Source organism: Tachyglossus aculeatus, chromosome 10, assembly GCF_015852505.1.
Source record: "Tachyglossus aculeatus isolate mTacAcu1 chromosome 10, mTacAcu1.pri, whole genome shotgun sequence".
NCBI classification, from domain to species: Eukaryota; Metazoa; Chordata; class Mammalia; order Monotremata; family Tachyglossidae; genus Tachyglossus; species Tachyglossus aculeatus.
The window spans coordinates 688,944-749,891 of NC_052075.1; the positions used below are offsets into that span (position 1 = coordinate 688,944).

The 60,948-nt window shown below is 53.9% G+C and overlaps 1 protein-coding gene across 1 annotated transcript; it reads right to left on the reverse strand.

The window, feature by feature from the left end:
• Window positions 1-19,847: 19,847 nt before the first annotated feature.
• PLPP3 (phospholipid phosphatase 3) lies at window positions 19,848-55,218 on the reverse strand. Its single transcript, XM_038753210.1, has 6 exons — window positions 54,903-55,218; window positions 34,110-34,267; window positions 30,907-31,211; window positions 29,040-29,097; window positions 25,158-25,334; window positions 19,848-21,214 (listed from the first exon to the last, which is right to left on the reverse strand). The coding sequence occupies exons 1-6, from the start codon at window positions 55,105-55,107 to the stop codon at window positions 21,089-21,091; spliced, it is 1,029 nt and encodes a 342-aa protein (XP_038609138.1). The 5' UTR covers window positions 55,108-55,218; the 3' UTR covers window positions 19,848-21,088.
• Window positions 55,219-60,948: the final 5,730 nt, after the last annotated feature.

Genomic DNA, 60,948 nt, shown 5'->3' on the forward strand with positions numbered 1-60,948 from the left:
CCTCTCCATCCCCCCCGCCTTACCTCCTTCCCTTCCCCACAGCACCTGTATATATGTAGATATGTTTGTACGTATTTATTACTCTATTTATTTATTTTACTTGTACATATCTATTCTATTTATTTTATTTTGTTAATATGTTTTGTTTTGTTCTCTGTCTCCCCCTTCTAGACTGTGAGCCCACTGTTGGGTAGGGACCGTCTGTACATGTTGCCAACTTGTACTTCCCAAGCGCTTAGTACAGTGCTCTGCACACAGTAAGTGCTCAATAAATACGATTGATTGATTGATTGATTGATTGAAGTGGTGGAGCCGGAATTAGAAACCATGACCTTCTGACTCCAGGCCCATGCACTATGCACTAGGCTACACTTTGGTCTGCACCCAGGATGGTTTGTACTCGGCACCAACTTTGTGCAGCGTGCTGCTCTCTGGGCAGTTCTCGCCCTCTAGAAAGTTCCACCTTTTCCCATTGGTTCTTTTCAGTAATAATAGCAATAATAATAATAATAATAATAATAATGATTATGGTATTTGTTAAGCACTTACTATGTACCAGACCTTACACTAAGCACTGGGGTGGATACAAGCAAATCAGGTTGGACACAGTCCCTGTCCCGCACGGGGCTCACAGTCTTAATCCCCATTTCACAGACAAGGAAACAGGCCCAGAGAAACGAAATGACTTGCCCAGGATCACACTGCAGAGAAGCAGCATTGTAGGGATTAGAACGCAGTTCCTTCTGAGAAGCAGCATGGCTCAGTGGAAAGAGCCTGGGCTTTGGAGCCAGAGTTCATGGGTTCAAATCCTGGCTCCACCAATTGTCAGCTGTGTGACTTTGGGCAGGTCACTTAACTTCTCTGGGCCTCAGTTACCTCATCTGTAAAATGAGGATTAAGACTGTGAGCCCCCCGTGGGACAACCTGATCACCTTGTAACCTCCCAAGTGCTTAGAACAGTTCTTTGCACATAGTAAGTGCTTAATAAATGCCATTATTATCATTATTATTATCACTTCCAGGCCCATGCTTTATCCACTCTACCAGGCTTCTTCTGGATAAGGGCTGATTTCAGCAGACTCTATCAACAGCCTGAGGCAGCCAGCCAGCTGCCCTGGAGGACTCTCACCCTGGACCCAGCTGTCCCTGCAAGGCAGGGCGTCTCGTGGGCCGGTTGATCTTGGATGACCCCATGCGATCTCGTCTTTGTCTCCACGGACCACTCGCCCACGTCCTGTCTCTGGCCTGGAACTCCCTCCCCCTTCATATCTGACAGCCCACCACTCTTCCCACCTTCAAAGCCTTATTAAAATTACAGCTCCTTCAACAGGCCTTTCCTGACTAAGCCCTCATTTCCCCATCTCCCTCTTCCTGCTGTGCCAGGCTTCTGCTTTGATTGGTAGTAAGTGCTTAATAAATGCCATCATTATTATTATTATTATCGGTGCCCTTTATTTATTTTTTTTACGGTATTTGTCAAGCGCTTACTATGTGCCAAGCACTGTTCTAAGCGCTGAGGTAGATACAAGGCGATGAGGTTGTCCCATGAGGGGCTCACAGTGTTAATCCCCATTTTACAGATGAGGTAACTGAGGCCCAGAGAATAATAATAATAATAATGGCATTTATTAAGCACTTACTATGTGCAAAGCACTGTTCTAAGCGCTGGGGAGGATACACGGTAATCAGGTTGTCCCACGTGGGGCTCACAGTCTTAATCCCCATTTTACAGATGAGGTAACTGAGGCACAGAGAAGTTAAGTGACTTTGCCCAAGGCCACACAGCAGACATGTGGGGGACACGGGATTAGAACCCATGACCAGTTAAGTGACTTGCCCAAAGTCACACAGCTGACAAGCGGCGGAGCGGGATTAGAACCCATGATCTCTGACTCCCAAGACCATGCTCTTTCCGCTAAGCCACGCTGCTTTATTCACTCCACCCTCAGCCCCACAGGACTTATGTCCATATCCATAATCTATTTTAATGTCTGTCTTTCCCTATAGATTGTAAGCTCCTTGTGGGCAGGGAACTTGTCTACCAAATCTATTGTATCGTCCTCTCTGACAGACAATGACGCTCCCCCTCTTCAAAGCCTTATTGAAGGCACATCTCCTCCAAGAGGCCTTCCCTAAACCCTCCTTTCTTCTTCTCCCACTTCCTTCTGCATCACCCTGCCTTGCTCTCTGTATTCATCCCCCATCCCAGTCCGACAGCACTTATGTCCATATCTGTAGGTGATTTATTTACTTTCATGTCGGTCTCCCTCACTAGACTGTAAGCTCCTTGTGGGCAGCGAATCCCAGACTGAGCCCCTTCCTTCCTCTCCCCCTCGTCCCCCTCTCCATCCCTCCCATCTTACCTCCTTCCCTTCCCCACAGCACCTGTATATATGTATATATGTTTGTACATATTTATTACTCTATTTATTTATTTATTTTACCTGTACATATCTATTCTATTTATTTTATTTTGTTAGTATGTTTGGTTTTGTTCTCTGTCTCCCCCTTTTAGACTGTGAGCCCACTGTTGGGTAGGGACTGTCTCTAGATTTTGCCAACTTGTACTTCCCAAGTGCTTAGTACAGTGCTCTGCACACAGTAAGCGCTCAATAAATACGATTGATTGATATATATATCTATATATATATAGATATGGAAACAGCATGGCTTAGTGGCAAGATCATGGGCTTGGGAGTCAGAGGTCATGGGTTCGAATCCCAGCTCCGCTGCTTATCAGCTGTGTGACTTTAGGCAAGGCACTTAACTTCTCGGTGCCTCAGTTCCCTCATCTGTAAAATGGGGATGAAGACTGTGAGCCCCACGTGGGACAGTCTGATTACCTTGTATCTCCCCCAGCGCTTAGAATAGTGCTTGGCATGTAGAAAGTGCTTAACAAATACCAACATTACTAGTATTATTATTATACATTGCTATACTTTCTCAAGCACTTAGTCCAGTGCTTTGCAAAAAGTAAGCTCTCAATAAATACGACTGATCGACTCTCCCAAGCGCTTAATACAGTGCTCTGCATACAGTAAGCGCTCAATAAATATGATTGACTGACTGATGGACTCTCCCATGCACTTTGTACAGGGCTCTGCACACAGTAAGGACTCAATAAATGACACTGATTGATTGATTGGTATTTCTGGAAGCGGCTTTGCCTGGTGGTCAGTAGTGGTAGGGGATGGGCAGCGGGGGGCCCGGTCTGTCCCGGGGGGCCGGGGTGGGGCCGGGAGTTCACATCCTCCGGCCTGGCCCTTCCTCTCTCCGGCGGCAGCAGGGAAGGGCAGGGTCCCAGGGAGAGGTAGAAAATAGCGCTGGGGAAGTGACCGGGGGGAAGAGCCTCACGGTCAACCGGGGCCGCGGGAAAGGTTATCCTGAAAAACGCCCAAAATAAGAGTCCAGGCAGGAAGAGCATGCGGCCAGAGGAACTCGGCAGGACGCAGAGGGCGGAGGACCCGGGGGGCTCTCTGGGCGGCCGGCTGGCACCGGGCCTACTGGGGAGAAGACGTGGGGAAGGCACCCGGAGCTCATTGGGTGGTTCTGGTCAGATTCGAGCCCCTTGACCCTGCGTGGCCTAGATGAGAAACCTAGATGAGAAGCAGTGTGGCTCAGGGCAAAGAGCCTGGGCTTGGGATTCAGAGGTCATGGGTTCAAATTCCACCTCTGCCACTTAGCTGTGTGACTTTGGGCAAATCACTTAACTTCTCTGTGTCTCAGTCCCCTCATCTGTAAAATGGGGATGAAGACTGTGAGCCCCACGTGGGACAACCTGATCACCTTGTATCTTCCCCAGCGCTTAGAACAGTGCTTTGCATGTAGTAAGCGCTTAACAAATACCAAAATTATTATTATTATTATTATTATGACAGAGCGCAGACCTGGGAGTTGGAAAGACCTGGGTTCTAATCCCCACTCTGCCACTTGTCTGCTGTGTGACCTTGGGCAAGCCACTTTGCTTCTTTGTGCCTCAGTTCCCTCATCTGTGAAACGGGGATTGAGACTTTGAGCCCCATGTGGGATAAGGACTTCGGCTAATCCGATTTGCTTGTATCCACCCCAGTGCTTAATACAGTGCCTGGCACATATTAAGCGCTTAGCAAATACCATCATCATTATTATCATTATGACCCCCCTGCCTGGACACTGCTGTCAGGCTGGCTACAGCAGAGGGGGCTTGGCAAGAGCCAGTGTGGCCCAGGAGAAAAGGCCCAGGCCTGGGATTCAGTGGACTTGGGATCTAGTCCCACCCTCCGCCTGCTGTGTGACGTTGGGCAAGTCAATTCACTTTTCTGGCTCTCAGTTTGCTTCTCTGTAAAGTGGGAACCAGTCATCCTTCCCTCTTAGACCGGGAACCCCATATGGGCCAGAGCCTCGCTTCTGGCTGAGCTCTTTCCCCTATGTCACGGTGCTTCTGAACGCAGGGCACATTACTGACCCTTGGGAGAGCACAGCAGGAGACAGACACCTGTTCACTGCCCCGGAAGAGCCGACAGTCTGATGAGGGAGCCAGATGGACAGATGGACAGACTGGTGGATGGGCAGACGGGCAGGCAGATGGACAGGCAGGCAGATGGATGGAGAGAAATGCCCTGCAGAAAGCAGGAGGAAGCACAGGGATAAAACAGGAAGTAGCAGAAAGGCACCAGGGTGACACAGCTGAACAAATACCTGAGGGTGGTTGGGAGTCCTCCGGGCGAGACTCCGGCTGGACGGTCCAGCGGTCGGTCCGTGATCGGCCCTCGCTTCACACTCTGTGCAGGCTGGGAACACCCAGCCGGACGGGCCCCTGCAGTGCTGTTGCTGTTTTCTAATCTGTCTCTCCATCTCCCCATCGGTCCACTGGAGGACCTGCTGGAGGAGAATAACATCCCCCCTTGCCCACCACCCCCACTCCCGACCACCCCCGGCCCCCCACCGTCCCCCACCGGGCCGGCCAATCCGCGGATGGGGAGAGTGGAGACCTGGCAGGTTTATGGGGGAGGGTGCGGCCCAGGTCAAGGGGGGGAGGGTGCGAGTGAGGGGTTGGAGACTGATGGGGAATCTGGGGCAGAGCGAGGGACTGCGAGGAGGAGAAGAGGGATTTACCAGGAGTGGAAGCTGGGATGGAGTGGTAGCAGAGAGCAGAGAATGGGTGGGAAAGAGCTGGTAGGGAGCTTCAAGGGTCAGTCGGTCAGCCTATTGGCCGGGAGTTTCCGTCTACGGAGGGAGAAGGCCGTCGAAGGCCAAGGGGACGAGAAGCCTGCAACTAGCTGGGAAATCCCAGCGGGTGACAGAAGAGCAGCTCCTACAGCACCCCTGGCCCCGGACCAATCAATCAATCAATCAGTCGTATTTATTGAGCGCTTACTGTGTGCAGAGCACTGTACTAAGCGCTTGGGAAGTCCAAGTTGGCAACATATAGAGACAGTCCCTACCCAACAGTGGGCTTGCAGTCTAAAAGGGGGAGACAGAGAACAAAACCAAACGTACTAACAAAATAAAATAAATGGGATAGACATGTACAAGTAAAATAAATAAATAAATAGAGTAGCGTGGGACAACCCGATTACCTCGTGTCTATCCCAGGGCTTAGAAGAGTGCTTGGCACCTAGTAAGCGCTTAGCAAATACCGTTATTCTTCTTCTTCTTCACTTCTCTGGGCCTCAGTTATCTCGTCTGCAAAATGGGGAGCGAGACTGTGAGCCCCACACGGGATGGGGAATGTGTCCAGCTGGCTTGGCTGGGATCCGCCCCAGCGCTTAGTACGGTGCCTGGCACGTAGTAAGCGCTTAACAAATACCATTCTTCTTCACTTCTCTGGGACTCAGTTATCTCGTCTGTGACCTCCTCTTTGGGCGGTCACAGCCTCCCACCTCCCCTCTGGATTGCTCCACTCACAATCCGTGCTCCTCATCACTTCTTCTGCTCTCTAATTTATTTTCTGTCTGGAAGCTTCTTGAGGGCAGGGATTGTGTCTCTTGACTCTGTGGTTCTCTCCCAAGCACTCAGCACAGTGCTCTGCCCACAGCAGGCACTCAGTCAGTGCTTCGAGAGTCCAGAGGGCTTTGTCCCCGGGGTGTCTTTAGCATTTGGGAAGCCCCTTGGTGGGGTTTGGGAAGTCCCTGGAGGTGGTCCTGGGAGGCAGAGGCGCAGCTGGGAGTCAGCACCCACTCTCGCTGACCTTCCTGGTTGTCCTGGGGGGCTGGCCAGCCCACAAGGTCCTGGGAGGCAGGGGGGGGGTCTAGGGCACTGGGGAGCAGGAGGGTGGAAAGCGGACTCCATCTCCCACATCAGCAGTGCCCCCATATGGGGCTCCCGGTGGGAGAACAGCTAGCAATGAGAAACCTCTTGGAGACCCCCATCCTGATTTCAGCCAACATCCGACGCCCCCGCCCCTGCCCCCCGGCCAACTTTTGGGGAAGCAACGTGGCTCAGTGGAAAGAGCCCGGGCTTGGGAGTAAGAGTTCATGGGTTCTAATCCCGGCTCCACCGCTTGTCAGCTGTGTGACTTTGGGCAAGTCACAACTTCTCTGTGCCTCAGTTACCTCATCTGTCAAATGGGGATTAAGACTATGAGCCCCATGTGGGACAACCTGATCACCTTGTATCCTCCCCAGTGCAAAGAACAGTGCCTTGGACATAGTAAGCGCTTAACAAATGCCATTATTATTATTATTATTTTGTCCCAGAAGGAAGGAGATGGTGCCTGAGCCACGGTAGTCTGCGGGGTGCCCCGACCACCGTGCCCCATCACCCTGACCCAGCCACAGGAATCGGCCTCCTTCCCCTGGTAATCATCGCCGTAATCCTGGAGGTGCCTGTTCAGTGCTCGCTCTATGCCAAGCCCTGTGCTAAGCTCTGGGGTAGATTCGAGATCATCAGGGCAGACACAGTCCCTGCCCACACGGGGCTCCCAGTTGAAGCGGGAGGGAAAACATGTATTGAATCTCCGGAGGTTTTCTGGGGGCTGGGAAGGGGGTGGGGGATGGTGACAGCAAGATGGGGGTGAGGGGAGGAGCTGGGGGAGACTGCAGTGACAGTAGGGGTTGAATCTGGGGGCAGGGGCAGGAGAGGAGGTTGGGGAGGGGGCTTCCAGGTACCAAGGGTTTAAGTTTCCGGTGCAGAAGTTCCTTTCCCAGGGCTCAAGGTCTCTTTTGGTCTCAGGGAGACTGGGAATCTGTCTCTCTCACAGCCACACTTAGACTTCCTTTCATCTTTTCCTTCCTTCCTTCCCTGGATGCACCCTCCACCCTGTGCTGGCACTCCAACCCTCCTCCCACCCCTCTCATTTTCCTCTGGCCCACGGGGCCTGGTGGCTGATAAATCAATCCATCAGTCTGATTTACTGAGCTCTTACCGCACGTGGAACACTGTATTAAGCACTTGGGAGAGGACAATAGGACAGAGTTGGTAGACAGGTTTCCTGGCCACAAAGAGTTTACAGTCTAGAGGGGAGACCGAAATTAATATAAAAAAATGAATTATGAATATGGAGATAAGGGGCTGAGGGAGGGGCCAATAAAGGGGGCAAGTCCAAGTCCAAGAGTGACGCAGAAGAGAGTGGAAGAAGAGGAAATGAGGGCTTGGTGTGGGAAGGCCCCTTGGAGGAGATGCACTTTTAATAAGGCTTGGAAGGTGGGGAGAGTGATTGTGAGAGTGATCACGGATCAATCGGTCGATCCACCAATCAATCAATCAACCGTAAACAGAGAGGCAGCATGCCCTTCTAGGGAGTGCACAGAGCTGGGGGTCGGGAGAACTGGGTTTTAAACCCAGCACTGTTCCTGGTCTGCTGTTTGACTTTGGGCAAGTCACTCAGCTTCTCTGGACTTCCATTTCCTCCTCCTTAAAGCGGAGATGAGACCCCTGCCCACTCCCCCTCTGCCCCCGGCTCTTCCTTCCTCCCCGCTTAGACTGGGAGCCCCGTGTGGGACAGCACTGGGGTCCCATTGGATCCTGCTGGATCTCCTTCAGCACATAGCACAATACTTGGCATACAGTCAGTTCTTGTTACTTGTCATCATGACTGTGATGTGCTGAGTGGTTTCAGCTACCCCCACCCAGCCACATGGCACCAGGCAAGCTGGGGGGAGGGGAGGTTTGGGGGAAAGGGGAGGTGGGGGAAGGGGAAGATAGCGGGTGGGTGACAAGTTCACTCCACAGTTTTAATTTTCCCTTGCCCCCAGAAGACACCATACACACACACACGCACACTCTCACCCTCTCCACTCCGCACAGCTCCCCTCCTCACCGACCCTCCACCTCATGTCCCCCTTCACATCCAACCCTCTGCAGCTCATCCCATCTTCCAAGCCCTCCTGAAATCACAACTCCTCCAGGAGGCCTTCCCCGATTACTCCCTAATTTTTCCATTCCCTTCTTCCTCCTCTGTAATTATTCCAGTGTCTGTCTCCCCAACAAGACCTGAAGCTCCTTCAAACCAAGTACATGCCTACCAATGGCATAGCAGATAGAGCACAGGACTGGAAGTCAGAAGGTCGTGGGTTCTAATCCTGGCTGTGCCACTTGTCTGCTGTGTGACTTTGGGCAGCTCACTTCACTGGGCCTCAGTTACCTCATCTGCAAAATGGGGATTGAGACTGTGGGCTCCACGTGCGACAGAGACTGTGTCCATCCTGATTTGCTTATATAATAATAATAACTATTATTATTATGGTATTTGTTAAGTGCTTACTATGTGCCAAACACTGTTCTAAGCACTAGGATAGATACAAGGTAATCACGTTGTCCCACGTGGCTCTCACAATCCTAATCCCCATTTTACAGATGAGGTAACTGAGGCACAGAGAAGTTAAGTGACTTACCCAAGGTCACACAGCAGCCAGCGCTTAGTAAAGTGCCTGGCACAAAGTAAGCGCTTAACAAATGTCACGTTATTATGATTATTACTATATTATTACTGTATTCCACCAAGTGCTCCTTACAGTGTTCCACACACAGTGAACTGTATGTTCCTTGAGGGCAGTGATCGTGTCCACCGACTCTGTTGTCCTGTCCCCAGTGCTCAGTATAGCGCTCTGCACCCAGTAGACTAAGTTCCCCAGTAAGGAGTGCGGCAGAACTGCATTGGAGAGTCCTGCTGGTCTAGCCTTCTCTCTGATCTCCCATCCTCGTGTCTCTCTCCACTTCAATCCATACTTCATGCTGCTGCCCGGATTATCTTTGTCCAGAAATGCTCTGGGCATATTACTCCCCTCCTCAAAAATCTCCAATGGCTGCCAATCAATCTGCGCATCAGGCAGAAACTCCTCACCCTGGGCTTCAAGGCTGTCCATCACCTCGCCCCCTCCTACCTCACCTCCCTTCTCTCCTTCTCCAGCCCAGCCCGCACCCTCCGCTTCTCTGCCGCTAATCTCCTCACCGTACCTCGTTCTCGCCTGTCCCACCATCGACCCCCGGCCCACGTCATCCCCCGGGCCTGGAATGCCCTCCCTCTGCCCATCTGCCAAGCTAGCTTTCTTCCTCCCTTCAAGGTCCTACTGAGAGCTCACCTCCTCCAGGAGGCCTTCCCAGACTGAGCCCCTTCCTTCCTCTCCCCCTTGTCCCCCTCTCCCTCCCCCATCTTACCTCCTTCCCTTCCCCACAGCACCTGTATATATGTATATATGTTTGTACATATTTATTACTCTACTTATTTATTTATTTTACTTGTACATATCTATTCTATTTATTTTATTTTGTTAGTATGTTTGGTTTTGTTCTCTGTCTCCCCCTTTTAGACTGTGAGCCCACTGTTGGGTAGGGACTGTCTCTATATGTTGCCAATTTGTACTACCCCAGCACTTAGTACAGTGCTCTGCACATAGTAAGCGCTCAGTAAATACGATTGATGATGATGATGATGCTGGTGCGAGGCCTGTGACACTGGGGCCCGGACCGCCCGGTGAGATCGACCCATCCATCCTCTGTTCTGCTGGGGGCTGGGTTGGGTTGGGCTGGTCCGGGCTTAGGCTGGGCTCCGCAGACCCTTTCTTCCCCTTTAAGCCGGCTGGTGCCTCGGCCCTGAGCCCCCGAAGGAGCCGCTCAGCTGTTCGTGGATCCCGGGCCCAGCAAACACCCCCTTAATGGGAACCAGATGCCTCTGGGCCCAGCCGCCCCCCACCCCCGGCGTCGCCAGAGCCGATTGGCCATGGCCAGCCGGGCCTCTGACAGGAACGCAGGTCTGCCCGTGGGGGGTCGGGGGCGCAGGGGGTGTGGGGGGGAGCAGAGGGCAAGGGGCCTCCTGCAGAAATTGGCCTTCTCTCCCCCGACATCTGCAGACTCTGATTTCGGCCGCTCAGAGTTGGGGAACGATAGCTCTTCTGCTCTGGGCCCAGCCACTGGTGGGGGTAGGGGCAGGGGCTGGGCCCGGGGCCACTGGGAGGTGGACAGGGCAGGAGCTGGGCCGAAAATTGTTCCCAGTTTGATGGGTGGTGGGGAGCTTCAGCTGCCGGTTCTGTGTTTGGGCAGATGGAGAGGAGTTCACCAGCCAACCGGTCAGGGTTGTTTATAATAGTAATGGGATTTGTTAAGGGCTTACTATGTGCCAAGCACTGTTCTAAGCGCTGTTATTGCCAGCCTTGCCAAGAGACCTGGGGTGAAAGCACTGGCAGCTTTGGGAACTGGGAATAATCATCATCATAATAATTATAGCATTTGTTGAGCACTCACTATGTGCTTTGAACTGGGGTAGAGATTCGATCATATTGTCGGACACAGTCCCTGCCCCTCACAGAGCTCATAATCTAAGTAGGAGGGGGAACAGGCATTAATGCCCATTTTACGGATGAGGAAACTGAGGTACAGAGAAGTGAAGTGACTCACCCGAGGTCCCACAGCAGACAAGTGGCAGTGCCGGGATTTGAACCACTTCCTCCGACTCCCAGGTTCCGGCTCTCTCCAGCGGGCCACATAGCTTCTCCAGGAGATCCGAGTTCTGGTCCCGCTTGGCCCTCTGGGTCGTGCCATCCACCAGTGAAGATGGTTTCTGGGCAGAGGACCCCCTGGGGCGTTCCGCGAGGGGGCCTGGAGGGACTGCCAACTTGTTGCCAACTTGTACTTCCCAAGCGCTTAGTACAGTGCTCTGCACACAGTAAGCACTCAATAAATACGATTGATTGATTGATTGACTCCTGGCTGCCAGCCAGCTGATATTAAGGGGAGAAGACGTTCGGAGCTCCTTAGGCCTCTGTCCTCCCTCTGCTCTCTCATCATGTCGAGCACTTACTGTGTGCAGAGCACTGTGCTGGACATCTGTTGTGTGCAGAGCACTGTACTGGGTGATAGTTGTGTGCGGAGCTCTGTGCTGAATGTCATCTGTATGCAGAGCACCGTACTGGGTGCTTGTTGAGTGCAGAGTGCTTACAGTGTTGTTGTGGGGCTGGGTGTGGTGGGGACCCAGGGCCAGGATCCGGAGGCCCCCATGGGGGATCAAGACCATCGGCCTCCAGGACACTGCCCAGGAGCTGTGTGGCCACAAGGGAGGTGGAGGTCGGACCCTGGATCGGAGTCTGTGGAGTATTTCCCAGCAGGAAGGAAGCCAGGTTCCTCTGCACAAGATCCCAGGACCCTGCCCTTTCCTGCCTGCCTCCGACCGCTGGGCCACCCTTCCAGCAGCCTCCAGCCCAGAATAAATCAGGCTACTACATGGCAGACCCGGTGGGGGACTGGAGTTTGGGGGAGACCCGGGTCTTAGCGGGAGATCAGGATTGGGGAAGGAGCAGGGGGAGGTCAGGGTTTAAGGGGGAACTCGGGGAGGAATGGGGTCTGGGGAGGAGCCAAGGGAGAAGCTGGGAGAGGACCAGGGTGGGCTGAGGGAACCAGTGTCTGGGGGGAGCTGGGGGGTGGACAAAAATCTAGGGAGGGTTTGCGGGGGGGGAAATCAAGGTCTTAGGTGGAGCTGTGGGGGACACCAGGGTGTGGGGAGGATCTGGGAGGGTCAGGAGTGGAGGGGTGGAGATGTGTGTGGGGGGAACTAGGATATTCAGGGGGAACCCGGGGGAAGGCCAGGAGGAACTGGGGGAGGAACAGGGTCTGGGTGGGGGAGAGGAAGATCAGGATCTGGGGGGAGCTGGGGGCATGAGGGTCTGTAGAGGAGCCCAGGGTACCAGGGCCAGGAGGGAGCTGGGAGAGGACCAGGGTCCAGGGAGGGGTACAGGGGAGAGCCCATTCATTCATTCAGTTGTATTTACTGAGCGCTTACTGTGTGCAGAGCACTGTACTAAGTGCTTGGGAAGTACGAGTTGGCAACATATAGAGACGGTCCCTAACCCAACAGTGGGCTAGAAGGGGGAGACAGACAACAAAACAAAACATATTAACAAAATAAAATAAATAGAATAAATATGTGCAAGTAAAATAGAGTAATAAATATGTACAAACATATATACATATATACAGGTGCTGTGGGGAGGGGAAGGAGGTAAGGCGGGGGGGATGGGGAGGAGAAGGAGGGGGAGAGGAAGGAGGGGGCTCAGTCTGGGAAGGCCTCCTGGAGGAGGTTAGCTCTCAGTAGGGCTTTGAAGAGAGATCCAAGGGATCCAAGTATCCAGGATCCAAGGGAGAGCTGGGGGGGGCCCAGTGGTCCAGGAGGAAGTTAGGGGAGGACCAGGGTCTGGGTGGAGGGACCCCGGGGGTGGGACCAGAGTCCGGAGGAGATCAGGGTTTAGGGGAGACACAGAGGACTAGGTCAGGGTCTCGGGGTTGGGGGGAGGCAGAGATGGGTTTGTGGGAGGTTGAGGGGAGGCTGCACCAGAGGCTGGGGGAGACCAGGAGCGAGGGAAAGTCAGGTCATAGGGTCTAGTAGAGACTCAGAGGGCCAGACCAGGGGCCAGAAGGACCAGGGATCAGTTCCAGGGCCCGGGACCAGCAGGCTTTTACAGGGAACAGCTGAAGAGTCCGAGCCCGGATGGACTGGTCTGGCCTCTGGCCTGCCCCGGCCCAGGGCCAGCCCGCCCATGCTCCTGCTGATGTTTTTGTTGGGGTGGGGAAACTGGGAGGGAAGAGGATGCGATGGAGTCGGGAGATTGGGGTTCTAGTCCCATCCTGGCCCTTTGCTTCTGGGTGACCTCGGGCCATTCACTTAACCACTCTGGGCCTTGGTTTCCCCAACTGTAAAATGGGGTGAATAAAACCAGCATCTCTCTCTGACTGGGAATGTTGGGAAAGGAAGAGAAGAATGGATAATAATAATGATGGCATTTGTTCAGTGCTTACTATGTGCCAGGCACTGTTCTAAGCACTGGGGAGGATACAAGGTGATCAGGTTGTCCCACGTGGGGCTCAGTCTTAATCCCCATTTTACAGATGAGGGAACTGAGGCATAGAGAAGTGAAGTGACTTGCCCAAAGTCACCCAGCTGACAAGTGGCAAAGCCAGGATTTGAACCCATGACCTCTGACTCCCAAGCCCATGCTCTTTCCACTGAGCCATGCTGCTTCTCTAATGGATGTAAAAGCACTTTGGAAAAAATCAAGGCATTTTAGAGATGAAAGGTGCCTCACTAGCTTGGGTCAGCTCCTTGAGGGCAGGGATCGTCTCTACAAACTCTACTGTCCCCTCTCAAACGCTAAGTATAGTGCTCTGCATGCAGTAGACTGGACACTCCCTGAGGACAGGGAGCGTAGACTTCTAGACTGTGAGCCCGTTGTTAGGTAGGGATTGTCTCTGTTGTCGAGTTGTACTTTCCAAGCACTTAGTACAGTGCTCTGCACGCAGCAAGCGCTCAATAAATACGATTGAATGAACAAATTGTATCTATTTATTGTACTGTCCTCTCCCAAGCGCTCAGTACAGCGCTCTGCACACAGTAAACTGTAAGCTCCTTGAGGGTAGGATTAGTTCCCACTAATCCCAAACTCTCCCAAACACTCAATCCAGTGCTCTGCAAGCAGTAGACTGGAAGCTTGTGGAGGGCAAGTCTCTTGCTACTAAATCTCTTGTCCTCTCCCCAGTGCTCATTCCAGTGCTCTGCACACAGTAGACTAGAAGCTTATGGAGGGTAGGGATCGTTCCTACTACCTCCCCATACTGTCGTCTCCCAAGCCTCAGAGGGATGGCTCAGACCCCCAGCAGGCTGCTGACGGAGTCAGGACTAGAACCCAGGTCTCTTGACATGGACTGCCCAACAAGCGATGCAGCCCCCTCTTGGGCCTGGGAGTCAGGTCATGGGTTCTAATCCCTGCTCTGCCACTTGTCTTCTGTGTGGCCTTGGGCAAGTCACTTCACTTCTCTGGGCCTCAGTTACCACATCTGGAAAATGGGGATTGAAATTGTGAGTCCCACGTAGGGCAGGGACTGTGTCCAACCCAATTTGCTTGTATCCACTCCAGCGCTTAGTACAGTGCTCGGCACATAGTAAACGCTTAACAAATACCATTATTATTATTAAGAGAAGCAGCTTGGCTTAGTGGAAAGAGCTCGGACTTGGGAGTCAGAGGTCGTGGGCTCTAATCCCGGCTCCGCCACTAGTCAGCTGTGTGACTTTGGGCAAGCCACTTCACGTCTCTGTGCCTCAGCTCCCTCATCTGTAAAATGGGGATGTAAAACTGTGATCCCCATGTGGAACACCCTGATTACCTTGTATCTCCCCCAGTGCTTAGAATAGCACTTGGCAAATACTATTATTATTATTATTATTGTTATTATTACAAGGATGCATGAGGCTCTAGCTGCCAAAGGGAGCTAGAATAAATACCTAATACAGCACTCTGCACACATAAAGCACCCAGTTAAGTGCTCTGCACACAGAAGGTATTCAGTATAGTGTTCTGCAGAGAGTAGGTACTCAATCCAACATTTGGCACACAGAAGGCGCCAAGCCCAGTGTTCTGCACACAGAAGGAATTCAGCACAGCTTTCTGCACCCAGGAGCACCAGTACATCCATCCATTCATTCATTCAATCTTATTTATTGAGCACTTACTGTGTGCAGGGCACTGCACTAAGCGCTTGGGAAATACCAGTCGGCAACATATAGAGATGGTCCCTACCCAACAACGCGCTCACAGTCTAGAAGGGGGGAGACAGACAACAAAACAAAACATGTAGACAGGTTTCAAAATCGTCAGAACAAATAGAATTTAAGCTATATGCACATCATTAACAAAACAAATGGAATAGTAAATATATACTAGTAAAATAGAGTCATAAATCTGTAAAAATATAAGTACAGCACTCAGCACAGTGTAGGTGCCCAGCACAGAGCCCTGCACACAATATGCACCCAGCACAGCGCTCTGCACAGAGTAGGCACCCAGCACAGCGCTTTGCACGCAGTAGGCACCCAGAACAGCACTCTACATACAGGTGCCCAGCACAGCACACTGCACACAGTGTGCACCCAGCACAGCACTCTGCACAGAGTAGGCACCCAGCACGCACTCTGCACAGAGCAGGCACCCAGCCTGGTGCTCTGCACACAGAAGGTGCCCACCACAGCACTCTGCACATAGTAGGCATCCAGCACAGTGCTCTGCACACACAGTAGGTGCCCAGTAGAAAGGTGTGCAGGGAAGTGACATGGAGCGGGATCGTGTCTCGTGGCCCCAGCCTGGCCCAGGCTGGTCGTGTCTGGGCTCTGGGTGGAGGGAGCTTTCAGGAAGAGGAAGGAAGGTGGGACAAGAAGAGGAGAGAGGGGGCCATGAGCCATGGGCCATCCCCAGCCCCAGGCTCGGCCCGGGCTCCCGGGGTGACTGTCTCCGTGGCCCTGCCCGATGGCCCCCAGCAACCTCTCCTGGGTCACCGGCAGGAAGCGCGGAAGGACTGGAGGAAGCGGGGAGAGAGAAAGTTTGGGTTTGCACACAATGATGGGAACGGAAAGCCCAACACCACGCTCGGCGACACTGCGCTCGGTGACATCCACGCTCGGCCGCTCCATGGGACTCCAAGACGCACACCTCCTCCAAGAGGCCTTCCCTGACTAAACCCTCATTTCCTCCTCTCCCACTCCCTTCTGCGTCACCCTTGCCCTTAGATTTGCTCCCTTTATTCACCCCTCCCTCAGCCCCACACCACTTGGGCCATATACTTAATTTACTTACTTATGCCAACGTTGATGTTAATTAACTAGAGAAGCAGCCTGCCCTAATGGAAGTCTGGAAGTCAGAAGGACCTGGGTTCTGATCCCGGCTCCTCCTCTTGCTTACTGTGTGACCTTGGGCAAGTCACTTCAGTGTGTCTCAGTTTTCTCATCTGTAAAATGAGGATAAATTCCCATGCTATCCTACCTAGACTGTGAGCTCCTTGTGGGACAGGAACTGTATCCAAACTGATAATCTTGTATCAACCCCGGTGCTTAGAACAGTACTTGGCACAAAGTAAGCACTTGACAAATACCATAATTACTGTTGTTCTCTGTCTCCTCCTCTAGGCTGAAGCTCACTGTGGGCAGGGAACGTGCCTACAACTCTGGACTCTTCCAAGTGCTTTGTACAGTGCTCTGCACACAGTAAGTGCTCAATAAATACCACTGATGGATTGGTAGATTGCTCAGTCCATGGGTGGCTGAACTGACAGAATGGTACAGGGGCAGAAGCAGCCCCGCTTTGCACATGCCCCCTTATGCCCTTTGCTTCAGACACCAGAAGCTGTGGGGAGGTCACGGCCCCACAGGAGAGAAGAAGGACAAAGAGAAAGAGGAAGAGGAGAAGCAGGAGGGGGGAAGGATAAAGAAGAGAAGGAGAAGAAGTGATTGGGAAGAGGAAGGGAGGAAGGAGGCAAGAGGGGAGGAAGAGGAAAAGGAGAAGCTGGGGGGGTGCTTAGAACAGTGCTTGGCACGCAGTAAGCATTTAACAAATGCCACCATCATTATTATTATTATAAGAGAAGTGGGAGGGTATTAAAAAAGAGGAGGAGGAGAAGTTGGTGGGAGAAGGAAGGGGGAGACTGCAATTAAGAAATTGGCTGTGAGCCCCCTGTGCGACAGGGATTGTGTCCAATCTACAAAGGCGATCGCAACCTCAGCGCTTCATCCAGTGCTTGGCATGCAGCAATCACTCGACAAACATCACTAATATTATTGTTCTTATAAAAAGCCCCTCAAGGAGTTCCCAGTCCACTGTGTGCAGAGCACTGTATTGGGCACTGGGGAGAGGAGCCTCCAGCTTAACAGGGGAGGAAGACAGCTGAACAATTTACAGGTCCGGGAGTGATAGAGTCCATAAGATACGTAGGTGAGCACTGAAGGAGAGAGGGTGAAGGCTTTGGTACCCATGTGCTGAGTTGAGCCAGAGGGGGTGGAGTGGGCAATAAGAGAGAAACAAGATGGGAAGGTAAGGGATGACTCAAGGAAGGCTTCCAGGAGGAGGGCCACGTTCCGGTTGCTTCGAAGTTGCGGAGACCTGTGTTCTGGAAGATGAGCACGGGGAGGAAGCTGCAAGAAGAGGAAGAATTAGAGAAGCAGAAGGGGAAGGAAGAAGAGAGAAGAAATGAGATTATAAACTCCTTTTTTTATGGTCTTTGTTAAGTGCTTATAATGTGCCAGGCACTGTGTTATGCGCTGGGGTAGATATGAGGTGGTCAGGTTGGACACAGTCCATGTCCCATATGGAGCTCATAGTATTAATCCCCCATTTTACAGATGAGGTAACTGGGCGCAGAGAAGCCAAGTGACTTGCTCGAGGTCACACAGCAGACAAGTGGTGGAGCCGGGATTAGAACTCAGGTCCTTCATTATTATTATTACTCTTCCCAGAGCTCAGTACAGCATTTTGCACACAGTAAATATTCAATAAATACTACTAATTGGTTGAGAAGGGAGCTGGGATTGGGGGAAAAGGAGAAAAAGGGAGATGAGAAGGAGGAGGAAGAAAAGGAAAATGAAGGGGATGGGAAGGAAGGGAAGGTTAAAGTGAAGCAGAAGGAAGAAAAAGAGGAGGAGGAGGAAGTAGAAAGTGGGGGAGGAGGGAAAGCAGGAGGGGAGGGAGAGAAGCGGAGGAGGAGAAAGAGGGAATCGGTCAGTCGTATTTATTGAGCGCTTACTGTGCAGAGCACTGTACTAAATGCTTGGGGGAGTACAACAGACACTCCCTGCCCACAATGAGCTTACAGTCTAAATGGGGAGACAGATATTAATATAAATAAAATTACAGATATGTACATAAGCGCTGTGGGGCTGGGAGAGGGGATGAATAAAGGGAGCAAGTCAGGGTGACACAGAAGAGTGGGAGAAGAGGAAAGGAGGGCTCAGTCAGCGGAGGCCTCTTGGAGGAGATGGGCCTTCAGTAAGGCTTTAAACAGGGGGGAGAGTCATTGTCTGTCGATATGAGGAGGGAGGGGGTTCCAGGCCAGAGGCGGGACGTGGGTGAGAGGTTGGTCGTGAGATAGAGGAGATCGAGGAACAGTGAGAAAGTTAACAATAAAGGAGTGCAGTGCGCAGGCTGGGCTGTAGGAGAGAAGCGAGGTGAGGTAAGAGGGGGTGAGGTGAGTGAGGGCTTTAAAGCAAGGGGACCCAAGGCCTGGCCGGAACCAGGAAGGGCACAGGTCAGCGGCCACAAACACTCCATCCCAGGTGGGGCCTGGCAGGGCCATTTTCAGTGGAGACGCCGTGCTCCCCAGGGAGGAACGCGGCCCGGAGCCGGGCCGGACACTGCTCCCGGACGGTGAACCGTGTACCATGCAAACCCAACCCTCCGTCTCCCCTGGGCCGGCTGGACATGCTCGCTCCCTGGGCAGAGACCCCCAACGAGCTCAGGGGTCAAGGCATCAGGGCGACCGCAATCATCCCCCACCTTCGGCTTCTCTGCCAGCGGGTGCAGCTCACACAGCAATCCTGCAGTTCCCATGCAGCTCACACAGCTCACCTGCGACTCAGCCAGTTCCCGTGCAGCTCGGTCCGGCTCACCCAGATTACGTGCAGGTCACACGCAGCTCACTCCAGCTCTCTGCAGCTCACACGCAGCTCTCCTGCAGTTCTCGCAGCTCACCGCGGCTCACGAAGTTCACCCCTCTCACCCACTCACTTTCCCTGCTGGGCAGGGATCCTTTTCCCCTTTGGGAGCAAAGGTAGCCTGAACACAGGTGTCCGGTGACCTGCTCGAGGCCGCCCGGCAGGCAGGGGCAGAGCCAAGGCTGGTACCTGGGTCCCCTGACCCCACAGCCCCAGTCACCTGCTCCTGGACCACACTGGGCCACAGTCCTGAGCCCAGAGATCAACAGCCAAAGCCTTCTCCCCCAAATCCTGGTGTCACTGACCCTCCACCTCTGCCAGACAAGGATGGGCTAAAATCCGAGACTCTCCCAGCTTCCCTCGGCCACCGGGAATAATAACAATAATAATAATGATGGCATTTGTTAAGCGCTTACTATGTGCCAAGCACTGTTCTGATCGCTGGGGGGCACACAAGGTAATCAGGTTGTCCCACATTGGGCTCACAGTCTTAATCCCCATTTTACAGCTGAGGTAACTGAGGCCCAGAGAAGTGAAGTGATTTGCCCAAAGTCACACAGCAGACGAGTGGTGGAGCCGGGATTAGAACCCATGACCTCTGACTCTCAAGCCCGGGCTCTTTCCACTGAGCCACACTGCTTCACGCGCCTCATGTCCACCTGCAGGCCGAGGCAGGCTCTAATCCAAGGCAACCTGGGATGTGGCCCATCCTGACCCCACCTGGAGCTCCTTTGGGCTTGGCTCCATTTTGGTCTTACGGCATTCCGGGACTTGGAACCCATAGCCACCCAAGCTGCTGGAGGATTCTGTCCATGTGCTTCGGTCCGAGGGATGGAGCCCCCACTGCCCTCCACCCCCTACTCAGGCCCTCCCCAAAGTGGGGGACCCTCTCCCAAAAAAAAGGGTGGGGCCGGGGTGGGGATGGGGGGCTCCCTTTTGGACACATTTGCCATCTGGACAAAACCACGTCGGCTCTGAGCGGGGCGTCTGTTACTTTGTGAGCTTTTATTTAAAAAGCACATTCATACAGCCGTAGTTTCGCAGATACAAAGTTTAATTTTGTAGTCTACAAAAGTCTTTGAATAATCTTCTCTTTACAAAAGGACACATTACAAAAATATGGGCGATTTTACCTTTTCTTTTATACAATTGTCTAGCTGTAGCTGTAGTTACTTTCATTTTAAAACAATGACTACCACAGAACTACAAGGCTTTAGTGGAATTGAGAGACAGGTAACGACACAGGTCAGGACACGCGACGGTCGTAGTGGGTATATCTAGAACGGCTTAGGAAATAATATCTTACATAGTTAATTTTTAATGTTTTATACATTATTTATAGAATATTTATATATAAAAGTCATAGCTGGCTATAGTCGGGGGTGGGGGGGGAGGGGTGGCGGAGATGGAGGGTTTCAGGAGAGTGTGCCTGGCTGGTTGCTCTTGGGGTGACCCTAGAGGGGCAGACCAGGACCACCCCACCGTGGTCAGCGAGAGGGAGCGGTGGCCAGGCCACCGAGTGTCCGGTGGATTCAGGATGGGGCACTCTGCTCAGACGATTGACTCACCCAGGTCGCCGGGCTTGTCGGGAGAGGAGGAGGAGGAGGAGCCGGACTGAAGTCTGGCCTTCCGGCTGCCCCGAGGTCGCCCTGGGGCCACCTTAGTCGCCTCTCGGACCGGCCGAGTGACACGCAGTGGCCTCCGAGGGCTGGAGGCGTTCCCCACTGAGGCGGCAGTGATCGCCACTTGGGCTGCGGGGCGTCCTCCAGGCACTGGGGCCGGTCCTGCTGGACAGATCCCTTTCCGCCGCCTCCCCACCAACGGGGACGGGGTGGAGGACGCAGACCTTTTGGGCATTCTCAGGGTCAAAGCTTATTTTGTGGCTGCTTCCTTCCTGGGGCACGGTGGCCAGAGATGGAGAAGCTCTGGGGTCAGCGTGGACGGCTGGCTCGGGGGCTGGCTCCCCCGTCCTCGGATAGGTGCTCACACCCGGAGCCGGCGTTCACTACAACATGAACACCTCACCACCCCCACCACCACCTCAAAACTCACGGGGGTCTCTGGCCCTCAGGGCCCCCCGGTCAGGCGGTGGCCGACTCGCCGAGCAGTGAGGGGCCCCGGTGCGTCCTCGGTGGGTGGATGGAAACGAGTCTTTCCCTACATTCTACTGTCGGATGAGATGGGGCCGGGGGCGGTGGCAGGGCGGGCCGGGGGCTACACCATGTTGTGATGATTGTTCCGTTCGATAATGTCCACGGGCGAGAGAATCTCACGCCTCAGGGTTGGGGGAGGCAGGGAGAAGGTGGTCTTGGCTTTGAAGAGGTCGGAAACAAAGAAGACCTAGAGAAAAAGGGTAAACAGCACAGGTCAGCTCCAACTCCCGCTCATTCCAACGCTCCTGCGGCTGCTCTGTGCGGTCAGCCCTGGGGACTAGGTGTCCATTCCTGCTGGGGGGCACGAGAAGGAACCGGGAACTGTTTGCTCTGCTGGATCACCATCCTCATGGTTTGTGATGGACCACCCAACACCCCTGTCTGTCCCCCAGTGACCCAGCATGGACCATCCAAAAACGCTGACTCTCCCCTCTCCATCCCCAACTGTCCCCAGTGATCCAGCAAAGACCATCCAACACCCCTTAGTCCCGTAGATGACCCAGGCTGGAGGTTGGCTAGGGATACTTAGATCATACTTAGAAAACACAGGCAGTCTGGGAAGGGCTGCAAATTCTCATTTGCGCTCCACAGGCAATGATACGGCCACAAAGCCAATGCAACTTGGGGGACAGAACCCCTGTGTCCACACAACAATGTCCCACTGCGGGACTCCACTCCTGTGCCTGGTCCATCCCGGCTCAGGCTACCATGGTCACCCATCTCTCTCCACCTAAAGCAGAAGTTTTAAAGCACCGCCTTCAGCCCCTTCCCCATCCCTATCCTTGCTCCTCCCCCTCTACACCCCAGCTCACACTCTTTTCCTTCCAAGCTCATCTGTGCACTGCACCTCATTTTCCTTTCCCCGACAACCGACTCCTGATAAATGCTCCTTCAAATCCATCAAACCCCAGCTCTCCCCACCTTTTCTTTGCTTTAAATGGTATTCAGTAGGCATTTACTATGTGCCAGGCACTGTACTAAGCCCTGGGGTAGAAGGAAAGTAATCGAGTGGGACACAGTTCCTGTTCCACAGGGGGCTCACAGTCTTAATCCCCATTTGACAGATGAGGTAACTGAGGCACAGAGAAGTGAAGGGACTTGCCCAATGTCACACAGCAGACAAGTGACACAGTTGGGATTAGAACCCAGGTCCTTCTCACTTCTAGGTCCATGCTCTTTCCACTTGAGTACACAGCTTCTAAGTCCTCCTGGAATCTCACCTCCCCTAGAAAGATCTCCCTGATTCGTTTATCTTTTTCACAGCCACTTCAGCACTTTTTCATGCCAATCCACCCATCGGCATTTCGGCACTGATTTTCACACTGCGGTCTGTAAACAACTTATTCATCTACCCATCTTTTCATTTCCTTATTCCTTCCATCTGAAAATCATTTTAGTGTCTGTCTTCCCGGCCAGACTGGAAGCTCCTCGAGGGCGGGGATCATATTCACTAACTCTACTGTGTTCTCCCAAGTACTCAGAACAGTGCTCTGCACACAGCAGACTGTAAACTCCTTGAGGGCAGGAGATCATCTCTACTAACTCCATTACTCTCTCCCAAGCTCTCAGTACGGCACTCGGCACACAGGAGACCGGAAGCTCTGAGGGCAGGTTTCATGTCTACTAGCTCTATCCTCCGCACTCAGGAGCTATCAACAAACAGCTGTGACTGACAAACCAATTGGATTTTTTCCTACTTTCAAGACTCATCTAGCAGACCGAGGTCGACCAAAGTTCCAACAGTTCCTTAACAATTCCTTTTTCGGGAAGACCTGGCCTTCGGTTTCCAAACTTGAGGCCCAGGGGAACATTTCCAAATTCTGAGTCACAGGCATATCCCTGCGGCTCTCACACACACTCTCACAGCAAAGGGAGAGACAGGGAGAGGGAGGGAGGGATGTGTGTGTGTGTGTGTGTGTGTGTCCTGTTTCCCCACAAGACTGGCAGCCCAACGTGGGCAGGGACTGTGTCTCCTCCTCCTCTGTCTGTCCACATCCCAGCATGCTCAGGGAGGAATGTTTGCTCTCCCTTGGATAAGCCAGCACTTCCTGGACCAGGGAGGGCGTGAACAAAAACTACCACATCATAGGCCGGGGGTAAAGGTCACACCGGCTTCATTGTGTCCGCCAGTGGCCGGCAGGAGGAAATGCTCCCCCGGAGGGGCTGACGTCACGGGCCCCCCCACCACGATAAGGTGATCGGGCCTGTCTGGTCAGCGGGGAAGGAAAGGGGTCAACGGGGCCAAGGCTCACAGACTGGGCGGGCAGGGGCGGGGGTCCAGCGGGGGCAGGGGCCGGCCGCTCGGACGAGGGGCTCGGCTGGGGAAAACCCTTCAGGAATGGTTAGTGGTAGCTGACACAGGGCCACTGGCCATAAGGGGAAACCCCCAGAAGGGGCTGGGGGAGGCTCAGGGTGGGGGTGAGGGCTGCCTAGCCCCGCCAACCCCTCACCCACGTCCTCCCTCACCTCCTCCCTCTGCCCTGGAACTCCCTCCCCGCTCCAGATCTGACAGACTATCAACTCTGCCCACCTTCAAACCCTTATTAAAATCACATCTCCTCCAAGAGGCCTTCCTGAACTAAACCGACTCCCTCTCCTTTCTGCGGCGCTCTTGCACTTAGACTTGTACCCTTTACTCACCCCACCATCAGCCCCATGGCACTTACGTCCTTATCCATAATTTATTTTAATGTCTGTCTCTAGATCGTAAGCTCCTTTTGGGCAGAGAATGTGTCTACCAGAGAAGCAGCATGGTTCAGTGGAAAGAGCCCGGGCTTGGGAGTCAGAGGTCATGGGTTCTAATCCCAGGTCTGCCACTTAGCTGTGTGACCTTGGGCAAGTCACTTAACTTCTCTGTGCTTCAGTTACCTCATCTGTAAAATGGGGATTTAAACTGTGAGCCCCATGAGGGACAACCTAATTACCTTGTATCTCCCCCGGAGTTTAGAACAGTGCTTGGCACAGAGTAAGCGCTTAACAAATACCATTATTATTATTATTATTATTATTATTATTATTATTATTATTATTATTATTACCAACTTGGTTGCATTGTATTCTCCCAAGCACTTAGTATAGTACTTTGCACACAGTAGGCACTCTGAATCTGTAAATGCAATCGATGGATTGATTCATTTCTGAGGAGGTAGACTGCCAGGGCCATCTCTTTCCCAGGATCTAGAAGACCCCAACCCAAGATTATCCCTGACTCTCCCCCAGTGACTCAGCATGGACCGTTCAACACCCTTGACTCTCCTCTCTCTGTCTGTGATTCTCCACAGTGACCCAGCATGGACAGTCCAACACCCTTGACTCTCTCCTCTCCATCCCTGACTCTCCCAGTGACCCAGCACGGACCGTCCCAAACCCTTGACTCTTCCCTCTCTACCCCTGACTCTCCCCAATGACCCAGCACAGACCATCGACATTCCTGACCCTCTCCTTTCCATCCCTGACTCTCCCCCATGGATCCAGCACAGACCATCCAACACCCCGACTCCTGGGAAACTATAAATTGACACCAATCACAGCCCAAGTGCCAGTCTGTGGGCAAAGCACTAGATCGGGTGCCCGCTGTGGACAGAACACCAGGCAGCAGGACAGAGGTCACCCGGGGAACGGACACAGAGGGTTTCCTGCTCCAGACCTCTGGGCTCAGAGCCCACCCAACTGAGCCTCAGTGTATGGTGACCATCATTCTGGCCAGTCCCAAAACTCTCAGCAGCAACCAAGCCTCGTGTCACGGCCCCGGACAGCTGCTCCCAGAGGCAGACTGAGCGAGGCCATGACCCTGAACTCCTCCTCTGAAAATGACCTCCCACTGGCGGCCAGCTGGGCCCAGCACACTCCGGTCATGGCAGGGCAGGCTGCCGAGACCGCCCGGCGGGCCGAAGCAGACAGAGACCGGCCCGCCTGGTCAGGCAGACCCCGACCCTCCAATCAATCAGTCTATCGATCCAGAAATCAGACCTCACCTCTGGGAGCCCCCTGCTCTGGGATCAGACCCGTCTCCCCTCCGCTCTTCTGTCCCCTCCTGGAGAAACGTACCCCCGACACACTCTGGCCTGGGACGGACAGATAGACAGATGGACGGTCCACCCTGGCCCTGTTGCAGGGGTTGCAGGACTTACAACGCAGCCGGCCACCAGGGCTCCCTGGACGAATCCGGCCAGGACGTCGGTGGGGTGGTGCTTGTGGTCGGCGACGCGGGAGAGGCCGGTGTAGAAGGCCATCATGATCAGGGTGAACTGGAGCAAAGGCCGCAGCAGGCGTGCTCCTCGCCACGTCAGCCGGGCCTGCAGGTACAGCTGGAGGGAGGCGGGGGGCAGGGGAGGGACATGGACACGGAGACAGACAGAGCAGTCAGCAGGGGCCCAGGCCTGGTTTCCGTCCTCAGCCTGGCCCCGTCTTCCTTGATCCCCTGGGACCTGGTTTTTACCCTCTCTAGGCCTTAGCTCCCTTCTTCTGTGAAAAGGGGGTAGGTTCTGAAGAGGGTGGTGGGGGGCAGTGTCCTCACTGAAGCAGGAGAGCCCCAGTGAGCCCCATCACCCAGGGTACTCTCCCTGCTACATACACACTCGGTCAGACTGCTGCAGCTCTGAACAATAACAATAACGATGACGGCATTTGTTAAGCGCTTACTATGTGCCAAGCACTGTTCTAAGCACTGGGGTAGATACAAGGTCACCAGATTGTCCCACGTGGGGCTCAAAGTCTCAATCCCCATTTTACAGATGAGGGAACTGAGGCACAGAGAAGTTAAGTGGCCCCCCCAAGGTCACACAGCAGACAAGTGGCAGAGAAGGGATTAGGACCCACGACCTCTGACTCCCAAGCCTGGCTGTTGCCACTAGGCCATCGGGAAGACGGGGCCTACGAGCCAAACTCGGCCTGAACTGGGGCGACCCCGAGCCCTCGTGGGACCCGGACTGGAGCAGGGGTCTTCCGCCTGCTCTAACGATGGCCCCCCTACCCAGATTCTATGTGACGTGCTCCAGGAGCCTTCTGTCAGTCAGTCGTATTTACTGAGCACTTACTGAGTGCAGAGCACTGTAGTAAGTGCTTAGGAGAGTAAAATATAACAATAAACAAAGTCCCTGCCTGCAACGAGCTTATAGTCTAGAAGGGGAGACAGACATTAATAGAAATAAATAAATGACATATATGGTCATAAGTGCTGCGGGGCTGGGAGTGGGGATGAATAAAGGGAGCCAGTCAGGCCGGTGCAGAAGGGAGGGGGAGAAAAGGAAAGAGGGTCTTAGTCAGGGAAGGCCTTTTGTGATGCGCTCTGGGCCTTGGAACATGCAGCTTGGAGCAGCTTGGGAATTTCTTCCAGGGAGGGGTGGGTGGGTGACTGAACATTTAGCCAGGAAGAAGGTGGAACCGTTCCTCCAGACTGGAAGGGGGGCGGAGCTGCCCCTGGACCCTTGGTCTGTCCCTGGTGGCATTTAATACAGAGCCCAGCCCTCACTAGGCACTGCACGGTGAGGATCATCTGCACTTGGATTTGTTCCCTTCATTCACGCCTCCCCGTCAGCCCACCACTTATGTACAAATCAGTAATTTATTGCTTCATACTAATGCCCGTCACCCCTCTAGGCTCTAACTTCGTTGTGGGCAGGGAGCGTGTCCGTTATAGTGTTATACCGTACTCTCCCAAGCACTTAGAGCAGTGTTCTGCAGAAAATAAATACTCAATAAATGTGATCGATTGACTGATTGTCAAGGGCAGGACTGAGGGATTGGCTTCCCCAGTCTGGGGAGGGAAAGGCCCCCCAGCATTGAGGTGGGTGAGTCTGTGCCTGGTGCCAGTCACATGTTGAACCTGGGGACAGGGGGAGGAGGAGGAAGAGGAGGAGGACAGGAGCAGGGGGATGGGGGAGGGGAGGAGGAGCAGGAGGGGCTTGGGAAGACTCTTGGCAAGTTGGGGGGGCTGGGGGGTGCGGCCAGGCCGCTGCGATATCCGTCAGTCCATCGTCCGGACTGTGGCGTTTCCGCTCCAGTGCAGAGCCCGAGGCCTCTCTCCGGGTTCCTGTGGGAACCGGGAAGCCAAAGGAAGAGCAGGCGGCAGGAAGAGACCAGAAGGGACGGGAGTCCTGCCCGCAAACCAAAGCGGTCAAGGGCTGCGGTCGACCGGAGACGGGGGGTGGGGTGGGGCCGGCCAGCCGCTGGGGAGGAAGGGAGGGGCCGTGGAGGGAAACTGAGGCGAGGGGCCGAGGGGGAAACCAAGGTGAGAGGGCATGGGCGCACTGGAGAGGCTGAGGGCTGGGGACCCCGAGGAACGGATGGACATGGCTCTAAAGGCCGCAGACGCCCTGAACCCACCGGGCTCGCTGGCTCCTGAGGGAGCGGTGGCCCTGAGAATGGAGGTGGGGCCGGCTGGAGGTGTCCGGTCCTTGCCCTGGCACTGCCCCCGGCCTGCTGGGCTCCCTCTGCCCTTCTGGGCTCTAGTTCCCCTACCCCGTGCCTGCGTCCGACCTGATTCTCCTGCCTCCACTCCAGTGCTCTGCACAGTGCTGGGCACAGAGTCAGCGCGGAGTAAATAGCAGATGCGGGAGGGAGCAAGGGAAGCAGGGAGGGAAGGAGGCCAGCGGAGGGGGAGTTGGCTGCCTGCTGTTCCCAGCTGCTCCTCGGGGACCCAACAGCCGCTGACCACCCCGGTGGGGTCAAGAGGTCATGCTCCGCAGCCTGGGCCCTGCAGAATTGGAGGGAGCCTGGTGGGATTTGAGGGTGGCAGAGGTGGAGGAGGAAGGGAAAGGGGGCGGGGATGAGGGGGAGGGAAAGGGGAGGAGAAGAGAGGGAAAGGGGGAGAAGAGAAGGGGAAGAGGAGGGGGGAGAAAGGGAAAAGGGGGGAGGGGGAGAGAGGAAGAGAGGGGGAGGAGAGGACAGAACCAGCTTAGCTTACTTGATAAAACATGGAACTGGGAGTTGGAAGGACCTGGGTTCTAATCCTGGCTCTGCAACTTACTGTTGTGTGACTTTGAGCAATTCACTTAACTTCTCTGGACCTGAGTTATGTAATCTATAAAATGGGGATTAGAACTGTGAGCCCCACGTAAGACATGGACTGCCCAACCTGATTAGCATGTGACCAATGGATAGAGCCTGGGTCTGGGAGCCAGAAGGTCACGGGTTCTAATCCCGTCTCTGCCACATGTCTGCTGTGTGACCTCAGGCAAGTCACTTCACTTCTCTGTCCCTCAGTTACCTGCACCTCTAAAATGGGGAATGAGACTCTTAACCACCCTTGGCACAGGGACTGTGTCCAACCTATCTCGTATCAACCCCAGCGCTTAGAATAGTGCTTGGCACAAAGTAAGTGCTTAACAAGTACCACCATCATTATCATTATTATCATTATTATTATCTCCCCAGGGTTCAGTACAGTGCCTGGCAAATAGCCAGTGCTTAACAAATTCCACAAAAATAGAAGAAAGAAAAAACGTAGGGAAAGAGAGAGGGAGGAGGGGAAGAAAGGGGAGAAGGGTGATGGGGGCCCCAAAGCCTAAACCCCTAATAATTCTGCTAAGGCCCAGAGAGGTTAAGTGACCTGCCCAAGGACACAAAGCAGGCCATGTCTAATTCCCATCCGGGTATTCTTTCTATGTGCTTAGTACAGCACTGTGCAATCAAACCAATGATGGTATTTACTAAGCAATAACCAGGTGGGGACTGTAGACTGTAAGCTCCTTGTGGGCAGGGATCGCATTAACAACTCTGTTGTAGTGTACTTTCCCAAGCGTTTAGTACAGCGCTCTACACACAGTAAGCACTTAATTAATGACACTGATTGATGGCGTGCTGAGCCCTGTACTGAGCACTTGGGAGAGAGTCCTCAGTCAGTACGGCTTTGGCTACTGCTCTGCAGTCAACCACAGGGGTGGAGGCTGAGTCTCCCTTCCCCCCACCCCGCTGCCGTCCATCGTCCATCTCTCCCCAGGACGGCCCCTCCCCTCCCCACCCCCCCCGCAGCAGAGGGCGAGAGCAGGGGGAGGATGTGAGGGGGCACTTACCACCAGATACAGCATGGTGTACAGGGAGAAGGAGGCGTGGCCCGAGAAGAAGGATTTCCTAGATGGAGACAGACCCAAGGACACAGTGTGAGAACTGGACACTGATTCTCCTCCCCAACCACTCACTCACGCCCTGCCTCTCCCCGCCCGGACACACTCTCACCTCCCCTAAATAATAATAATAATGATGGCATTTGTTAAGTGCTTACTATGTGCAAAGCACTGTTCTAAGCGCTGGGGAGGTTACAAGGTGATCAGGTTGTCCCACGGGAGGCTCACAGTCTTCATCCCCATTTTACAGATGAGGTAACTGAGGCACAGAGAAGTGAAGTGACTTGCCCAAAGTCACACAGCAGACAAGTGGCAGGGCCGGGATTTGAACCCATGACCTCTGACTCCAAAGCCCAGGCTCTTTCCACTGAGCCACGCTGCTTCTCCCTTCAACCCACCAGACCACAGCCCTCTCCATCTTCACGGACTCCTGAAATCCACCTCCTCCAGGAGTCTTCCCTGATTAACTCCCAACACCCCCAAACCACCAGACCACAGCTCTCCCCATCTCTACCACCTCCTAAAACCCACTTCCTCCAGGAGACCTTCTATGATTACAATAATAATAATAATGATGGCACTTGTTAAGCACTTACTCTGTGCCAAGCACAGAGTATCAAAATTCTGGGGTAGATACAGGGTCATCAAGTTGTCATGTTTGAGGTTCACAGTCTTAATCCCCATTTTACAGATGAGGTAACTGAGGCACAGAGAAGTTAAGTGGCTTGCCCAAGGTCATACAGCAGACAAGTGGCGACGCCAGGATTAGAACCCATGTCCTCTGACTCCCAACCGAATGCTCTTTCCACTAAGCCACACTAACCCTCAACATGCCTAAACCCATCCCACCTCAACTCTCTCCACCTCCACAGCCTCCTGAAACCCACCTCCTCCTGGAGGCCTGCCCTGATTAACCCCCACAGCAGACACGGATCTGTCGGTTTCTTCCTGACTCATTCGTTACCTTGTCTTTGGGCTATATCAATTCCTTCATTCTCAACTATGGTCTTATTTGTCAGTATATATACAGTGTGGCCTAGGAGCCAGAGGACCTGAGTTCTAATCCAGCCTCCACCCCTGGCCTGCTAGAAGACTTTGAGCAAGTCACTTCACTCCTCTGGTCCTCAGTTTCCTCACCTGCAAAATAGGAATACCTGTTCTCCCTTCCATCTACACCGTGAACTCCACGTGGGACAGGGACTGTGTCAGATCTACTAGGTAAGGGTGGTATTTGTTACGCACTCATTCTGGGCCAGGCACTATGCTAAATAACGGGGCAGATACAGGAATCAGACGGTATACAATCCCTGCCCTGCCAAGGTCTCACAGTTTAAAGAGGAAGAACAGAGATCTTATCTCCATTTCACAGTTGAACAAGTTGAGAAGCAGTGTGGCATAATGGAAAGAGCCCGGGACTGGGAGGACCTGGGTTCTAATTCCAACTCTTCCAAACTGCTTGCTTTGTGACCCTGAGTGGGTGTCACTTAACTTCTCTGTGTTTTCTCAACTGTCAAATGGGGATTAAATACCTGTTCTCCCTCCTTCTTAGACTGTGAGCCCCATGTGTTCAGGGACTGTGTCTAACCCAATAATCTTGTGTCTACCCCAGGGGTTAGTACATTGCTTGATGCATAGTGAGTGCTTAACAAATACCATTAAAAAAAACAAAAAACAGCAACAAAAGAGTGGGGTCCGGGGGGGATGTGACTTGCCGAGGGGCACCGGCAGGTCCAGGGCAGAGCAGGGCCCGGCCCCAGGTTCAGCATTCCCCCTGCCCAGCCCTCCTGGAGGTGGGCCGCCGGGGGTCACATCTCACCTGGCTTCCAGGACCTTGCTGACGGGTCCGCGGCACTTGTAGTCCTGGATGTAGCCCAGCGAGCAGTTGATGGTGCTGAAATCGGGGTTACACACGTCCAGGAAGTGGGGGCGCAGGCGGCCCACGGCCACCTTGGCGATGTCGGTGAAGGACTGGCTGACCGCGCAGCCGAAAGCGAAGCAGCCCAGCTGCTTGTAGAGCGCGCACACGTATGGGTTCTGCCCTGATCCCGGCCCAGGCCCCAGCCCCGGCCCTGGCCCTGGCGCCTTCAGGTAGTAGATGTGGTAGAACTCGCCGGTGATGATCTGCAGGGGAGGATGGGGGCAGCGGAGAAGACAGGGTTCAGTGGGGAGAACAGGGGACAGCAGGGAGGACGGGGTCAACAGGGAGGACGGGGATTAGCAGAAAGGATGGGGATCTGTTGAGGAGAATGGGAGTCGTTGGGAATCAGTGGGGAGTGCAGAGGTCAGCAGGGGGAAGGTGGGAGATCAATTGCGGGGAGAGGGTGGGCAAGGGCGGCTGGGGGCATTTAGCAGGAGGAGCTGAACGTATTCTGGGGGGCTCGGCACATAGTAAGCGCTTCACAAATACTATTTGTGGCTCTGGAGCTGGCATTTAAACTACTCCCTCTGGACTGGAAGCTCCTTGTGGGCAGGGAACGTGTCTTCCAACTCTGTTATATTGTCCTCTTCCAAGGGCTTAGTTGGGTGCTCTGCACACAGTAAGCGCTCAATAAATATCACTAATGGTTGTACGCTGGGACCTGGATTTTGCCTCCGGTTTTCCCTGTGCTGGCTTTAGTCAGCGCTGTGCTCTCCTCACCCACGAGGGGCTGGAGATCCAAACCCAGGCCCCGTGGGGAGACAATGCGTCTGTGAGTAGTGCTAGAGAGGCAGTGTGGTCCAGTGGACGGAACATGGGACAGGAAGCCAGGAAACCTTGCTCCATCACTGGCCTGCTATGTGACCTTGGGAAAGTGACCTAACCTCTCCGGGTCTCAATTTCCTCATCTATAAAATGAGTCTAAAATCCCTTCTCATCCTCCCACTCAGATTTTGGGCCCCATGTAGGACTGGGACTGAGACTTTGAGTGCTGGTCACTGAGTAAGCACTTAATGACTACCTTCATTACCATAATAATACTATAATAATGTCTTGTTTGCCCAAAAGTGCAGGGGATAATTAGCTAGACCCATGGGTATCCATGCTGGGTCACTGGGGGAGAATCAGGGACAGAGAGGACAGAGTCAGGGGTGTTGAATGGTCTGCGCTGGGTCACTGGAGGAGAATCGGGGACAGAGAGGGAAGAGTTGGGGGTGTTGGATGGTTTGTCTTAGGTCACTGAAGGGAGAGACGGGGATGGAGAGATGAGAGTTAGGGGCGTTGGAGGGTCCACGCTGGGTCTCTAGGGGAGAGTTAGGGATGGAGAGGGAGGAGTCAGGGATATTGTATTGTCCGTGCTGGGTCACTGGGAAGAGTCTGGGAAAGAGAAGGGAGAGTTGGGGGTGTTGGATGCTGTATGCTGGGTCACTAGATAGAGTCAGGGTCGGGGAAGGGAGAGTCAGGCATGTCCAATGGTCCACGCTGAGCCTCTAGGGGAGAGTCAAGGACATGGGATGGCCTGTGCTGGGTCACTGAGGGACAGTCAGGGGAGTTGGGTGGTCCATCACTACCCATGAGGGTGGGTGTCCATGGGGGCAACTGGCACACGGTTTCTCCCAGGGTCTGGGCATCACTGCCCCCATTCAGTCCCGAGCCCAGAGTGCCTGTGGGGGCCAGGTCCCGGAGAGAGGGTGATTTCTCCGGCCGGTCATGGGGTTGAGCTTCTGATCCCCCTGACCATTGGGTCCCTGTGACTTCCGCACCGTTCCCGGTTCTCATTTCCCGTCAGCCGACCGGGGGTTCCCCGGTACCGGGGCGGGTGCTACCCTTGCGCAATCCGGCTGGGAGCTCAGCCCCGGGTACCCTTCCTTTAAGGGTAGTGGCTCGAGGCCAGATTGGGGCACGCGGGAGGTGGCCGGTCCCACCCAGAGACTCCACGGCTTGAATTTCCCTGGCACGCAACACCCAGAAGGGGGCTGCTGTCCCGCTAGGTCGCAGGGACTATGTCTCCTGGGACAACCACATGTGGACAAGAACTGGTGAACCATCTGGGGGTGTGTCGCCACTCCCCCTGACCTAGCATCCAGGTCTAACCTCCCTCGGGCCACAGCCTCCCCCGCTGACCTGTGGCCGGCTGAGGGCGAGATGGGCAGGCCGGGAGAGGCGAGGCCCAGGAGTTCTGCTCCGATCCTGCTCTCCTGATCCTGCCGGAGCCAGCGACAGGGAGGGGAGGCCCACTGAGCACTGGGGAGAACACGGAATGCTTCAGTCGCTTTGGTATCTGGGTTACATCTAACGGCGAAGTCAAAGTGACTTGATTTTTCCACATCTCCTGCCACGGGGGCCAGGGAGGGGGGCTTCTCCTTCCACCCCGGCTCCAGTTCAGCCTCTTATCAGCCGTGGCACTGGGAGGCAGATGCCCGCTGGGCTCCTGAAAACCCAGGCCAGGTCCTCTGGGGCCCGGAGGGGGACGCCTGTCCCACTACCTGCAGGGTTTCTTTACTGAGTGCTGACACTGTGCCAGGCTCAGCGCTCAGCCCCAGTGCAGACACCAAAGTCTGAACAGACACGGCTACCACCTCACCAGGGACTCCCAATCTAAGGGAGGGAGAATAGGGATCAGAACCCCATTTCCCAGAGGAGGAAACTGAGGCCCTGAGAGGGTGAATGACCCTCTTAAGTCCCCCCCAAGTCAAGAGCAGAGCTGGGATAGAACCCAGGACTCCCAGCCCCAAGTTCTTCCTACAAAGCTGGGCTGCTTGCCGTACTGGGGCAGAGAGGGTGACCTCCCCTGCCCATCCTTCATCCACCCCCTACATCGTGCTCCTATGGACAGGCTGGGAGTGGCAGGGTTGGGGGGTATAGGAGATGCATTCTTGGTGAATTCAGTGTGACCGGATATGGGAGATGGTAGGATGGATGCACAGAGTGGGGGCGGGTGGCCAGCGGGCCGGGGAGGGCGGGCAAACCAGGGACAGAGGAGGGGGATGGGCAGTTAGCCAGGGTGGTGGGTGGCCGGGATAGGGAGGGGTGGGTGGGAAGCAGGCCGGGGAAGGGATGTGGGAAGAGGGTGGGATAGGGATGGGGACGAGGACCCTTACGGCGAGGACGACGATGACAATGCCAACGGCGCAGAGCACGGCATCGCTGATGGTCTCGCCGGTCTTGAGCGGGTACCTGATGCTCTGGTCTCCGCAGTAGAAGCCACGGCGATACGGCTGGACCATGTTGGTTTCGATGACCAGGAACGGGAGGCCAGCTGTGGGGGTGGACACATGGCTTAGTCACAAGCAAGGGAGGGTGGGTGGACGCCGCTCCACCAAGGTCCTGACTGACCCGAGGTCCGGCAGCTAGACAGGGCCAGAGCTGGGGCAAGAACCCAGGTAGCCCAGCACCGCATCGGCCGCTGATGGAACGCACACCCCAGGATGCAGTCGGACCAAAGCACTCCCTTTAAAAAGAAAACACCCCAAAGAGGGCTGGCTGATGACCGCTCCCCGACCCGCCTCTCCGCCCACTGCTCCCCTGCCCACCGGGATTTATTTGCTTTGGGATCTCTGGGCGTTGGAATTCCCAGTTATTTACATTTGAGATCCCCAAGTACTTCCCGTCACAACAATTCACTTGTCCTGATTTACCCTGGCACTGGGATCAAAGCCCCGAGGTTCGCCGTTGGGAGCCGCCACTGGCTGACATCGCAGATGCCGCCACAGCCCCGTATGCCCGCCCAAAACACCAAGCCCTGGGCCCCAGGGGCCAGTGTGGGGTGACCCGAGGGGACAAGCTCGGGTCTGTGGCCAGAGGGCTGGGGTCCCAGATCCAGCTCTGCCCTGGGCCAGGCTGTCGGGGGGACCAAGCCAGTCTGGAAAGTTCTCTGAGCCTGGAGAATGGGGAGAAGATCTCTGAGCCTCAGTCTCCACCCCTGTAGAATGGGGAAAAGACCCCAGGGGCACAAGCTGCTCTGAGGGAGCAAAGCCAAAAATCAGTATTACACCTGACCTCCAGTCTGGCCTCACCCCCAGATCAATTAATCAGCATCACTTAGTAATAATTAATTACAATAATAATAATAATAATGGTATTTGTTAAGCGCTAAGTACTGTTAAGAGCCAAGTACTGTTCTAAGCACTGGGGTAAACACAAGGTAATTAAGTCAGACACAGTCCCTGTCATTCATTCATTCAATCAATAATATTTATTCAATTTTACTTATTGAGCGCTTACTGTGTGGGAAGTACAAACCGGCAACACATAGAGACAGTCCCTATGCAACAACGGGCTCACAGTCTAGAAGTGTTTACTGTGTGCTAAGCACGGTACTAAGCGCTTGGGAGAGCACAAGACACATTCCCTGCCCACAACGAGCTTACCGTCTAGAGGCACTGTCCCACATGGGGCTCACAGTCTTAATCCTCATTTTACAGATGAGGTAACTGAGGCCCAAAGAAGTGAAGTGATTTGCCCAAGGTCACACAGCAGACAAGTGGTGGAGCCGGGATCAGAACCCACATCCTCTGACTCCCAAGCCTGTGCTCTTTCCACTAGGCCATGCTGCTTCTCATGAGGGCTTACTCTGTACTGAGCAATCCGAGGACAACATAGAATTAGCAGGCACAGTCCCTGCCCACAAGGAGCTTATAGTCTACTGGGTATAGAGCACTGTACCGACTGCTTGAGAGAGTACAGTAATTAGACACAATCTGTCCTGTCAAAGAGCTTCCAGTTCACTGTGTCCAGAGCACAATACTGGGAACTTACTGAGAGTATACGATGGCGTTCCCCCCCTTCTAGACTGCGACCCCGTTGTTGGGTAGGGACCATCTCTATATGTTGCCAACTTGTACTTCCCAAGCGCTTAGTACAGTGTTCTGCACACAGTAAGTGCTAAATAAATAACGATTGAATGAATGAATTACAGTTCCTCACAGATGTTTGCAGTTTTCACACAAAGTAGGCTCTCTAAACCACTGCTTGATTGATTGATCCAGGGACTTAATGTAGGGAGAGCACTGTACCCAGTGGCCCCTGTGGGCAGAGCACTGTAGTGGGAAGAGTACTGTACTGGGCACCCACCTCAGACAGAGCACAAGGAATTGGAGGAACAAGGAGAGAGGGGAAGCTGTAGCCTAAGGGAAGGATTTACCAATCACCTATAACCCAGCAGCGGCGGTGGAGAAAACGGATTCAGACACTAGCAAATGGAAGCCCAGGGACGGGACGAATGTATTGGTCGATGTGCCGGGTCTTCCCGGGGTGCAGGTCTGGCGGGTCCCTCCACTAGATCCCAGGACTCCCTCCGAGCTCGGTTCAGTGCCTGGCCCAGGGTGGGCACTCAGCACAGAGCACCCTCTGGGCCTCCAAGGCCCCCGGGGTCTCCTCCCCTCCCTGGCTCCCGCCAGCGTCAGACAGCGCTGCCCATCAATGCCTCATTGTGCAGGGCTGCCTGCACGGACCCCCGCTGGGCAGAGGTTAGGGGGGCCTGGGCACGCCAGAGCTGGGTCCTCCCCACCCGAACGCTTTCAAGTCTGGCGTGGACCCCGCCAGTTGCCCTTCCCAGATTCGCTAATCACTTTTTAATTGGAAATTCATTTCCGCTTTCCACACCTTCCCAACTGGAAACATTCCAGCGGTCAACGGCACCACAATGCTGTGGCCGAGAGCGGGGAGGAGGTTGTGACAGGCACACGAGGTGCACACTCAGCACACACAAGCACTCGGGGCACACTCAGCGCCCACAAGTTGCACAGACAGTGACTGTGGTGCACACTCAGGGCACACAACTCACACAGCACACATGCCAAGAGCATGAAGGGTTGCCTTGGCAGGTCCTTCCCCTGTCCGGAAGACCAGGAACAGCCCCCTCAGCCTCCAGAAAACCTGCCCGGAGGCCACCAGGACCCCTGTCCCAGCTCTCACGGGGGGGCTAGGGCCACCATCTGGGGAGGCAGTGTGGCCAAAGGGAGAAAGCACCACAGGAAGAAGGCCTGCATTCTCACCCCAGCTTTACCCCATTCTGCCATGGGCCTTCAGGCCAGTCGCTCAGCCTTTCTAGGCCTCAGTTTCCCCATTTAGGAGAGGTCGCAGAGCCGAGCCAGTCAGCACCCAGCAGGCCCCTACCTCCCCTGGGACCGCCCGATCCAGTGTCCACCACCAGCTGATGCCTGCGATCACCCCCATCTGGCTAGGTACTGCGCCATACAGGCCCTAGGAGAGAGTTGCCCCCTGTGCCCCTACTTAGGGAAACTGAAGCACAGCCAGAGCAGGGCAGAGGCAGCCGCCACCCCTGCCTCCCACCAAGGAACCGCCATGTTCCCTCTGCACGAAGCCCCCCACTCCCAGGTCCAGGGGGCACTGGGCTTCTAGCGCCAGCCTCCTCCCCCACCAGCCACACTGGCCCTGTGGCCCAGCTCCACGAGAGCTGAATAGGGGTAGGGAAGAAGAGGGGGGAGATGAAGGGGAGGGGACCAGCCACCAGGCCCCCCCGAGCTGCAGAGTTTCACAAAGCCTCCCTGTTCCCGCCATCGCCGGGGCTTTGTCCGGCTGCCACTGCCCAGAGCTTCGTCCACCGTCGCCATGGATCCTCCGCCCGCTCTGGCCCCACTGCCCCGCCTGCTTGAGGGGCAGCACCCCAGGGGGTCCCGTCTCCGCTGCCCTTGACAATGATGCCATGGTGGGGGGGGGCCCTGGAGGACGGGGGAGTCGCGGACCCAGCCCTGTCCGTCCCCCTCCCAGCCCCTCAGCCCGGTGCCCGGCTCCCCCTCCCCCTGCCTGCTTCAGCACAGGCAAGGATGTAGTGGACCAGGGTGGGCAGGGGATGACAACGGGGGAGGGATCATCAGGGGGCTGTGACAGGCTGGGGGTGCTCAGGATATCCATCCATCCAGCAGGGCTACCTCCTGAATGTTTCTTGAGGTCAGGCAAGGACAGACTGAGCGTTTGGGTTGCATCAGATGCTGGCTGGTCAGAAGGATGGACATAAAGACACACACAAACACACACACACACACACACACACACACACACGTGTGCACATGTGCATCCTGGTCCTCACAAAAGTTCCACACCAGCAGGGACACCAGACCCACAGCTCAGATAGCTCATGGACAGACCGTCCCGTCCACTCGAGGCTCTCTCCCTCCCCCAACCTCCCGCCTCCACCCTGCTGCCTGGGGCTGGAATGGTCAGCCTTGGCCCCAGCACAGGGACACCAGCTGGGCTGTGTACTGAGTGCTGAATCTGTGCCAAGCACCGTGCCCACCACCAGGAGAGCTCAGACAGTGCCTGGGGCTCTCCGTCTCGGTGGGCATGGAGGGAGGGCAGGGAGCTCATCCCCACTGCAAAAAGGGGGACACCGAGGCCCAGGGAGGGTGAGGGTCGTGCCAGGCCAGAGAGAGCATCTTTCTGGTGACGGAGACGGGGGGTAGTTAAGCGTTCAGGGGCCCAGGGACGTTTGAAAACTTGACTGGACCGGGCACGCCAGACCCACCAACCCTTCCTGCGATGGGCTCACCGGCAGACCCCAACCCCAGTCTGAGAGCCCCCAGCCCCAGCAACCATCCCCTCTCCCAGCCCGGAGAGCCCCCGCCTTCTCACCTAGCCACAGCCCCAAGCCCCGGCCCCCAAGTTTGCAGCCACATCTGGTTTCCGTCCTCCACTCCCAGGGCTCCAGACTCAAATCTGGCAAAACCCGTAACCACAGCCCTGACCGCCCACCCGGCAGCGGCTCCACCATGAGGGAAAAGGAAGCAGACTCAGGGCCCGCTGCCTCACTTCCATTATCCCCGGGCTGGTTTCTTTTACATTCTGGGCGCAAAGTCAGTTCTCGGTGTCATGGTTACCAGCCAGACCCGAAATGGGCAGCTCTTGAGGGACCTGCCCCCCCATGCCCAGCCCTGGCCCTGGCTACCTGCCACTGACCACTATTTCCCACAGATTGCTGGGGAGAAGCGTGATCTGATTGCCCTCTTGGACACCCAAAAACTTGCTTAGTGATGGACCATCCGACACCCCTGACTCTCCTCCAGTGATCCAGCACAGGCCCTCCAATACCTCTGACTCCACCAGTGACCCGGCAACACCCCTGATTCTCCCCCAGTGACCCAGTACAGACCATTCAACACCCCTGATTCTTGCCTCTCCACCCTGACTCTCCCCCAGTGACCAAGCAGGGACCATCCCACATCCCTGACTCTTCCCTCTTCATCCCTAACTCTCCCCTAGTTACCCAGCCTGAATCTCTGGTTCAGCCATGAAGTGTCCCACTAAGTTCCCACCAGCTATATCCAATAACCACAGCTCTGGGTTGGCAATAGGGTTTGTCTCCACAGAGCAGAGACGAGACTAGGGTAGTCCAGACTCCAGAATAAAGGCCCAGGAGCCCCAGCCTCCTGGTCAACCTCACTTCTTCCAGATGCCCCCAGGTTCTGGGGGTCAGAGTGAGGACCCAGTGAGGTGATCCTGGCCATCTCTCACCATGGAAACTGACCCTGACGCAGTTACTTTCTCGGGGCTGGGGGGAACTCTTTGGTTCAGCGGTTCATAAGTCATGACCCAGATGGACTTCATTAACCATGACCCAGAAGGCCCGATGACCCTTCCAGGAGTGAGGGTGGCCAGGGAGACGGAGGCGACACCGACACACCCGTGAGCCACTCCGATCGTTCCTACTGCGGTCCATGGTGTGGTGGAGAGAGCACAGGCCTGGGAGTCGGAAGGTCATGGGTTCTAATCCCGGCTCCACCATTTGTTTGCTGTGTAACAGGCAAGTCACTTCACTTCTCTGGACCTCAGTTAACTCATCTGTAAAATGGGGATTGACACTGTGAGCCCCACATGGTACAGGGTTTGTGTCCAACCTGGTTTGCTGAGAAGCGGTGTGGCTTCGTGGATAGAGCACAGTCCTGGGAGTCAGGAGGACCTAGGTTCTAATCCCAGCTCCGCCACGAGTCTGCTGTCACTTCATTTCTCTGGGCCTCAGTTACCTCATCTGCAAAATGGGGATTAAGAGTGTGAGCCCCATGTGGGACAGGGACTGTCTTCCAATTGGATGACTTGTATCTACTCCAGCAGTTAAAACAGTGTTTGGCACATCATAAGCACTTAAGTACTATAATGATCGTTAGTTATTATTATCACCCACAGTGCCTGCTGCTGCCTTCCTTTCCCCTCCAAGTGTTGTGTCCCCCAAAAAGCCTCACGTCTCAGAAGGTCATCCTATTTCTGCCTGCTGCCCACCATCGCGCTCTTCCCGAAGCCTCGGGTCTGAGACCGTTGCCCCATTTCTGCCCGCTGCTGCACTCTCCCCCAAAACAGCTAACATTCAGTGTCCACACAAGGCTGGCCTGGCATGGGGCTACCGACTGCAGCCCCCGGGAGGCCTCACCGGATTCTCCCCTGTCTGCTGCCCAACTCTGCCCGCTCCAGGCCGGGCATCCCTGACCTCCCCTGAGCTCAAGGGGTGGGACACGCCAGGGGCTACCCTTTCGGGGTCTATTTTCCCAGGGTGGCCTGACATCAGGAGTTGGTGCTTCTCCTCATGGCATCCCACGGGGAGGCTGATACCAATTCTCCGGTCTATGGGAGGAAACCGAGACCCAGAGAGGTGAAGTCACCTGCCCAAGGTCACCCAGCAGGCTGGGGCCAGAGCTAGGGCCAGGACCCGGGTCCAAGTCCTTAGTACAGTGCTCTGCACACAGTAAGCACTCAATAAATACGATTGATGATGATGAAGTCCTCTGGACCAGAAGCTCCTTGTGGGCAGGGGATGTGTCTACCCCTCTGTCATATTGTACCCTCCTAAGTGTTTAGTACAGTGCTCGATAAACACCACTGATGGATTGATGGAGGCCATGCAAATAGAGTCAGGGGACAGGGATGGGGGTCAGAAGGAGGACAGGGCAGACAGTGAGGATCGGACGAACAGGCACGTGAGGCCATCAGTCATACTTTTTGAGCTCTTACTGTGTGCAGAACTCTGTACTAAGTGCTTGGGAGAGTACAGTAGAACAATAAACAGACATATTCCCTGCCCACCATGGGCTTGCAGTCTAGAGGGGGAGGGTGGTAAGTGAAGATGCTGCTGGAAGACCATCCACATGGCACTGACCGCCGCAGACCGGACCTCAGAGTGCTCACCGAGAACAAAACTCCTCCTCTCCCCAACCACCCCCCCCGGCAACCCGCCCCCATCCCCTTCCATCCCTCTCCCGGCCCCGTCCAAGTTCCCGCCCACCCTGGACGCCTCCGGGCGGAAGCCCGGCCTCAGTCAAAGGCCTCTTTGTTCGCCGCCGGCCCGCTCTCGGCCTGCACGCCCCTTTCCCCTGCAGAGGCCTTGGGCTTGTGGACAGGGTCCCACCCCCTACTCTAAACCCCCTCTCCCCAACGGGCTCTTTGACCCCACCCCCAAGCCCCCCATCCTCTGGCCTCTCCGCACCCCTTCCCCTGGGCCCAACTGCACCCCCCGCAGCCAGCACCTCATGGATTGGGCAGACCGGGACCTGCCCTGGGGCCTCCAGTCACCAACCACCAATCTGTGCCTCAGTTACCTCAACTGTAAAAAAATGGAGATTGTGACATTGTGAGCCCCACGTGGAACAACCTGATTACCTTGCACCTACCCCAGTACTTAGAACAACGCATGACACAGAGCAAGCTCTTGACAAACACCATCATCATCATCAACCACTGCCCCCCAGGGAAGTAATAATAATAATTATGGTACTTGTAAAGCACTTACTATGTGACAAGCACTGTTTTAAGCACTGGCGTAGATACAAGGTCATCTGGTTGGACACAGTACCTGTCCCTCATGGGGCTCACAGTCTCAATCCCTATTTTACAGATGAGGTAACTGAGGCACAGAGAAGTGAAGTGCCTTGCCCAAGGTCACACAGCGGACAGGTGGTGGAGCCGGGATTAGAACCCAGGTCCTTCTGACTCTCTGGCCTGGCCCCCTAGGCTCTATCCATTAAACCAAGCTGTCCCTCACCTACCTCTATTGTCCTCTCCTCAGCATATGCTTTGCACCCAATAGATTGTAGGCTCTTTGAGCACAGAGAAGCAGCGTGGCTCAGTGGAAAGAGCATGGGCTTTGGAATCAGAGGTCATGGGTTCAAATCCCGGCCCTGCCAATTGTCAGCTGTGTGACTTTGGGCAAGTCACTTAACTTCTCTGTGTCTCAGTTACCTCATCTGTAAAATGGGGATTAAGACTGTGAGCCCCCCCGTGGGACAACCTGATCATCTTGTAATCTCCCCAGTGCTTAGAACAGTGCTTTGCACATAGTAAGCGCTTAATAAATGCCATCATTATTATTATTGCTACCTCTATTGCCCTCTCCCGAGTGCTCTGTAGAGCGCTCTGCATGCAGTAGACAAAGTTAGTCAATGTATTTATTGAGCACTTACTATGTGCAGAACACTGTACCAAGCACTTGGGAGAGTATAATACAACAATAACTGAAAGCTCTTTGAGGGGATTGATAGTGTTTACTAACTCTGTCGTCTTCTCAGGGCTCAGTACGGTGTGTGCAGAGCACTGTACACAGCAGTTGTTTGATCAAGACTGGAGAGCTAGATTGACTGAAGGTTGTTGCATTCTGAGTTTTCCACCTGTAGCAGTAGTGCAGGTTCAAACTCTGACGACCACAGGGCTGGGTTCCCATCCCAGCTCCGCTGCTCGTCTGCTGTGACCTTGGGCGAATCACTTTGCTTCTCTGGGCCTCAGTTTCCTCATCTGAAAAATGTGGATTCAATACCTGTCTTCCCTGCCCCCTTAGACCAGGAGTCTACCAACTCTGCTACGCTGTTGTACTGTGCTCTCCCAAGTACTTAATATAGTGCTCTGTGCACAGTAAGCACTCAATAAATACGATCGGTTGGTTGACTGCTTAGTACAGTGCTCTGCACATAGTAAGTGCTCAATAAGTATGAATGATTGATTTCCTCACCTCAGCAAGAGACCCCCCACATCCTTTCCGGAGTATGCCCATCCCCCCGGCCCCCCACACCGGGCGGCCTAAATCTCTTGCCCTGTGCCACCCAGTGGGCCCCCACCAATCAATCACCAGGCTGGCACAGTTGCGTCTCCTGTGGCCCCTCGACCGGCCCCGGGGAGGGGCAGGCTGGAATCCCAGGGTTCCCGCCGACTCCTCCCCCACCCGGTCGGACTCAGGGCAGCCTCAGCTCTGGAGGGTTCCTGGCTGTCCGCCGGGGTTGCTATGGACACTGCCCTTAAACAAAGCCCACCGGGCGGGCAGCGGGCAGCTTCAATGAAGAGCCCCCCACCCCCATTAGCACAGAGAGGCACGGCTTCAAATCCCGAAAGCATTGAGAACCAAAGCATGTGCACATACGCGCGTGCGCACACACACACGGCTGTTTCTTGAATGATTCGATCGAATCGGACACAGTCCCGATGTTCGCCGCATAACGAGTTACTGACCTGCTGCAGGGGTGGAAGTTGCAACCTGAACCTCATCGCCAAATGGCCACTCACCCAGCAGCTCCCACAGGCAAATCCCGACGGAATCAACATCATTCATAGTCTTGGCTGGGGGCAGAATGCCATGCTGGACACCTGCTCGGGGCAGAACACTGCACTGGATGCCCAAAGGCGGCACAGAGCTGTACTAGATGCCCACTGGGGGCAGGGCACTGTGATGAATGCCTGCTGTGGGGCACAGTGCCATGCTGGGCACCCACTGGGGGCAGAATGCTGTGCTAATAGCTCCCTGTAGTCAGAGTTTCAGGTGCTTAGGAATCACACAGAGATATAAACATCCCTGCTCTCAGAAAACTTCCAACTGTAAGCTTGCCATGGACAGGGAGCATGTCTTAACCGCTTACTGTGTGCAGAGCACTTAGCACTTGAGAGAGAACAGACAAATATAACAGACGCATTCCCTGCCCACAGTGAGCTTACAGTCTACTGGGCTTAGTATGGCGCTCTGCACACAGTCAGCCCTCAGCAAATACAACTGATCGATCAAATGCAAGGGGACGCAACAAACGCAGGGGTAACTACCAGCACAGATGTGAATGACATAGCCCAAAGCCATTAAAAAAATCGGGCCATGAGAAAGTGGAAACACAGCCAGGAGTTCTAAGGTAGCTGATGGGATGCGGTGGCCCGGTTGTAACAACAATAATAATAATAATAGTATTTGTTAAACTCTCGCTAAGCATCAAGCACTGTCTAAGCACTGGGGTAGATACAAGCAAATCCGTTTGGACACAGTCCCTGTCCCACATGGGGCTCACAGTCTTAATCCCCAGTTTACAGATGAGGTAGCTGAGGCCCAAAGAAACAGACAAGTGGCGGAGCCTGGATTAGAACCTAGGTCCTCCTAACTCCTAGGCCCCTGCTCTCTCCACTAGGTCTCAGAGAAGAAAGTGGCTTTGGAGGTGGGAAGGGACATGGTTTGAGGAAATGATGGGTGGAAGGCATTTAGAGGATCCAGCACAGCATTCTACCCGCGGTTGACATTCAGCACGGTGTCTTGTCCCCATCTGGCATCCAGTAAATACTGTTGAATGAATGAAAGAATGAAACCACTGAGCAAAGCCCTGGGCTGACGCCCTTTGGGATTTGGGCAATAAGGCTCCCTCAACGGGGCCACAGCTCACTCCCGGGAAGAACTGGGGTCCACCCAGACCCTGACGAGGTGGTCAGCCCAGAGTCAGCATTCAGCAGGTAACAAGATAGGTGCCCCCAAAGCTGATCTGCCCCCCACAACCCCTGCCGGGTCAGGAGCTGCTCTGGAGCGGAGCAATACCCGCGGTGGGAGACATTGGTCGTAGCTAGACAGCCAGAGACTCTCAAGGCCGGCCAGTGGGGGAAGGGTGGGAACTGGCCACCGGGGCCTCCCAAAGCATCCAAGTGGAACAAAGGGGCAAAACGAACCCTGGCCCATGGTGACGCCCCTTACCCCACCAGGAAAAAGAGCAGCTGCCCTGCCCACCCTGCTGGGAAATGGTAGCAACTGTCCACCACCATCCCACAGCTCCCCTACCCGCCACCGGAGCAAATCTTGACCGGGTATTGGGGCTCCCCCAGTTCCCATCCATCTCCCCAGCATCACTTCCCTCTCCAGGGGGGAGGAGATGGGTGTGGCATCTGGTGTGGTATCTGGTGGAGAGCGACAGAGAAAAGAGAGGGGCTGGGAATAGGAAAAATGAAAATTAACATTTCCCTAAAACCTCTCCCCATCTCTTCTCCACACCGACCCCTGTCTTGTGCCTGGTGGGAGAGCAGAAATGCCCCCAGAACTGAGTTTCAGGAGACTCAGGTTCTGGTCTTTGCTCTCGCTCTCTCTCTCTCTCTCTCTCACCCGGCCTGCTGTGCAACCTCAGGCAAGTGGCTCAATCTCTCTGGGCCTCTGTCAACAGCCCCCTGCCCCGGGCACTAGTGAGCTTTTCCTCCTGCCTCCCAGGGATGCAGTGAGAGCTGGGTATGACTGTGGAGGTGAAAGCCTGATAGGGAAATGGGAGGCGGTCACCCCGGTGTTCCCCGCTCCTCGGCAGGAGTGCTGCCCGGATTTCCCGTTTCCGTTGACCGCGGTGTTGGTCCGGGCCACTGCGGGCACCGACGAGCCGCCAGCCCATCAGTCACATGGTTTGTTTCGCAGGTTCCATCCGCTCTGCTGAGTCTGAGCCTCTCCAAACTTCCTCTTCCTGCGGCTTCGCCGTACGGCAATCCTGACTGTCCACCTGCCTCCCTCCATTAGATGGGGAGCTCCTCCACGGCAGTAGTCAATCTTATTTATTGGGCATTTACTGTGCTTAGAGTACTGTATTAAACGCTTGGGAGAGTACGATATAACAATATAACAGACACATTCCCCACCCTCAGCCAACTTACAGTTGGTACTCTCTAGGGCATTTGATATGGCCCTGGTCACTCACTTGGTGCTCAGTACAGGGCCGGTTACTTATTCAGTGTCTGATGTTCAGTCAGCACTCAGGACAGTGCTAGTCACTTAGTCAGTGTCCTGTATAGTACCGATTGCTCAGTACAGTGCCAGGCATTCAGTTGGCATCCAGTACAGTGCTAGTTGTTCAGCACAGCACCGGCCACTCAGTCGGCATCCAGTACGGTGCAGGTTGCTCAGTACAGTATGGGCCACTCAGTTGGCATCTGGTACATCCAGCTGGCACCCAATTGCTCCGTACGACTCAGGTGGCAACCAGTACAGTGCCGCTTGCTCACTATGACATCAGTCACCCAGTTGGCATCCAGTACAGTGCCGACTGCTCAGTATGACGTCCGCCACTTGGGAGGCATCCGGTATGGTACCTGTTACTCGGTATGTCGGTTGCTAGTATGGCGCTGGTTACCAAATTGGCATCCAGTATGGGGCCAGTTCCTCAGGAAGGCTCTGGTTACTCAGTCAGCGCTCAGCTCATACCGATGATTGATGGATGATAAAATGAACAGCCAACACGCCAACACAGCATGGAACTGCAAGCACACACATGCGTGCCCATGTCTGTGTGTATGGGGGCGGGGGTGGGGTTGGCAGGTGGGGCCACCCAGCTTGCCCAGCACCCACAGGAAAGCCCACCCAAAGGGGCCTTCTCCAAACACCCGGGAACCTCCATGAGCCGGACACCTAGGCCCATGGGTGCCTTCGAATGCAGGCACCAGAGCTCAGACAGAGCTAACACTGATTGCCGCCCTGCGGTCAAAACCACCACGGTTCTTCCAGTCTCTGGCTGTGTGGACTTCCAACTCCCAAGGCCCCCTCTCCACCTGCCCTCCGCTGCCACAACCCTCTACCACCCCTAACAATAATCATCATCACTGGATTCGGTGAGCCTCACCATGTGCCAAGCATTGTGCTAAACTCTGGAGCAGACCCAGGATAATCAGATCACCCCCTCTGCCACCCTGACTGGCTCCCTCAGGACCAGAGTCTGGGTTAGCGGGAGCGGGGGCGAGAGTCCCAGATCATGGAAAGTTAGTCTTCCCTGTGTAGGGTTCCTCCACCAGACACACGCATCCTGGCCAGGGGGCCGAGGGGCCGGGAACACCGGGGTCCAATGGTGGCTCTTGCCCAGACCTCCCGGGTTACTCTGGGCTAGCTGCTGAGCCTCTCCAGGGCCACAGAGCTCGGGACTCTAGACCCCACCCCCTCCTTGCCCAGGAGCCCCGTGAGGGATGGGGAGGATGTCCGAACTGCTCCTGCAAGGGCTCAGCACAGCACCTGACACACAGTAAATGGGGTGGATTCAGCGTCAGCCCCTGGAGGTCATTGGCTGTGCCACGAACTTCGTGCCCATCTGACGATTTTAACAAAGAAACGTGGGTGGAGGGTGGCACACAGCTTTTTCACAGAGCGGTAACTAAATGCACCCACACCCCAATCACTGACCTGGTGGGCGGGGGTCTGGAGACCCCCATCCTTCCCTTCATCAAGCCTATCCCTACTGACGAGAAGATAAATGCACCCTCCCCTCACTTGCATATTCCCAGAGTTTTCGCCAGGTTAAGAACTGGATTTTCTCTGTAAAGATGCTTCCACAGCAACGACTCAGAAACAAGCAGAGCCCCCTCCCCCAGCCCCCCGGCTGCCCCCACCCCCGGTTCCTTGGAGTCTCACGCAGAGCTGTGAGCAGGACAGAGGAAACTCCTTGCAGGGCATGGGACGCACCACTTGGTTCTTTTGTACTTCCCGAGCGCTCAGTCCACAGTCCAGTGCACGACACCCCGTGGGTGATCAATTAATATCCCTACTTCTACCACATAGCAATTATTGAGCACCTTTGTGCAAAGTGCTGTACTAGCCAACTAATAGTACAAGTTGTGGTATTTGTTAATCAAATCGGACACAGTCCCTGCCCCACAAAGCCTCTTGGTTGTAAAATGGAGGAAGAACAGGTATTTCGCCCCCAATTTACAGATGAGGAACCTGAGGAAATGACCTGCCTAAAGTCACACAGCAGGCCCGTAGAGGAGCCGGGAATTGAACCCAGGTCTTCTGAGTCCCAAAATTGCGGTCTTTCCCCTAGACCCACACTGCGTCTCAGGACGATATCCTCAGCATCAGTGTCCAGAGAGGACTTGACTAAGTACAATGAAGTAGGTAGAGAATGATCCCTGCCTTAAGGAGTTTCCAGTCTACTACAATAACAACCACAATAATGGTATTTGTTAAGCGCTTCCTATGTGCCAACCACTGTTCTAAGCACTGGGTAGATATAAGGTAATCAGGGTATCCCACGTGGGGCTCACAGTCTTAATCCCCATTTTACAGATGAGGTAATCGAGGCACAGAAAAGTATAAGTGACTTGCCCAAAGTCACACTGCAGACAAGTGGCAGAGCGGGGATTACAAAGAATACAATAGAGTTGATATTCGCAATCCCTATCCTCAAGGAATTTACAGTCTACTCTCTGCAGAGAGCTGAACTGGGGATTTGGGGGAGAACAACAGAAGTGACAGACACTATCCCTGCCCTCAAGAAGTTTATCATCTCACTGGGGGAGATAGACAGTGAGGTCCATGAGGAGCCATAGGAAAGAAAAAAGAAGAAACACGGCCTAGTGGAAAGAACTCCGGCCTGGAAGTCCGAAGATGTGGGTTCTAATCCCGGCTCTGCCACTTCTCAGCCATGGTGACCTTGGACAAGTCAATCAATCAATCAATCGCATTTATTGAGCGCTTACTGTGTGCAGAGCACTGTACTAAGCGCTTGGGAAGCACAAGTTGGCAACATATAGAGACAGTCCCTACCAACAGTGGGCTCACAGTCTAAAAAGTGGGCTCACTCTGTGCCTCCGCTTCCTCATCTGTATGACAGAAGTCAGAACCTGTTCTTCCTCCTACTTAGTCTGTGAGCCGCATGTGGGACACAGACCGTGTTTGACCCAATTATCATATATCTACCCCAGCGCTTAGAACAGTGCTTGACATAGAGTAAGTGTTTAACAAGTATTGTAATTGTTATTATTATTACTATTATTATTGTTGTTGTTATAAGGAGCTGCAGGGAGGAGTCAGGGGAGTCTCTGCAACCCTTTGATGGGGTCCTGTTTCCACTTACAGACGTTTTATATAGCACACTGGACTGCTTTATTTTTTCCAGATCCAAAGAGATGGAGTTTTCCGAACAGACCTACACTCCTGAGGGAAAATAAACAGATAGCTACGTCTCCCTTCTTAATATATTAGTGGCCCGTAATCTGGGCCACATGATCAATAAACTCCAGAAAAATTAACTCTGGCTGACAGTCTTAAGCAAAACGTTAGTCGAGGAGAAGCGTTTTCAGATTGCGGTGGGCGTGTGGGTTTCAGAGTCACGGGCTGGGGGCGGCCGGGGGCAGGGGGGAAAGGGAAAGGATGGGGAGGGGCAAAGGGGAAATAATTTTTCTCCCGGAAGGCGGAGGCTCTCGGGGACTTTTCCTGCACGAAGTTGCCAATTAAAGGCTGAGCACGGCCCAATCCCCGCTTCCTCCCTCCCGTTCCCGCTCGGCTGGCTCAGATTTCCCGCTCAATCAGGAAGGCTCTGCTTGAGGCTTTGCTCAAGGCCGCTCGCTTCCCGGGGGTGGGGGAGAAAACTGGGAAGGAATCTCACGGCAGAAGCAAGGAATGGCAGCAGCAGGAGCCAACGATGACAGCAGAGGGGCCTAGTGGCCAGAGCCCGGGCCTGCGAGTCAGAAAGACCTGGGTTCTAATCCCGGCCCCACCACTCGCCTGGTGGGTGACCTGGGGCAAGTCACTTCACTTCTCTGGGCCTCAGTTACCTCACCTGTAAAATGGGGATCCCCATGTGGGACAGAGACTGTGTCCAACCTGATTACACCTACTCCAGGGTTTCGTACCAAAATTGGCACATAGTAAGTGCTCAACTAGTGCTTATCCTCTAGACTGTAAACCCTTTGTGGGCGGGGATTGTCTCTATTTCTGTACTGTACTTTCCAAGTGCTTAGTACAGTGCTCTGCATGCAGAAAGTACTCAATAAATATGATTGAATGAATGAATAACAAATACTATTAAAAAAAAACCCAACAACAGCAGGAGCAACAATTAACAGCAGCAGAAGCCACAACAACAGCAGAACCCATGACAACAGAAGTGACAGCAACAACCGAAGCAAATAACAACAACTACGGTATTTGTTAAGCGCTTACTATGTGCTGGGCATGGTACAGAGGGGTGGATACAGGCAAATCAGGTTGAACACAGTCCCTGTCCCACATAGGACTCACAATCTTACTCCCCATTTGACAGGTGAGGTAACTGGGACCCAGAGAAGTGAAGCGACTTGCCCCAGGCCACCAAGCAGACAAGTGGCAGGATTGGGATCAGAACCCATGACCTTCTTACTCCCAGGCCTGTGCTCTATCCACTGTTGGGTCTCGAGGCAGAATCGGAGGCGATGTAGACCATCCGTCCGTCTGGGGAAATTTTCCCAGTGGGTTTCCCCACCCGACGGGGCTTCTGTCCAGCCCCCTGGTCGCCCCTCGGAGGGGCGGTGGGTTTTTCCTCCATTTACAGGGGTGGGGAGTGGAGGGGAGAAGGGGTGGCAGAAAGAGGGTCGGGCATTGGCCTCCACACAGTGGAAATTCCCTGAGACCATTTGGGGCTGCGGCAGCTTTCTAGAGAAGCACTGTGGCTTAGTGGAAAGAACACAAGCTTGGGAGTCAGAGGACATGGGATCTAATCCCAGCTCCGCTACTCTTCTGCTGTGTGATCTTGGGCAAGCCACTTCATACCTCTGTGCCTCAGTTCCCTCATCTGTAAAAATGGGGATCGAGACAGTGAGCCCCATGTGGGACAACCTGATTACTCTGTATCTACCCCTGCGCTTAGAGCAGTGCTTCACACATAGCAAGCGCTTAACAAATACCATAATAATAATAATTATTATTATTATTAACTTTCCCACGTCCAGGGGGGTCTCCCTTGCCCCCCAGTGGGAAGAAGGCAGGCTGCCACTCTCCTCCCAGGACCGGGCTGGCGCCCCCCAGGCGTGCCCAAATCCCTCCTCTCCTCCCCCTCTCCCTCCCCTCACTCGAGACCAACCCTGTTATTATTTGATGGTATTGATTAAGCGCTTACTGCGTGCTAAGCCTTGGGCTAGATAGGCGATAATCAGATCAGTCGCGGTGCCAGGCCGGCACCGACCCTGGGCTGACACACTGTGCCTGGGAGTTGGGGGGTGAAGGCAGGGAGGGGCCGCCCCCTCCCCCCCGCTCTTAAATCCATTTCCCTTCCCCGAAATTTACTTGAAACTATGTGCCTCCCCATGTAAACTCCTTGCAGGCAAGGACCACACCTCCCAACTGTCATTTCACACTCTCCCAAGCACTGAGTACGGTGCTCTGCACATACTCAGCGCTCAATATATACCACTGATTCATTGATCTTATGCTAGAGGAGGAAATTGGGGGCAGAGAGAGGTTTGAGTGGCTCGGCAGAGGTCACACAGTAGGCCGGCGGCAGGGCTGGGCTAGAAATCCGATCTCCAGGGTTCTCTGTGCAGGACTACCTCTTGGGGCTGAGGGGATGGGCTGAAGTGACCCCCGGGCCCTGGGCTACAGAGACACAGCACGGAAGAACAGTGTAAAGCATTACCGCTTAGTACAAGTGCCTGATATGCACTCACTAAACTAGACTGTAAGTTCATTGTGGGCAGGGAACACATCTACCACTTTTGTGGTATTGCACTCTCTCAAGTACTCAGTGCAGTGCTCAGCACACAATAAGCACTCAATAAATGCCTTTGATTAAATACCACTGATTGATTGGTTCTTGGGTGCCGAAGGGATTAGCAGAGTGGGGAGGGTCCAACAGGCAGGAAGGCGATTCCCCCCTCCCCCAACCACCATGAGAGGAGTCAGATAGTCAACTGAGCGCTTAATGCGCGCAGAGCACTGTATTAAGCGCTGGGGAGCGTATGATATAATAATAGACACATTCCCTGCCCACAACGAGTTTACAGTCTAGAGGGCGACACAGACATTAACATAAATAAAGTACAGAGATGAAGCAGCGTGGCTCAGTGGAAAGAACACGGGCTTTGGAATCAGAGGTCATGGGTTCAAATCCCAGCTCTGCCAATTGTCAGCTGCGTGACTTTGCGCAAGTCACTTAACTTCTCTGTGCTTCAGTTACCTCATCTGTAAAATGGGGATTAAGACTATGAGCCCCACGTGGGACAACCTGATCACCTTGGAACCTCTCCAGCGCTTAGAACAGTGCTTTGCACATAGTAAGCACTTAATAAATGCTATCATTATTATTACTATAAGTGGTGTGGGTCTGGGAAGGGGGGGGGGATGAATAAAGGGAGCAAGGCAGGATGACACAGAAGGGAGTGGGAGAAGAGGAAAGGAGGGCTTGGTCAGGGAAGGCCTCTTGGAGGAGATGTGCCTTCAGTAAGGCCTATGGGGGAGAGGAGAGTCATTGTCTGTCGGCTATGAGGAGGGAGGGCATTCGAGGCCAGGGGCAGGACGAGGCCGAGAGGTCGGCATAGGTGAGATGGAGGTACAGTGAGAAGGTAGGCATTAGAGAAGAGAAGTGTGTGGGCTGGGACGTGATAGGAGAGTAGCAAAGTGAGGTAGAAGGAGGCAAGGTGATTGAGGGCTTTAAAGCCAATGGTGAAGAGTTTCTGTTTGACGAGAAGGTGCATGGGCAATCCCTGAAGGTTCTTGAGGAGTGGAGAGAGGTAACCTGAACGTTTTTGTAGAAAAATGATCAGGGCAGCAAAGTGAAGTATGGACTAGAGTGGGGAGAGACAGGAGGCAGGGAGGTCAGTGGGGAGGCTGATGCGGTGATCTCCACTCACCCACCACAGCACGGAGATCTGTCAGTCTCCCCTCCCTTCCTCAGTTCTGGTATTGCAGTTCCGCCCCTTTCCCCCTCAGCCGGGGCCCTGCCCCTGCCCCATCCCCTCCACCCCCCAAAGAAATGCCTCAGACAGACCCCCACCCTGCTCAAACACCAACCCGTGGATGTCGAGTAAATCCCAGCCCCCGACCCCGGCCTGCCCCCAGCCTTGACACTCAGGGCTCCCAACCCTGAACCTCAGGGATTCTTTGAGATTTGTATATTAAATGGCTCCCTCTTCCTCTTACAGCTCTCCCTGCCTGCCCCTTGAAGGCAGGGATTCAGCGCTCAGTACAGTACTCTACCCACAGTAAGCTGTAAACTCCTTGAAGGCAGGAACCATGTCTACTAACTCTATTGTCCTCTCTCAAACTCTCAGTACAGTGCTCTGCACACAGTAGTCGGTAAGCTCCTGGAGGGCAGAGATCACGCCTATTAATTCTATTTTCCCAAGCGCTCAGTACAGTGCTCTGCACGCAGTGGAGGTAAGTGTCATATTTATTAACTCCTCTATTGCACTCTCCAGTGCTCAAACAGTGCTCTGCACACAGTAGCTCCTTGAGGTAAGGGATAATATTTACTAACTTGATTGCATTTTTCCCAAGCGCTCAGTACAGTGCTCTGTGCTCAGTAAGTACTTAATAAAGACCATACTATTGCAATATCCTTATGTTCCCACTGTTAAATAACTGTGGTGTGTGTTAAGCATTTACTATGTCGCAATCACTGTACTAGTACACCCGACTAAAACACTGTACTGTTTCAAAATCATTTCTGTTATGACTGCCTCCCCGTTAGAGCAGTCGTATCATTGCATTGTACTCTCCCAAGCGCTCAGTACGGTGCTCTGCACACCGTAAGCGCTTAATAAATAGGACTGAATTAATAGTAGCCCCTGGGATGGAGAATAGGGTCGCATTTCTGTTCAACCTCTCCAGGGCTTAAGACTTTACAGTGCATGTAGTAAGTGCTCAGGACATATCACTGATAAATCTATCAGTGGTCTTTACTGAGAGCTTACTGTGCACACAGCACTGTGCTGAGCGCTCGGGAGAGGACGATAGAGTGAGAACACCCGATCCCTGCCCACGAGTAGTTTACAGTCTATTGGGTGGCAGAGTGCTTCGGAGAGGACAATCGAGTTGGGTAGGGACCGTCTCTATATGTTGCCAACTTGTACTTCCCAAGCGCTTAGTGCAGTGCTCTGCACACAGTAAGCTTTCAATAAATACGATTGGATAAATGAATGAATGAGTTAGTAGACAGGATCTCTTCCCCGTATGGAGCTTACGGTCTGCTGTGTTGCAGACCGCTGAACTGAGCGCTAGGGAGAGTAGAAGACACCATCTCTGCTCTCGAGGAGTTGAAAAACTAGTGAAGGGAGTATAAGATGAGATCGATGAGAAACCAAGGGTGGAGAAAGTATATCTGTGGGAGTGTGCATGCATTATGTGTGAGAGACTGCGCTTAAGAGTTTGTTTATGTATGTGTATGGGGGGGGGGGGGAGGTAGCGTGAACGTGTACAAAATTGAAAATGTGAATCAAGAATGCAGTTTCGTGTGTGTGTGCGCGTGTGGGGGGCGATGGGGTGTTTAGACTGAAGATGTCAATCGAGAATGCAGTTGCGTATGTGTATGCGTGTGGGGGGCGATGAGGTGGTTTGAGCCTGCGGAAGATTGGAGATGTGATTCGAGAATGCAGTTGTGTGTGTGTGTGTGTGTGTGTGTGTGCATATGGGGGCGGGGGGCGGCGATGGGGTGGTTTGAGCGTATATGAGATTGAAGATGTGATTCGAGAGTGCAGCAGTGTTGTGTGTTTGTGTGTGTTGGGAGAGAGGTGTTTAAACGCGCACGAGATTGAAGTTGTGTTTTGAGAAAGTAGCTCTGTGTGTGTGTGTCCACCTCTCCACAGCGTGTGGGGTCTCTCCCCCCGCCCCATCCCCCCCACCCGAGGGAAAAGTCCCACTTTTTCGGTCTGGTCCTGCCCTCCTGCGGGGCAGGGGTGGGGCACCACTCCGGTCCCCTTCTCCCCCCTTCTCCCCCCGGTGCCCGCCGGCTCACCTAAAAAGAGGCAGAGGAGGTCGACGCAGGCCAGCAGGACCCTGCGGCTGCCCGGCCGGCCGGGGGCCGCTCCTCCCGCTCCCCCCGGCCCTCCTCCTCCTCCTCCTCCTCCCGGTCCTCCTCCTCCAGGCCGTCCTCCCGCTCCTCGGCCTCCGCCGCTCTTGCTGTCCGGCCCGATGGCTTTGTCGTACTTGTAGCTCTGCATGGCGCCGGGCCGGGGTCCCCTGCGGGCCTGGGGGCGGGGGTCCCCTGCGGGCCGGGGGGCGACGAGCACAGCCAGATGCCCAGGGGCGGGTCCAGGGGTCAGGGTGGGGAGGGGGCAGGGAGAGGTGGGAGGTGGGAGGTGGGGAGGGGGTCTCTAGGTCGGTGGGCGCTCCGGACTTGGAGGCTCTGCCGCGGCAGGACCGCTTTTCCGCCCCCTTTAAAGCGTCCCGGACCCGCCCCCCGCCCCTCGCCCCCCGCCCCCAGCCCCGCCCTCTCGGCTTGGGGCCACCGGGGAGGGACCGGCCGCGGGCCCAGGCCAGGGAGGGTCTCTTCCCCCCCGGGCTCCGGCCTCCGGGAGATCGGGTGGGGGGTGGGGGGTCGTCTCCCCTCGCCCAGGGTGGGGGGCAGAGGGGAGAAGGGAGAGAGAGGCCCAAGCTCCTCGCCCCCTGCGAGGGAAGGCCCGGCTGGAGAGGTGGTCTTGGCCCTAGCTGAGCCCACTGTGAGCCCACTGTTGGGTAGGGACTGTCTCTATATGTTGCCAACTTGTACTTCCCAAGCGCTTAGTACAGTGCTCTGCACACAGTAAGCGCTCAATAAATACGATTGATTGATTGGGGCTCGGGCCTGGGGGTCCCAGGGGAGCCGACCCCTGGGGTCTCTAGCTACCTCTCTTCCTCCCTTCAAGGCCCTACTGAGAGCTCACCTCCTCCAGGAGGCCTTCCCAGACTGAGCCCCTTCCTTCCTCTCCCCCTCGTCCCCCTCTCCATCCCCACCATCTTACCTCCTTTCCTTCCCCACAGCACCTGTATATATGTATATATGTTTGTACATATTTATTACTTTATTTATTTTACTTGCACATATCTATTCTATTTATTTTATTTTGTTAGTATGTTTGGTTTCATTCTCTGTCTCCCCCTTTTAGACTGTGAGCCCACTGTTGGGTAGGGGCTGTCTCTATATGTTGCCAACTTGTACTTCCCAAGCGCTTAGTACAGTGCTCTGCACACAGTAAGTGCTCAATAAATACGATTGATTGATTGATTGATTGACCCATCGCAAGGACGAGGTGGGGAGCTTTCCATCCCGCTCCCACCTGCAGACGCAGCCCCCAAGGGAGCCCAAGGATCAACGGCCGGGCCCGCGGTTGAGGGGCTGGGTGGGGGCTCTGGCCTTTCCTCGCCCCTCGCCAAATAATAGTAATAATTACGGTGTTCGTTAAGCACTTACTGTAATAATAATAATGGTATTTAAGCACCTACTGTAATAACAGCAATTATCATTACAGTATTCGTTAAGCACTTACTGTGCACCAAGCACTGTTCTAAGAGCTGGGATAACAAAGTTGGTGTTTGTTAAGCGCTTACTACATGCAGAGCACTGTTCTAAGCACTGGGGGAGATACAGGGTAATCAGGTTGTCCCACGTAAGGCTCACAGTCTCAATCCCCATTTGCACCGAGAAGTGAGGTGACTTGCCCAAAGTCACACACATGACAAGCGGCGGAGGCGGGATTAGAACCCACGACCTCTGACTCCTAAACCCAGGCTCTTTCCACTAAGCCACGATACAAGGTAATCAGGTTGTCCCCCTGTGGAGCTCACAGTCTTAATCCCCATTTTACAGATGAGGCAACTGAGGCACAGAGAAGCCAAGTGGCTTGCCGAAGGTCACACATCAGACAAGTGGCAGAGCCGGGATTAGAACCCACATCTTCTGACTCCCAAACCCGGGCTCTTTACACTAAGCCAAGCTGCTTCTTATGTGCTTCTTCACTATGTGCCAAGCACTGGGGTAGATACAAGGTAATCAAGTTGGACACAGTCCCTGTCTCGCGTGGGGCTCACATTCTCAATTTACAGATGAGGTCACTGAGGCACAGAGAAGTTAAGTGGCTTGCCCAAGGTCACACAGAACACAAGTGAAGCAGTATGGGGCTGGGAGTCGGAGGACCTGGGTTCTAATCTCAACTCTACCACATGTCTGCTGTGGCACCTTGGGCAAGTTGCTTCATTTCTCTGGGCCTCAGTTACCTCATCTGGAAAACGGAGATCAAGACCGTGATCCCCGCGTGGGTCAAGGACTGTGTCCAACCTGATTAGCTCGTACCTACCTCAGCGTTTAGTCTGGCGCCTGACACACAAAAACGTGCTTAACCTCACTACTCTTCTACCACAACCCAGCCCGAACGCATCGTTCCTCTAACGCTAACCTCAATCTGTACCTCAATCTCGTCTATCTCACCGCTGACCTCTCACCCATGTCCCGTCTCTTGCCTGGATATTGTTCTCCCTCTTCATATCCAACAGACAATGACTCTTCCCCCACTTCAAAGCCTTATTCATTCAATCATTCATTCAATCGTATTTATTGAGCGCTTACTGTGTGCAGGGCACTGTACTAAGCACTTGGGAAGTACAAGTCGGCAACATATAGAGACGGTCCCTACCTGACAACGGGCTCACAGTCTAGAAAGGGGGAGACAGACAACAAAACAAAACATGTTGACAGGTGTCAAAAACATCAGAATAAATAGAATTATAGCTATATTAATTCATTCATTCAATTGTTTTTATTGAGCGCTTACTGTGTGCAGGGCACTGTACTAAGCGCTTGGGAAGTACAAGTCGGCAACATATAGAGACGGTCCCTACCTGACAACGGGCTCACAGTCTAGAAAGGGGGAGACAGACAACAAAACAAAACATGTTGACAGGTGTCAAAAACATCAGAATAAATAGAATTATAGCTATATTCATTCATTCATTCAATTGTATTTATTGAGTGCTTACTGTGAGCAGGGCACTGTACTAAGCGCTTGGGAAGTACAAGTCGGCAACATATAGAGATGGCCCCTACCCAACAACGGGCTCACAGTCTAGAAGGGGGAGACAGACAACTAAACAAAACATGTAGACAGGTGTCAAAATCATCAGAACAAATAGAATTAAAGCTATATGCACATCATTAACAAAATAAATAGAATAGTAAATACGTACAAGTAAAATAGAGTAATAAATCTGTACATATATATACAAGTGCTGTGGGGAGGGGAACGAGGTAGGGCGGGGGGATGGGGAGGAGGAGAGGAAAAAGGGGGCTCAGTCTGAGAAGGCCTCTTGGAGGAGGTGAGCTCTCAGTAGGGCTTTGAAGGGAGGAAGAGAGCTAGCTTGGAGGATGTGTGGAGGGAGGGCATTCCAGGCCAGGGGAAGGATGTGGGCCGGGAATTGACAGAGGGACAGGTGAGAACGAGGTAAAGTGAGGAGGTTAGCGGTAGAGGAGTGGAGGGTGTGGGCTGGGCTGGAGGAGAGAAGGGAGGTGAGGTAGGAGGGGGCGAGGTGATGGAGAGCCTTGAAGCCAAGAGTGAGGAGTTTTTGCTTGATTCGTAGGTTGACAGACAACCGCTGGAGATTTTTGAGGAGGGGAGTGACATGCCCAGAGCGTTTCTGTACAAAGATAATCTGGGCAGCAGAGTGAAGTATAGACTGAAGAGGGGAGAGACAGGCGGATGGGAGATCAGAGAGGAGGCTGATGCAGTAATCCAGCTGGGATAGGATGAGAGATTCAACCAGCCTTATTGAGGGCACATCTCCTCCAAGAGGCCTTCCCTAAACCCTTCTTTCCTCTTCTCCTACTCCCTTCTGCGTCATCCTGACTTGCTCCCTTTATTCATCCTCCCCTCCCAGCCCAAAAGCACTTATGTACATAACCCGTCATTTATTTATTTCAACTAATGTCCTTCTTCCCTTCTAGACTATAAGTTTATTGTGGGCAGGGAATGCATGGTGTAGTGGATAGAGCAAAAACCTGGGAGTCAGAAGGTCATGGGTTCTAATCCCAGTTTGGCCACTTGTCTGCTGTGGGACTTTGGGCAAGTCACTTCACTTCTCTGGGCCTGTTACCTCATCTGTGAAATGGGGATTGAGAGCCCGTTTCTGGGTAGGGACCGTCTCTCTATGTTGCCAACTTGTACTTCCCAAGCGCTTAGTCCAGTGCTCTGCACACAGTAAGCGCTCAATAAATACGATTGAATGAATGATTGAGACTGTGAGTTCCACAAAGGACAGGGATGGTGTCCAATCTTTGCCAGTACCCATCCCAGCACTTAATACGGTGCCTGGCACACAGTAAGTACTTAAATACCACTATTATTATTGTTATGTGGCTGTAACAGGTCATGTGTTCTAATCCTACACATCCATTTGTCTGCTGTACGACCTCAACAAGTCACTTCACTTTTCAGGGCCTCAGTTACCTCATCTGTAAAATGGGGATTGAGACTGTTATCCCCATGTGGGACAGGGATTGTGTCCAACCCAATTTGCTTGTATCCACCCCAGCCCTTAGTACAATGCCTGGAACATAGTAGGCACTTAAATGCCACAATTATCATTATTATTATGTTATACTGTACTCTCCTGAGTGCTTAGTATAATGCTCTGTATACAGTAAGCACTCAGTACGATTGACAGTCTGCCTCTGGCCTGCTGTGTGGCCTTGGCCAAGTCACTAACCTTCTCTGGGCCTTGGTGTCCTCCTCTGTAAAATGGCCACAAGATCCCTGCTGTCTTTCCTTCTCAGCCTGTGAGCCTCTTGTAGAGCAGAGAATGGGGTCCCATCTGATTTTGCTCTGTCCACCCTAGCCCCCAGAACTGAACAAGTGCTTAATAAACCCATTATTCCCCACTTTTCTGCAACCAGGGACTCCCACCTGCTGTCCTCTTTAGCCTCCATTCCAAGCTGACTCCACCATCACCTTCCCCCAGGGGTCACCCCTCACTCCAACCCCCGCAGGCTCAGAATGGGCAATCGACTGATCATCAGGGCAGTCTCAACATTGGCACGCTCCCAATTCACTCATTGTCATATTTATTGAGCACTTACTGTGTGGAGAGCACTGTACCAAGCACTTGGGAAGTACAGTCGGCAACATATCCCGGCCCCACCAACTATCAACTGTGTGACTTTGGGTAAGTCACTTCACTTCTCTGGACCTCAGTTCCCTCATCTGTAAAATGGGGATTAAGACTGTGAGCCCACCGTGGGACAACCTGATCACCTTGTAACCTCCCCAGATCTTAGAACAGTGCTTTGCACATAGTAAGCGCTTAATAAATACCATTATTATTATTATTATGTTCCTACTCAACAACGGGCTCACAGTCTAGAAGGGGGAGACAGACAACAAAACAAAACAGTTGGCATGAAGGGACTTTTCCTCCAGGGGTTAGTTAATCAATCAGTCAGCAACAGGCTGGACTGGGTGCCTACTCACTGTGCAATTAGCATACCTTAGCCCTTAATAATAACAATAATAATAATAATGATACAGCATTTGAGTTAATAATAATAATAATGGTACTTAAGGTATTTACTAAGTGCTTACTAAGTGTCAAGCACTGTTCTAAGTGCTAGGGTAGAGATAAGCTAAGTTGGAGACCTTGGGCAAGTCCCTTAATAATAATAATAATAATAATGATGATGGTATTTGTTAAGTGCTTACTATGTGCCAAGCACTGTTCTAAGCACTGGGTAGATACAAGGCAATCAGGTTGTTCTACATGGGGCTCACAGTCTAAATCCCCATTTTACAGATGAGGTCACTGAGGCACAGAGAAGTGAAGTGACTCGCCCAAGGTCATACTGCAGTCACGTGGCGGAGCTGGGATAAGAACTCAGGTCCTTCCGACTTCCAGGCCCGTGCTCTTTCACTAGACCATGCTGCCGGGATTAGAACCCAGGTCTTTCTGACTCTCGGGCCCCGGCTTTAACCACTACATTACGCTGCTTATTGTCCAGGCACTGTGTGAAGCGCTGGGGTAGATACGAGATAATGTGGTTG

Excerpts from the sequence above, each read along its gene's own strand:
- PLPP3 (XM_038753210.1), bottom strand. The coding sequence starts at position 55,107 with ATGCAGAGCTACAAGTACGACAAAGCCATCGGGCCGGACAGCAAGAGC. Across the intron at positions 31,212-34,109 it reads TTGTCATCGTCGTCCTCGCC|ATCATCACCGGCGAGTTCTA; the intron begins GTAAGGGTCCTC and ends CCTCCCCTGCAG. Across the intron at positions 25,335-29,039 it reads ACACCATGCTGTATCTGGTG|CTGTACCTGCAGGCCCGGCT; the intron begins GTAAGTGCCCCC and ends GCCTCCCTCCAG.